At 36.5% G+C, this 72,089-nt stretch overlaps 5 protein-coding genes across 8 annotated transcripts; 2 read left to right on the forward strand and 3 right to left on the reverse strand.

Moving 5' to 3' along the window:
• The first annotated feature begins 2,513 nt into the window (after positions 1-2,513).
• On the forward strand, positions 2,514-8,092 carry fgf18b (fibroblast growth factor 18b). Its single transcript, XM_079410618.1, has 5 exons — positions 2,514-2,969; positions 4,449-4,488; positions 4,591-4,768; positions 5,455-5,561; positions 6,839-8,092. Exons 1-5 carry the CDS (start codon positions 2,938-2,940, stop codon positions 7,121-7,123), a joined length of 642 nt encoding a protein of 213 aa, XP_079266744.1. The 5' UTR covers positions 2,514-2,937; the 3' UTR covers positions 7,124-8,092.
• Positions 8,093-8,519: 427 nt separating this feature from the next.
• LOC306865810 (F-box and WD repeat domain-containing 11-B-like) lies at positions 8,520-22,925 on the reverse strand. 2 transcript variants are annotated; one of them, XM_079410616.1, is made up of 13 exons: positions 22,843-22,925; positions 20,600-20,659; positions 18,975-19,218; positions 16,541-16,727; positions 16,245-16,335; positions 15,723-15,860; positions 13,707-13,825; positions 13,296-13,545; positions 12,532-12,650; positions 11,557-11,667; positions 10,824-10,902; positions 10,318-10,482; positions 8,520-10,241 (listed from the first exon to the last, which is right to left on the reverse strand). In XM_079410616.1, exons 1-12 carry the CDS (start codon positions 22,879-22,881, stop codon positions 10,321-10,323), a joined length of 1,599 nt encoding a protein of 532 aa, XP_079266742.1. In that variant the 5' UTR covers positions 22,882-22,925; the 3' UTR covers positions 8,520-10,241; positions 10,318-10,320. The 2 variants fall into 2 exon arrangements, with proteins under 2 accessions (XP_079266742.1, XP_079266743.1); XM_079410617.1 differs by having other exon boundaries at positions 18,975-19,197; positions 22,843-22,920.
• Positions 22,926-23,447: 522 nt separating this feature from the next.
• On the reverse strand, positions 23,448-29,626 carry etf1b (eukaryotic translation termination factor 1b). Of its 3 annotated transcripts, none has more exons than XM_079410753.1 (11): positions 29,427-29,626; positions 28,976-29,084; positions 27,403-27,578; positions 27,024-27,163; positions 26,806-26,944; positions 26,530-26,720; positions 26,318-26,447; positions 26,032-26,202; positions 25,864-25,928; positions 24,960-25,107; positions 23,448-24,877 (listed from the first exon to the last, which is right to left on the reverse strand). In XM_079410753.1, the coding sequence occupies exons 2-11, from the start codon at positions 29,059-29,061 to the stop codon at positions 24,795-24,797; spliced, it is 1,329 nt and encodes a 442-aa protein (XP_079266879.1). In that variant the 5' UTR covers positions 29,062-29,084; positions 29,427-29,626; the 3' UTR covers positions 23,448-24,794. The 3 variants fall into 3 exon arrangements, with proteins under 3 accessions (XP_079266879.1, XP_079266880.1, XP_079266881.1); XM_079410754.1 differs by having other exon boundaries at positions 28,976-29,081; positions 29,427-29,518; XM_079410755.1 differs by lacking the exons at positions 23,448-24,877; positions 24,960-25,107 and adding an exon at positions 25,477-25,628 and having other exon boundaries at positions 29,427-29,624.
• A 1,244-nt stretch (positions 29,627-30,870) lies between these two features.
• LOC306865553 (short transient receptor potential channel 7-like) lies at positions 30,871-40,816 on the reverse strand. Its single transcript, XM_079410240.1, has 12 exons — positions 40,348-40,816; positions 36,981-37,743; positions 35,392-35,574; positions 35,151-35,315; positions 34,832-35,048; positions 33,901-34,134; positions 33,420-33,684; positions 32,647-32,842; positions 32,336-32,557; positions 32,186-32,263; positions 32,036-32,111; positions 30,871-31,851 (listed from the first exon to the last, which is right to left on the reverse strand). Exons 1-12 carry the CDS (start codon positions 40,746-40,748, stop codon positions 31,712-31,714), a joined length of 2,940 nt encoding a protein of 979 aa, XP_079266366.1. The 5' UTR covers positions 40,749-40,816; the 3' UTR covers positions 30,871-31,711.
• Positions 40,817-41,488: 672 nt separating this feature from the next.
• avd (avidin) lies at positions 41,489-47,441 on the forward strand (the record flags this gene model as incomplete). Its single annotated transcript, XM_079410687.1, has 5 exons — positions 41,489-41,537; positions 45,353-45,387; positions 45,482-45,692; positions 47,209-47,329; positions 47,411-47,441. The coding sequence occupies 5 exons, from the start codon at positions 41,489-41,491 to the stop codon at positions 47,439-47,441; spliced, it is 447 nt and encodes a 148-aa protein (XP_079266813.1).
• Between the last annotated feature and the right edge of the window lie 24,648 nt (positions 47,442-72,089).

Below are 72,089 nucleotides of genomic sequence, written 5' to 3' on the forward strand. Positions count from 1 at the left end.
GGGACCTGTCTTATATTAGAAGTCTGAACTCCCTTCAAAGTCTGGAAAGATGGAACATGGGCCAAAAGGAAGAGAAAGAACGAGACAGGGAGACGAACAGAAGAAGGAGAAACTCCTATTTTGTCTGAAACTGGTAGAATTGGAAATGAGAAATGAGTGGATGATAAAAGAGAGAGAGAGAGAGAGAGAGAGAGAGAGCTTGGGGGGGGGGGGGCAACTCCATTGAGAAAATAGATGAACTATGCTCCATTCTGGACTGAGAACACATTCAAACCAATCAGCCAAAGCGTTGATGGAGGCTTTGATTACAAATATTGATATTTATAAGCGCTAAATCATATGCACAGACGTTGTGGCGTAATGTTGATTTCCATAAGAATTAATTTCCACTGTCTAAGGGCCTGTTCACACCAATGATAACTATAATGATAGCGTCAACACGCACAATAACATTGTGTTTATTCTAAGCGCATTCTGCAGTTATGTCACCTGTCACTTTAAATGCTTGAGCTGTTTAAAGCAGGATGGATTCTGATTGGCTGTCAATGTTTTAATTGTTTATCAGCTGGAAAAAAAATAGTTGTGAAACTGATTCCAGTGAGATTGTTACTCTGTAACATTATGGTTGGTGTGGACTGCTATACTTTTAAATTTAGAACAACTATACAGTGAGGCACTTACAATGGAAGTGAATGGGGTCAATCCAATCCCAATCTCATGAAAAAATTTAAAGGGACAGACAGTTCACCTTCTGCTTTTAAATTAGCCCCATTTGCTTCCATTGTAATTGCCTAGCAATGGATGCAATTATGCTCAATTTATGAAGGATTTAAAGCACTGTAACCTTGATTTTTTTTTTTAAGAAAACAATGGAGTTGATATAATTTTTGTGGTAATCAGCATAAATGTTCCTTCAAGAAAACAGAATATTGAAATTCAAAGAGTTCTGAGAGAATGCGCATGTGATACCTTTCACATGAAGATCTCTGGACTTCATCTAAAAATTCAATCTGGGTGGAGGGCCTGAAGTCCAGACACTGAAAGACAAAGAGCAGAGAAATGCTGGTACAAAAGGTTATACAATCACAACAGTGAGTGTGATCCAGTCAACCAGGCTTCCTAACTCAGTCTAATATAGCTGTTCGCACATCCGGTTGTGTATATGTTGAATATCAGATCATTATGACCTGCTAATTGCTCAATGCTCTCCAGTTGAGCTGAAATATCAAACCATTACACTAATCAAAAATGTTTGTTGTCTCTGGAAATTACAGGATTTTTAAGGTGAGAGAAAATGAGTTATAGTATTTTGGAAATGTGACACGGCTCATTTAGGATGTTCAAACCTGCCAAGCGGGCCGTGACCTGTCTAGCTACCCGCTAATTTACATCTCTCTCCTTCACTCGCACACATCTATTGCTCCTCCTGAATGGGGCACAGGGGTGCTGGGACGAGGAAAGGGGGGTGGAGGAGCATGCAGTGCTGGCGCTTGTTGGCTGACCCGGGTGTCTGCGGTTCTATCGTGGTCAGAGGAGGGGGAAAACGGGCGGTGTTTCTGAAATCCCTGTGAAATGTTCATTTTGGAACGACTTGTTGCTTACATACCTCTCTTACACCCTCTCTTCTATTTTGACGTGTTTAAATATGGCCTAATATTGCTCAGTACCCCTTTTAGGTTTAACAGAAATCTAATTTTTAAGGGACACAGTAAGTAAATGTTTGTTTAGGTTTAGCTGGTACTTATTTGCCAAGATAGTGTCAGTGGTTTGACACTTTATACTGACCCCTCTTGGTGTGGATGCACTGTTGCTTGTTTGTTTATCTTTATCATTTTATCAGTTCATGTGTTTTTCTCTAGGCTACCTTACACTACACATATGTATAATGAATATTCTAGATTGAATCAAGACAGATTTTTATGGTGGTAGCTATTTGTGGTATTCTGTTTTATCACTCCATTAGAGGCTGCTGGTTATAGAGGATTCATGTGTGTGAGAGTGTGCATGTTTGGATTTCCCTGTTCTGTTTAAATGTATTTTTTATGCAAAACGCCTAAAAAATGCATTAATTAAGCAATATTATTAGTAGCAACTTGGCCAGTTGAATGACACGTCGATGTATGTCAACATGGCGGCCACCGTGAGGGGGCGCCCCGCTACATGTAGATTAAAACCGCTTTTTTTCTGCAAAACTGACAAGACTTGAATCTTATCGCACGTGGTATTTCTCAAAACACTGTTTACATCGCAAAACAATGACTGAACGCACCTTTAAGCGGGACGTCTAGACTTTCCCGAACGCTTTCCGTTTAATAAAAGGTAACTCGGTTTATGTAAGCAGTTTCAAAGTGCTGCAAGTTTTGAATTTGGTTATTGCTGGACGGTCGAAGCGCTTCTCTTTCATCGCCCCACCTTGGAGATGATAAGTGAGCTAGAAACATCGTCCCATCATCATCCCTGCCCCTGCGCGCACCCCGCCCATCTCCGTTCCACTTCAGCTGCGCTTCCTTCTCATTCAGCAAACGCACTGTCCTGTGGCGAGAGAGTCCTTTCCACCCCACAGCCAAACAAAAGAAGCCTGGATAAGGAGAAAATCTAGCAAAGACTTCTTAAAGGGCAGCAGGACCCCTGAATTCTGCGTTTTTGTGTGAAGACATGTAGCAGCGTTCTTGAGGATATTGCAGGAAGGAACACTGGGGAGCTTTTTAATATCCATCCATTGTGTGTCATGTGGGGTCACACAGGAGGATGACCTGTTTTTCACCTGTCGTTCTTCAGCATACATCTGAACAGGTTTGCTTGCGAGAAGACTCTCTCTGAGCAATCCTCCAACACGCGCTCAGATGCTCACCTGGGTCTGTGTCCGGCTTTGGCTCCAGTTTTTAAAACCATCGCCTCAAAGATCTCACTGTCCGGGGTGATAGAAGCGCTGGAGCGATGCAGTCCATCCTGTCCTCTGCTGTCCTGCTGTAAGTTTCACGTGTAATTATTCAGTTTGAGTTGAAGGCTGTATTGTAGCGAGTCTCCATCTACTGATGGGTCCACCGTTTTGTCCAGCCTGAGCATTTGTTGTGTTTCCCATCTCTGGGTCAGACGATAGCCTCAGCAGATGCTGAGTTCTCATAATAACACATCCCACCCAGTGTCTCCTCAGATAACAGCAGCATGCACACTCATGATGAGACTTTCTAGGTCTGAATCCTGCTTAGACTGTAGTACAAGTCCTGTGTTGGTCAATGGCGAACAAGGATGTCATCATTTAAATTAAAACATAGCTAAATATAAATTAAATAACCATAAATGAAAACTACCAAGCATTTTTTTTTTGCAATACATTTTGCAAAACTATTATTTTTAAAGTTAAAATGTTTTTGTTGTTGTTTTTAACCTAATACCCCTGGCACACATTCATGAGGGCCTAAAGGGTCACCTCTTTATGGTTTTCTTGACACTTGACAACAAAATGGCTTCCTTCATTTTAGTGAGAGCACAGTGATTTCAATTATGTGGCCAGATGTTTTATATATCATATATGATATATCATAACATTATACCACTACTTATGCAAGAATATATTTCCTAAATAAATTCAGTTTATTCCTTTTTATGATCTTCAGACTGTTACACTGCTTTTTTATTTTTTTACATTTTTACTGAGCATTGTTTACCCATATATCAAAAACAGTAGTAATATATTGTTCACCATGAAGTGTCATAAAATAGAAGTGACTGGAGTTGGTTGGATCAGGGTTCATTCATGGGTCATATTTAGGTGGTCCCAAAATCACTTTTGAGTATTTGCCCTCCTGATCCAATAGATTTAAACCTGTCGAGTTGAGTACCACATTTGAAATTTTTATGTTAAAACAAAAAGCACTTAACCCCACAAGCTAAACATAATTAGAGAAAGATGTAAAACATATGAATGTTGGTTAATAAAAATGGGAAGCGATTATATTTTGGTAGATTTGGAAGCCTGCGATACATTATGATTCCTGGCTGACATCATTTAGGAAAAGAGAGTGAGTGAGGCCGGTTGGCATATGTATACAATATTAACAATTCATAGCAGATTTGAACATTGATCTTTAAATACATACAGACACACACGTGGTGCTAGTTTGGGTTAAAATAAAAAAAATCATATTTTCTTCATATTGCATCCTTCTTATAACTTTAATCTTTTAACACTGTGCCAACCAACCCTAAAATGATATAATGAATTGAAAAAAGGGAAACATTTTTTAATACGGAGTCCCTTTTTTGTCTTAGGACTTCATTTGCACCTAATTGGCTTGTCTTAACATTTGATGCAACAGAGATATTCAACTAAAAATAAACAAGTGTGACATCCAACTTCAGTTTCCTCCGCATAAGTTAGAAAAGCCACTAGAGCAAATGCAAATGTCCCACAATCACATGTGTCTTCTCTATTTCTCTTTGGCCAGATGCTTCCAGGTCGTGTTACTGTTCTACAGCCCATTACAGGTGCTTACAGTCTGCATGTGTTACCGATAATAAAACCATATATCAATTGATAGTTCATAAATCAATGAAAGTGATTTGTGACTGACTCCTGTGTTTGTGCAGGTGTTAGCGGTGGAAAATGTTAACTTTGGAGTACACATAGAGAATCAGACAGGGGTGCGGGACGGCCTGAGCCGGAAACACCATCGGGTTTACCAACTATACAGTCGGACCAGCGGAAAACACGTCCAGGTGCTCGGCAAGAAAATCACTGCCTTGGGAGAAGATGGGGATAGATATGGTAAGGAATAATCTGAATGTGTCAGTTTACCTGTACACATTAAATTAAATGACTGACTGATTAAATTCATAAGAATTCTATTTATGTAATAAAGTATGTGTGCGTGTAATAATATAGTCACAATATAAGTGTTTATTGTAATTACTGAAATATTAAAATATTTATTTATATTAGTTATTTGATAAATACACCACTTAATATACACAAAATAATATTCTTCAGTAATTCTGAATATATTTTAATTAGTTATAATTGTTGTGTATACACACAATTATAAAATATAGTTTATTTTATGATATATACATATACACACACACATACATAGAATGTATATACTGTATGTATATATATTTAATATTAAACAGATTTATTATAGGCCTATATAATGTATAATACTACAATTGCATCATGTTACTACTTCTGGTAACTGAATAAATGTAAATCTATATTAAATACATTTATAGTAATATATAATAAATATTTAAAACCTAAATCGAATTAGATCTGAAACCACTAACACACTTCTGTATTAAAATCTGAAGTGAAAGAAATCATCTACCAAACATAGTTGTCTTGCTAAACTTGATAAAGATTCTGTGAAAAAGGAATCTAATTAATGTGTGTCAATTATGCATCGGAGTTCATTTATATTCCTGTATGTTTGTATTTGTGTGTTTCTTCACAAGCCCAGCTCGTGGTGGAGGCTGACACCTTTGGGAGTCAAGTGAGAATAAGAGGAAAAGAGACAAACTACTACTTGTGCATGAACCGTAAGGGGAAGCTTGTGGGGAAGGTGAGTTACTGAGAAATTACTGTACTTGATATTGTAGGGTTAACATCCTTTAAATCATTCATGCCCACTCATGCCCTTTCACACACTGATTTGAAACAACTTAAAGTCACTTGGCTGTGTGCAAACCTCATAAAATGCACATCTTTGTTGAATTTGTAACGAAAAAAAAAAAAAAGGCAAAAAAACAAGCTTGTTTCACAATAATTCCAATGAGATCAAGATCAAAAAAAGTAAGCTGCTTTTTGCAAAATGAAATTCTCAGTATAGATCATGGGCCAAATATAGTTATACACCTGGATTTAATTACACTAACCAGCCACTTTATTATATACAGCTTGCTAGTACTGTGTTGGACCCTTTTTTGCCTTCAGAACTGTCATAGATTCAACAAGGATAAAGAAACAGGTTTGTTATTATTTGAGCTTTGAGACATGGCCACTTCCAACAGAAAAAAAAATGCCCCATCACAAGATGGTACCCTGTGGTCATAAAGGGATGGACATGGGCAGCAACATTACCCAGGTTGGTACTAAGGGTCCCAAATTGTGGTTAGAAAACACCCCACACCGTTACAGCACCAACCTGGAAATTGATACAAAGCCGGATGTAGCCATGCTTTCATGTCGTTCACGCCAAATTCTGACCCTACCATTTTAATAATGCAGCAGAATTAAAGACTCGTTAGACCAGGGAACCTTTTTCCAATCTTCTGTTGTCCAATTTTGGTGAGCCCGTGCAAATTACATTCTCAGTTTCCTGTTCTTAGCTGACAGAAATGGCACCCGGTGTGCTCTTCTGCTGCTGTAGCCCATCTGCTTCAAGGTTAAACATGCTATGTTGTCAGACATGCTCTTCTACATAGCTTGGTTTTAGCGAGTGGTTGTTTGAGTTACTGTTGTATTTCTATCATCTCTAATCAGTCTGGCCATTCTCCTCTGATGTCTGGCTTCAAGGTACTTTCACCCACAGAACTGCCACTCATTGGATATTTTCTCATTTTCAGACCATTCTCTGTAAACCCTAGAAATAGCGGTGCGTGACGATCCCAGTAGATTAGCAGTTTCTGAGATACTGTGGTACCAACAACAATCACCTCACATTTAAAATCACTTAAATCACCCTTCTAACTCATTCTGATGGTCGGTTTGAACTTCAGCACATTGTCTTGACCATGTCTACAGGACTAAATGTACTGAGTTGCTGCCTTAATAAAATGGCCGGTGAGTATATTAAACATGCCTCTTTATAATGAAAATGCATATGCTTTTCCATTGCAGAAAGACAGCAGTGTGAACGGAGGCTGCATTTTCATCGAGATAATGCTTGAGAATAACTACACCGCTTGGATGTCAGCACGCTATGTAGGCTGGTACATTGGCTTCACCAAAAGGGGCAGACCGCGCAGAGGTCCAAACACATTACCCAACCAGCGAGATGTGCATTTCATGAAACGCTTCCCTCCAGGAGAGCAGCCCGATGTGCAGCCCTGCAGCTTTACCACGGTCAGCAAGAGGAGCAAAAGAGTCCAGCAGACCTCCACCACTCCACCACCACTCCAGTGATACAACAAACACTGACTGTTGCGCAACGATCACATCTTACAGAGGATCTAGAGACGCTCTTCCTTACAACGCAAGTAGGTTAGGCTTTAGGACTGACCTCTCGGTAGAAGTCACAGTCAAAGAACAAGGTTGCTTAAACATTGTGTAATCATGCAAATATAACCAAAGACTCCTGGGCAAGTGTCCAGTCACTAAACCCTGACAACAAGGGGACCAAGCACTTCAGAGGCCAAAGAATTCCCCTCTAATGTCCAGTGCCACTATAAAAGAGCTCTATACTTGCGTGAAGTTGTATGGCTGGAAAACTGGAAAGTGCGTAGCATAATATGCATAAGTTGAGACTTTGCAACATGGATGCTTACGACCAAAAGGGCGATTAAAGGACCTTCTTTGTGAACTCAGCAAATTCAACTTTGGGCCTGTAAGAGCCATGAGATTGTAAACAAGAACCAAAGTCATTCAGAATGTATTTGTCAAGAAAATCTTATTTGACATCCTTGTGAATGTGTAGTTTTGGTTTTGCCTCAGATATTTCACCACGAGCACCTAAAGTCTTTCATATTCATCCCATGAAAAAAAAAAAATGTAATTTAATGGGAGTTATATACACTACCGTTCATAAGTTTGGGGTTGGTAAGATTTTTTTTTTAAATTTTGGACTCCTAGACTTACCAAAAAGTGCATTTGATTAAAAATACAGGAAACAGTAATATTGTGAAACTATTTCAATTTACAGTAAGTTTTCTGTTTTAATATATTTTAAAATGTACTTTATTCCGGTGATGACAAAGCAGAGTTTCCAGCCGCCATTCCTCCGGACTTCAGTGTCACATGATCTTTGAGAAATCATTCTAATATGCTGATTTCCTGCTAATGAAATTTCTTGACTTGAATGTTGAAAACTGCTCCATAATTTTGTCGAAATCGAAAGTCCAAAAGTACGATAAATTTAATAAAACAATTGATCACAAAAAAAAAAAAAAAAAATGGCCCTAAGCATCCGAACGGTAGTGCAAATATAATTTGGCAGCACAGAATGGAAAATTAAATATGCTGACCACTAATAAAAATGGTAAAATCCCCCAGAATCCACAAAAGTATGATAAAGGACATATTATAAAAAAAAAAAAAAAAAAGACAACGCATGTGAGCAAACACTGATCTGCACTGATGTTCATGGCGGTTTTAAAACAAAATATCCATTACTGGCCACAACATGAGTTGATTTTCACCCTAGAGAGTTAAATGTATCTGAGTAATTTGAACCGACCCTGGAGCTTCCAGCCCTGCAAGTGTTGTAATGCTAAATGTTGTGATTACTGTTGTAAATTACTCTGTCCCAAAACCACTTAGGGCTGGTGAAATCTTGAGAGATGAAATATTTTGATACAATTCATGTTATTAAAATATTTATTTTGTGGATGCATTGATCAATGGGTTTCATCTTTTGACACCTTTACCCTGAACGTTGGTGTATTTTAAGGTCCAAACTCTCACTGTTTTATCGCCACCTGATGGACCCAGAGGGTATAAACTACAGACCGAAAAGGCACACACCAAAACGCAAACCATGTAAAACTGACTAGAACAAGTTTAACTATTATAAGAGTTCCAAACAATAAGAAAGTTAAACTGTAGCGCAAAACCATTAAGATTTAAACAAGTACTCTTTTGAGGATTTTTCTGTACTCTAGTCATCTACTGCATTCCGGATCAGCCATATTGGGCAGTACTCATGTCTCTCTCTCCCCCATCTGCAGACTGACTTTGATCCTCCCTCTTTATAATGTCTCCATCTCTCTCACATCCACCCTTACGTCTCGCAATCTGACAGTAGCCTGCCATCATTCATTCTAATGCCTTATTTCAATGGAATTCCATTCTAAAGTTCTCACAGAACGGAACTCTGCGATTCTTGAGATTTCAGACTAAAATATTGCTCTGCATTCAAACATTTTTTTAATTGCTACAGCGCTGAACTGGGCTCGTATTGTGGCTGTTGCCATGGTGGCGTTCATAAGGAAAGCTGAAATCAAATAAGACGAAAATGACAGTACTGCCAATTTCCACATATTCGGAGCAGGAGGTAAACTTAAATATTTGAACAGCGGCCCTGCGATTTTTGGAGGTCTTGGCAAGCACATCAGCAGGTTACTGAAATCGGGGCCTGTCGGAAAGCCTTTATCTCAAAAGGTCGAATCATGCGTACAAACGCACACACACGAAAAGCACGACGCGCTTGTGCAAGCTTCTTAACACTCCTTCACAGTCAAGTACTTTATTCTTATTAATAACGCTTTTTTCTTTAAAAAATCTTTTCAATATACAACACCATTTTAGACGAGACAATTCTGTTTACAACTAAATTCAGATCAGTTATGGGTCATTCAGAACCTAGACGAGCAGACAGTGAAAAGGGGAACGAGACGGACAGCGCTAAAAACGAGAAATGGAGGGACATATCAGGAGAAGAGTCAAAAAACTACAATTCATACGATTTCACAAGAAAAAAATATGCAGTCAATTTCCCAACTTAAAAAAAAACAAAACAAAAAAAACACATAAAAAAAAAACAAGATGTAAGACAGAAACCGAGGGGTTGACCAGCACACATTACACGTCCCATCGCTCGCTCATTCATGCAGAACAGTCCTGAGAGAAGCAAGGCACTCAGACCTTGCCTTCTCTCTTTAGTTTTTCATCTTTTTCATTTGAATCAATAAAAATAAAACAAACAAAAGATAGATACAGAGTTCATGGGCCCAGGGGGCGGAGCCGGGGCAGCCGTCACTCTGTACGCGGTGGCGGGGGTGAGAGGGGGGCTCCACACCCACCCTCACATTCTCTGTTCAATGGCATCGCTCTCTCCATCTTTTCTCCGCCTCCTCCTCCGCAGAGAGGGAGAAAGAGAACTGATGCGGTTTGTGTTGTGGGGCGGCCCTCAAAACGACTGAAGAGGGGGAGAAATAAAACGGACAGATGGAGAGAGGAGGGTGAAGGGGAGGGGGTGGTGGTGGCGTTCCTCGACCTTTGATCCTGGCACACTTCCACAGAGACTGGGTCACCCGAACAGTCCCCACACACATTCGCACACACTCCGCACGCCACCAGGGCTTCCCTGTCGAGAGATCACACGCATGCAAGTTAGAGTTCCAATTTTGATGTGTGAACTTATGAGTTAAAACGTGTGCTACCTGCTATCTGGATATATAGGTATACGTGCGGGACGGCGACCGTCCTTCCGTCTGCCCGTTGGCCGACACGTTGAGGAAGTCCCAGATAAGGATAGTGTCATCGTGGGAACTGCTGATGATCTGGAACTCGTCGAACTGGAGCCGGAACACTCGGCCAGAATGTTCCTACATGCAAACAGACTATATTAAAACAATTCATCCACAACAACAATGCTGCGAATCAAAAGCAGTCGCAGACTGGGAATGACATGACGCAAGACTATGGTGCTATAAATGTGTGACAATGCAGTGGGCTGATTAACTACACATGACCGAGATGAGTGACAGATCAGAGACTCTTAGGAGTGAATAACACAGAGCGGTTAACTTTTGTCACAGAGCAATTCATCGGCTGATGTTTGGGCATTTGAGATTATTGCCGCAAAGTTTGTTGTCTTGTCCACATTTAAAGATTTGTAAAAAAAGAAAAAATTTGAGAGCCTGAAGATGAGGAGATGGAAACTCACCACTAGTGTACGTAGACACAGAGTGCTGGCAGGGGCTCGTGGATCGAGAGCAGCTTGTAGGTCCCATACTTTAATTTTACTGTGTACACACACAAACATATTAAAACACATTAGACAATGCACAAAAAAAAAAATTAAAAAAAAAAATGACTGTCATAAATCCATGGTACATCGGTTAAAATACCCTCTCTCATTCTTTTGTAAAGCAGCTCTAGAGGCGCATTTCACACATAATCTACAGATAATCTGTGATTCAATTGTGGGGTTTGTGGGATTAAAAGTGACTGCTCCCTCGGCTGTGTGGGTATTGTGCACTGCTCATGTATCAGATTAATGACTGGAGCACAGGGAGCAGACAAATGCAACTCCACAATTAAAGATGTGAGAATAAAGAGATTACTCACATTAAGGCCAGGAAAAAAACCCCCGCCATAATCCAGACAAAAAAAAAAAACTGCTTAAATTTAATCCCCCAGACTACACTACGTTTCAGCAATGGCAGTGTGAGGAGATCAAGGAGGGATTTCGCTAATAGATTCATTTTTAAAATGCACATCTCAGTTTCTAATGTTACATACTTTTTTTTTTGAGACTTTGAGAACTTCCCCTCCCAGTCTTATTTGGCTGTGGCCAAAGAGTTGCAAAAACACATTCTACAAAACACATTCTGTTGTTCTTCACTGCAATGCAATAAAACTTTCTTCAACTTTGAACTAATCAGACTCAGACGTACCCGTCATACGCTCCACTCACGATCCGCTTGTTATCAAAGCGAATACAGCGAACAAGCTCCTCGTGCCCTTCCAAAACCCGCAAGCAAGCTCCACACTCGATATCCCACAGCCTGGAGAAAAAGATTGGCAAAAAAATAAGTCACAAGTAAAGAATACTAACTGGCTGAATCCAGGTCACATTCTTACCACCAAAAAGAACAATTATACCAACAAGAAAAACGAAGAATTGGGTTACATTTCACAAGAAAATAAAGTCCCTTATGATATTTTGCACATTTTCAGACCAATTAAACTCTAGTTACTTTTCTTCCATTACAAAATATAATTATACTTAAACTTAGTTCATAGACCATGGTAGCACTTGATGTAGTTGATTTGATTTAATGAAATGAATGAATAAATAAATAAAGAAAGAAAGCAAGAAAGAAAAGAAAGAAAATCTTATTCTCACAAAAGGCCACGTTTTTTATTAAAAATACAGTAAAAACAGTAATAGGCAATATTACATATTAAACAATTATTTAAATTATATTTTAATATCAGTGTCACATTAGCCTTTAGAAATCATTCAGATTTTTTCACTGCTGTTTAGTACATTAAAATAAAATAATTTAAAACAAAATGAATATATAAAAGAGTAAACAAAAATAAATAAATGTTTTACTGGTATTTATTTATTCACTTTTTAATGCCATGTCAGCATCAAGGCTATTTTCATGGCGACCTCTGAATAAATTATTCAAGGTATACAATTACAAAAGATTATTAAACATTTCAGATGTACACTTGACAACAATTCTAAAACACATTCAGGTGATATTTTCAAATAAAAAAGTTAAACACTTCTACGTTTTACTGGTAAAAAATGTACTTAATTACCCTGGGGTGAAATGTCACCTGTATATTTTTGACATTTCTTGAGATTCACTCAACTACTATTAAACAAACTTGAATGATTGCTAATTCACACATACCTGATGGTGTTGTCTGAGGAGCCGCTGACCACAAGTCTGTCTCTGTACTGCAGGCAGGCAATTCCTCGCTTATGACCGTTTAGCGTCCGAACGAACTCACAGGTGCTTGTACTCCACACCTGCAAATCACAGTACATCACACAACAGGATTATACATTAAACACTTTTAATATGTTCCAAATCACTGCCATCTATCCTTAGAATAATATGTAGGTATATTTAATAAAATACTAGTACTTTTAAACTCAGGAAGTCATGTGTGTGCATGAGAAAACACCTCCAGACATCTACACACACCAGCAATCACTGCCCTGCCTCATTATTTGGGGAATGTTTTGATAGGGTGGGGGCTGCAGAATGACTTGGCACCCCTCCCAAAGTTATGGGTGGGCTGGATAAGGGCTGTCCGTTTCTCAAATCTCAAATGCTCCGAGTCCAGCATCTAGAGCGGCACGAGTGCTAAAGAGGACTCTGGGCAAGAGCAAGGACTATAGCGCTTCAGCAGTCTACAGAGAATTAGGAAAATATTACACTGCTGCCCTCTGCTGGGAACTTCTGTGCTTTGAACAGAACAAGCCAGTCAAAGTCCAGCTGCAAGACAATATGGTCTAGTACGCTGCAGCTTATTGTCATCAAGTATCAACACACTCAGACAGGACAGGGCCTGATGCAGGCCCTGATGATATGAAATCAGATATAACAAAGCATTGATTTGTGTTTTGATTGACAGCTGATAACGGTCATTCAGAGATCAGAGCACTGACCTTTATGGTCCGATCCCCAGAGGCAGAGACAATGTACTTGTCGTCAAAGTCGACCACATTGACGGCAGCCCTGTGTCCGACGAGGACCCGGCGGAGACTGATGTCCGTAGGAGAGGCCATGTCCCACACGGCAATGGAGCGATCCTTCGAGCAGGTGACCATCAGCCCGTTACAGAATCGCAGGTGGAGCACTGCCTCGTTGTGGTGGATCAGAGTGTTCAGAACCTCCCCCGAGTTCACATCCCACACTCTGGGTAAAAAGAGAAGGCATGCAAAGTCAGACCTGATTTTATCAGTCCCTTATTCATTCCAGCTAAACAGACATGTGGAGTGATGAGGTGGGGGGGAGGGGGAACTGAAAAAAAATGAACAGAGGGCTTATAGAGAGCGAGAGAACGATAGAAATCTGACCTGACAGTGGAATCAGAGGAGCCGGTAACAATGACTCTCTCATCGTATTGCAGACACAGCACAGAGCCTGTGTGCCCAGTCAGGATCTTCAAACACTCCAGAGTCTGTTTATCCCATATCTGAATGCAAACACACATATGACATCTTTACAATTGTAAACACCATGAATTTAACAATGTCAAATATAAACGGCTGTTAACTAGATTTGACTCAAAGAAAAGAAGAAAAAGTATACATTTCTAGTTGGGATGCACCAATATTTAGTCTAACTATTTGTATTATGGCCAATATCAATTACAATTGTAAAATGTTTTACTTTAAATACATTAAATAGTAGTGATAAAATAGTATTTGATTATTTAATTTAATATTTTAAAGGTTTTGGGTCAGTAAGATGTTTTAATATTTTTTAAATAAATCTGGCAAAAATATCATATCACAATATTTTTTTTAGAAGTATCACGATTATTTGTCATGTTGGTTTTACCATTTTGTCTGAGCAGCACAGCCAAACTAATTTTCCTATTATAAAGACAAAGCCTTTCAAGGTTGGGCGAAGATAAAAATCTCATTTTATATTTGTTAAAGAATTAGAATAAAGATACACATTACAAATACAAATTACAAATACACATAATATACAAATAAAACAAACAGTGTAAAAATAAAACACTATATAGATTGACTCCTATTAAAGCAACTGTATTTTTTTCAGTCAAGAGTAGTGAGTTTTTCTTCCTCTTTGCGTTCTGTTGTTTTAACATTAAAGAATAAACTTTCTATCATCTGTCTGTCGATGCTGTCATAGTATTTTATATTTCTACCATCATTTACTCACTCAAATTTGGTTTTAAACCTGAATGAGTTTCTTTCTTCTGTTGAACATAAATGCTATTTTGAGGAACGTGGAAAACCAAACAGTTGCTGGTCCACAGTGACTCCCATATTATTATTATTTTTTTTTTCTAGTATCAAAGTCAATGTGGACCAGCAACTGTTTGGTTACCCACATTCTTCAAAATATCTTCTTTTGTTTTCCGCACATGAAACAAATTAATACAGGTTTGGGACAACGTGAGTGAATAAATAATGATAGAAATTACATTTTTGTGTGATTTGATTCTTTTGATTGAAAATCCTGTGTCGAATTGTGCCTTGTTTGTAAACAAATCCATGGTAAAATTAAGTGAAAAAAAAAGGACCAAGTTCTTACTAACACGGTCTGGCACTTCATTACAAATAAAGTTCATATAAGGTTTATCGTTTGAGTTCGCCTCTCTCGTAAACATCTTCTGCAGAGGCAGTGTTTAGCCACACTATTATGTGAAAAAGTGGCACAAAAACAGTCGTTTTGACAGACTGGCTTCAATATAAGCTTTTAGACGTTTTTAGACTAAGGACAAAGTTGAGTTCTGAAACTTAAAGGATTTTTTTAATAGTACAATGACCTCCTACATCTCAAAAGATCAAGGGAATTTTGATATCTCGGTTTATCACCCCTTTAATAACAATAACCTTTTACTGATATTATCAACTCTGACACATCCCTAGAAATACACTTGCTGAAATTCTCTGGGAGCAAGAGCAGTAAGAACATGGGACTGTACCACAGAGTTTAATACTATGAGTAAGGAAATCTAACAAACCCCTACATACAACCAGTATCAATAGTCATTCTTGCCTTAGAAAGTGTGACTTGAATCATCTCACCCGTTTCAATCCCCTCTCTCTAGTTTCAGTATTATAAAACAGAAGGGGAGAGATTTGATTGTGTAAATCAAAAACTCAAGCATGTTTCTATTTAAAGTGCTGTTCCTCTAACTGGTCAAAAATCAAGCGTTTGCTAAATGTGATTAAACCGATCATAAGCGTAATTCACGAGATCACGCTTGTGGTTAGTGTTTTTAAATGACACCTGCGTATGGATGCACTCAGATGGTGTGGTTTTTACTGGTGATGTCTTCACTAAACCCACACGAGGTTCACTAGAAATACACCGGCAGAGTGCGGTCGCACCTTGATGGAGTTATCGCGTAGACCGCTGATGATCTTTTCGTCGTCATACTGGAGGCAGTAAACACCTTTGCTGTTCTCCGACCTACACTGAATCCTCTGCAGGTTATGTCGGCCGCACCTCCAGTTCGCCTCGATGGTCTGGAAACATGAACAGCAACGTCATATCAGCAATTTAGTGACACTGCTATGAGGCATAACTAATTTATTTGATTTGATCAAAAATTATTATGCACTGACATTAACTAAAACAGCAGCCCGTTTTCTCATTACATTTGAAAAAGTAGTGTTAAAATAACTGAAGGCTGCATACTCCGATTACTCAAGGGCAGCTATGAAGACAAAGAGCTGGGTAACATGAGGCCAGCCGCCTACCCCTGAGGTGTAATCACTGGCCGTGCTTGTTCAAACGAACAAGCGCTTACTACCTCCCTTTCCTTAAAAACATGACATGAACAGACAAGATCTAACAGTCTAATACTAATAAAAAGACAAGAGAGAAAGAACGATGGTTGCTTTGCCCACCTCAATGTCCTGAATAATTTTTGGATAAAGAGAGCGGTAGTATGAGTTTGGAGGAACTTCTGTTGTGCGGTTCTTGAATAGGTATTTTTCCCTGTGAAGGAAACAGCAGTAAACATCCCTGATAAACTGACATAAACAAGCATCTTCATAATTCAAGGTCAGTCTAAATGGAGGTTCCCAGCATGTCTGGTGGAGAATTACACCACTGAGAGATAATGACGAGGTTGTTGTTAAACCTCATGTATAAATGAGGGGGTTTGGGGGATGGAAACAGTCATATCAGCACTGTGACTCACCACTGGTGTCTCTCTGAAAGGCCTTTCCACAGCGGGTCTGTCCGAACCATCCTCTCGATCAGCTTCTTCCACAACATGCCTTCGGATATCACACGCTGCCATTCTTTACAAACCAGCTCAGCCGAACAAAGCGAGCGTGCGTCCAGGAAGGACAAGATGTTCTCCGCTATATGATCCAGACCCTGAGCTGGAAGACAAATTTAGAGCGATTTCATTTAAGTGAAATAGGACATTAAAAAAAAAAAAAAAAAAAAAAAAAAAAGGAAACTAAAATGTATGTATCAGGAAGGGTCTGGATAGTACAAAGTAGACATTAATGATAAACATGGAGATTGGAGAACGCAAGAGGGGTTACAAAAAAAAAAAAAAGAAAAAAAAAGTGGTTTGATGTCAGCTAAAATGAAACACTTCATCATTCTAATATGCTGATCTTGTACTTAAGAAACATAGCTTTTTTAATTATCAGTGTTGAAAACCGTTGTGCTGCTTAATATTTTTGTGGCAACTGTGATACATTTTTCAGCATTCTTTGATATAGAAAGTTAATTTTATATAGATCTTTTTGCAACATCACAAATGTCTTCAGTCTCACTTCTGATCAATTTAATGCATCCTTGCTGAAAACAATTATTAATTTCTTTCAAAAACAAAATTCTTACAGGCCACAAAATTTCAATGGTTGTCTCAATGGTATATTTTGTTGAAATACAAACAGGGATTTTATTCTAAGAATAGGGCCCTATGATTTCCACGATGCGGAAAACACGGATGTAATCATGGAATCCAGTTATAAAAACAGAACTTACAGTTTAAAGGTCCCATGACATGCTGTTTTTTGGATGCTTTTATATAGGCCTAAGTGGTCCCTAGTACTGTATCTGAAGTCTCGTTCCCGAAATTCAGCCTTGGTGCAGAATTTCAGCCACTACGAGCCATTTCTGTGTCTGTAGCTTTAAATGCTAATGATGAGGAGAGAGACGGAGCAAGGTGGGTGTGTGTCCTGCAGCTTGCGGCCAAACACACCCACACAGCCATAACGGGTACATACTAACAAACCTAGCGACTTAAAAAAAAAAAAAAAAAAAAAAACATTAAAATAAATAATTTACAAAACAGCGTTTACAAGCACTTGTCGCTTACTTACTGTTTGGACTTTTAAATATGAAAATAATTTGTCTGTTAATATGCACAGTTTATTACTCAGATGCAAAACAGTGCTTCGCTCATTTGCAAGCCATGATGTCTATCGAGGAAAAAAATTAAATAAAATTGCGCTCGCAGCTCATTTTCTCATGGGCTGGCAAAGCAGAGAAAGGGGAGGTAACCTTTCCCCGTATGACTATATAAGCGGAAGCAGGATACCCAGGGCTCAGTTTACACCTATCGCCATTTCTAGCCACTGGGGGACCATAGTCAGGCTAGGGGAACTCATATTAATGTTAAAAAACCTCATAAAGTGAAATTTTCATGCCATGGGACCTTTAACACGGAATATCAAATGTTGACATTGTAAGTGGTTTGGATAGAATCTGCTAAATGAATGCATATCACGGAATTTGTCCAAGTTTGGATGAATTAATCAAAATTAGTTCATTAACCTTCAATCAAATCGCGACATGGACTAATATCTGTAAATATTAAACCGCAAAGACTAATTAAATGTGAATCCTGCATGTTCGTGTCTCCGTGTGAATGAATGACGCAGACGCGCATTTTGTTTACTACACCTTATGAAGCGCGTGACGCTCGGTGATTTCAGCGTCTGCCATCTCACTAAATGAGGACATAAATACATGAACAACATCTCTAGAACTGCTCTGAGAGTACTTCACGAGCATTTTACTGTTTCATTTGAGTAAAACTAGTGTCATATACACAGAAATGTAAAGGTATTCACACCAACCCCTCAAAATAAGTTTGGTTTAACTTGAAGACATTGCGTCAGACATATTACTATTATTCAGTAGAATGCAAGTAATACTACTACTACTACTGTTGGAAAACTTAATACAACTATTTTTGAAGGAATAGTCACAATATTTATTGCATGTTTTAATTTGGCAACAATAAATAAATCATTTCATAGGGCCCTAAATATGTGATTTGTTAAAATTAATAAATTGTTGCTAAATTGTATGTTTCATGATTTGAATTAATTAGACATGCTTTTTGATTACTAAAATTCAATTTAACCATTAAAAAGGAGTCCAGAAAAATGAAAGCGGAATTTGGAAAAAATAAAACGGATTTCATAGGGCCCTATAACAAAAACACACTGATGAATAGTGATTCAAGTTTGATTTCAACTTTAGAGATAAAACAAGCCAAGACAAACATGATCTCTTTAATCTTAAGGCTATATTTTAAGAGTAATGGACGCACCCTCCATCAGAAATGGCATTTTCAGAATAAGGACTCTGTGTGTGTGTGTTACCTGGCAGTGCCGTAATGAAGTCCCTTTGGAGCATGGGTTTGAGGTAGGAGTTTATGTGGCCGTGTTGGTAATGGCACATGCGTGAGATCAGGTGTTCCACAAACTCCACCTGGTCTGCCTCGGACCACTGATCAAAGAGCTGGATGCACACGTCCTTCTCCTTCTCGTAATTTCCCTCTGATGGCCGCCGCTTCCTAGAGCCTGTCAAAGGTCCATTACTCACCTGAGGACAGATAAAAGTAGGCTGGGAGAATTGTAAAAGGAAAAACAAACAAATAAATATATTAGATGAGACAAAAGAAAAATGTATCGGAAAGGATTGGGCAAAAGGAAATTTGAAACATAGTAACATACTATCATAATATTTTAAGGCAGATGTGTTAACTCGGCCAAGAACAGTGCTGCAGGTGCTCTTCTAATAAAAGAGCCACATACTTCCTGTCTTCACATGCAATAATAGGAGTTTCTACAAGAAGTTCTCATGCTATTAATGCCAAACAACTCATCTCATTTGATGTTCTGTACATAGTCATACTTGAGCACTTAAGTGACACTTAAAACTCCACTTTTTTTTTTTCAAGAAAATTGGCACAAATAAACATCAAGCAAAAACAAGAATTGTGTTTCTTTGTAAAAAAAGTTTAGATAAAGATTCTGACATTTTCTGGAAGTCAAAAATTAGAAACTTCATGATCTATTGTGCGGTTACTCTGCTAAAACATCTGCATGAGATTTAGGGGAACTGATCTCATAAATTCATTAGAATACATTTGGTTTTGTTAAAAGTAAATCCAAAAAGGTCTCAAAAATGTGAAGTTAGCCCTGAGAAATCTAGCATCATATGTCTGCAGATCATGCCACTCGGATTCATATGAAATTCAAGTATTTTAAAGTGTCTTACATCATTGTTCAAAGTTTTGGGATCAGTAAGATTTTCTTTTTAAGAAATTAATACTGTCACTCAGGAGGACATATTCAATTGATAAAAAAAATTGCAAAGCACATTTATAATGTTACAAAACAGTTCTAAACTAAATGAATGATGTACCGTTTCACACAAATATTAAGCAGCACCACTATTTTCAATGTTGATAACAAGAAATGCTTCTTGTGCAGCAAAGCAGCATATTAGAATGATTTCTGAAGGATGATGTGACACTGAAGACAAGTAATATATTGCTATATTATAGTAATATAATATTAAATTGCATATATTGTAGAAAATCTTATTAAATTGTATTATTACCACTTTACTGTATTTTCGATCAAATAAATGTAGCCATGCTGAGCACAAGAGACTTCAAAAACATTACAAAATCTCACCAAAACAAAACTTTTGAACAGTAGTGTCCAGATAATTTTGGGGCCAATGTAATTATCCAGGACATCTCAAAAATGCAAGAGGAAACCTAAAAACAGAAAAAATAAAAGCCTGCGGAAATGGACACTGAGGTTTTCCAGATGCAGATTAGGCCATGCCCTACAAACAACACCTAAGTCAACAGTACTTCAATATAGAAAATCCAGCATAGTTCAGGGAGAGGCTACTCAATATTTCCTTATTGTTCGGTTTTATTTTAGCAGACTTTGGAGCACTTTACTGTGGTACGGCTCGTCCACCTCACCTTAATCACTGTGATCTTTGGGGAGCGGTCTGCAGTCTGCGAGTCCATGACAGAGATGTTCTGCAGAAGAAATCACAATTCATTATTTTTTATATAAATCAATAGTAACGTCTGCTTTAAATCAAACTAAAACAAAAAAAATCAAAGAGATGGACCACAATATGAATCAGAACAACTATCCTTTCATCATCTGCTCACATACGTTCATAACCACATTGCATTGTTTGCTGGAAAGCAGATGAAAGAACTGAGCACCAGCCTACGATCTGTGTGTGCTGAATAATTGGACAGATTCTCCATCAGCACGCAGCAAAGATGTGGGATCGGGCAGGGCGTGTGGGCGTTTGGGTAACGTGTCAACAGCTGTCCCTTAGCCAAGGCCACCACAAGGATATGCTTACATCCCAAATACAGCCACGATAGAGATGATACCATCCATATCGTTGCTCTTAATATCCACGACTCAGCACCTGCTTTAATCTATAAATCACTGAATATCAGCCAAACTCTTTAGAAACTTAAGCTCTCTGGACTAAATAAAGCAGTGTTATATTGAAGCTAGACACTGACGCCAGTGTTATTTTAGCAGCACTGAGATATATATACCTTTTTTCTTCCATTTAATTATTAGAATTTCAGTTAAAATGAATTTTGTTGAGTTTATTATTATTTTTTATATGTCTACAAAGTTTTAATTAAGTTTTAGTGGTAGTTATTTTAGTACTTCAAGCTAAACTAAATGAAAATGGGAAACACTGCCTTGACAACCTAAGTTTTTCCCCAAAATAACAAACATATCTTCTATGGTTTTAGATAATAATAACCCAGTCTGACACATGATGACAAAGTCTAGGATTCATTTCAGAGCATCTTTCTAGGTCAGCAGAGCAGGAAGTGTCGATTTATTAGGAGTCTCTGCAGTCTATACACATTCACATGGCTTGTTATCTTCAAGCAAAAGCCATTTATCTGTCTTCCTCAAGCTTCATCATACAAGTGGACAAACTCAAGTGCACTCACTCCTACCCTTTTCACAGTATCCATGGCAACAAGAAGCAAATCTACTCTGCAAAACTGATTCTATAATGCTATTGTATTGACTAGGAAAGATATCGATTCAGACAGCCTTATTAATTAAGAGCACATTTAAACAAGTCAAACTTATCTCTAAGGATACTATAAAAATGTTTTAAATTAAGAATAGAAATATTGTATTTAAAATGAATAACGAGACAACATCCATCAAAAATAATTTTAATAACAAAAGCTGCATGTTTTAGTAAACGTTTTTTAAGGAATTCAGATTTTTTTTTTTATTATTATTTTAAGTGTTTAAAACTGTTTAGAAAAGTGTGAAACAAAAATTAGTGCATTTAAAAAGACAATATCGGAATTAGTTCGAGTAGGCTAATGGTTTGATGTGGTTAGCTACCTAGCCGCTTGCTATAAATGCTGCTTTCATATCAACAATTAACGTTTGTATTTCATAAAAAAAAAAGAGTGTGGGGATACTAAAACACAAATGTTCACTCATCCAAACACGGTTGTTGTATTAGTTGACGATATTTGTGTATTTGCTCATCGTTCGGCTCAAAAACGTCATTTGAAATTGACAGCAGGAGCGGCTACTTCCTATTACGCAGCTTTAAAGTCCAGTTAAAATGTGTCGTGAGAAGTAAACGTTGCGTTATCGTGAAGGAGAAGTGATTGTTTTAAACACTTTAAAACACAGTTAAGTGTTCTGAGACTTCATATAAACCACAACTCATCTGTGTGACCAAATTATAGACAGGATTGAGTGGCGCAGAGGCGCCGCAGTGAAGCTCAAGGCACCGGCTAAACTCGATGAGACTCGGACTCACCACGATGCCGCGGCAGCTTCCCTTCCTTCGCCTCCGCGACTAGCGCAATAAATATCCTCAGCCCCCGCCAAGAACAACTGTTCGCCTTGTCTGCTAACGTCTCAGCTGTTGTTTCAAGCGAAAGACACAGGCGAGAGACGTGAAAACGACCAAGTGAGCCAGCGATACACAGTAGGGCCCTCCCTGTCAGCCAAGCCAGCCATTTCTCTCTCGCTCGCTCTCTTCTCACCCCTCCTTCCTACCTCTAGCCGATACTTACTCACACCACAAGCTGGTTATATTCAACCCGGCTGCCGTTATAACCGCTAAAATGGATTTATAAATTCTAAAGTCTTGAGAACATACTAGAAAACGTTTTTCGAAGCACACCCGAGTACTCACCATCAGCTCTAAGGTTTTGTCCTCCATCTCCAGCTCCATGTTTGTTCCCCGAAACTCGCAGTGAAAATGGAAACCCCGCCCTGCGACACAATCACGTCACGAAAGGAGGCGGAGAAAGCAGCCTTCTGTCTAATCGTCCCATTGGCTGGCAAATAAAAAACCGTGCGCCAAATGGGCGTTGTCCGCGTTGTGATTGGATCCTTTCTGCTGCTAAGGTACAAAGCGGTTACAGACACAATAATGTGGAAGAACGTTCGTGGTTGGTCATCGAATGACAAAAAGGGTTTTGTCTGCTTTGCAAAATGAACGGCGATTGGCTGCCGTCTGGTACTAGGGTAAAAATGGGGTTATCCCCAATAATTCACATATTAAGAATATTTCTGATTGTTTGCTGGTGACATCCTAGCCTGCAGCCAAATATTAGCATTTTTAAGCAGGTCTAAATTTATTCTGAAAGAAATTCTGAAGCGATAAGAATAATGTTTACATTTGCTTTCTGATTATAACGACGTCCTCATAGTAAGCGAAATAATCTTGTCGAACTAAGAACCCATAAATCTAAGTATATCAAACAAGATAAAATATGCTCGCAAAAATAAGCTCTAAGTGCAATTTGCAAACAATGAGAACGTTTAATGTCTGTGTCCAGATGTAACAAATGATTTATACAAAATAGTGATGGATCAAAGAAAATGAGAAAATATACAACATAATAACTGCTAAAATATTGTGGGCCCGTATTTTGAATCCTTTTTCTCTCCTTTTACATTACAGGACTGTGTTCGTTTTAGTAGGCATCAAAACGCCAACCATGCGACAATTGTTAAAGGTCCAAAATATTGATTTGCAGCTTGTCTTCCTAAAACCAATCTGTTGTTAAAATATGACTGGACAAAATGGAAAGAACTTAGAGGCTTGTAATCTGTGGCGGGTCACGGACTCTGAGATGTGACTTTTTAAAAGGGAATTAAACAGCCAAACTGACATATACTCACTCACACATCACAGTTAACACAGTAACCCCCCACCCCATAATCGGTCCGAAAGGACATTCCCATGCATAAAGCCATCGAATACCAATGAGTGCTGAAGGATCGAGCTAAGATTTTATGTTCGGAAACAGCAGGAGGCTGAAGTTAGGGTCCAGATGCTGGTACACTGTGCTGTCATCTCACAAACTGCAAAATTCAGGCACTCATATATAGTTTATTTTGAGAAGTAGCATCTCCTGGGGGCTGAGGAAAACAAGCGAGGGCAACGTACTGTGAAAGACGGTTCTCGGTCTTCAAGAAGGGATGGAGGTCCAGTTACTCTATGGTCCATTTGAGAGCAAGAAACGCCTCAATGTGGGCACAATGCGATGGGAGGAGCAGGGTGTACTGCTGGCTCAGAGTGCATCACCACCACCACACTGGTTTACAGCAGAAACTAGGCAACAAATCAAGTCTGGGCTAACCAGGAAATTAAAACGCAGGCCTGGCAATGGGCTTGAGGTGGCTAGAGGTAAGCAGTACAGATCTAATCATTTGCTACTGCTTTCTTCATACACTGAATAAGAGAAAATATAATACATTTGAATAAAATACAACAGCAGCAGATGCCATTATAAAAGGAGAGGCAAAAGGAAGAAAAGGAGTGAGATTAGAAGGGAAGAAAAAGTAGATCTGAAAGCCTATAGTGTTTTTGTGAAGAGCTGAGGCAGGACAGGCAGACGGGCCACGGCCATGCTGTTGCGATGACCCGGTAATTAGTGGAGAGGAGAAAACTCAGTCTCTTCCAGTCCAGAGATGGAGTCGCTGTATTCTAAAGCCAGGGACACGCAGACCATCCGCCATCTTCTCAAATTCTTATTCTCCCTCCTGCTGATTCGATCTCCTTCGCTCCCCTGCCGTTTGCGGGGTAGGTGAAGGGGGGAAAATCTTATATTTGAATTTTGTGTCAGTCCCGACTACCTAGTAGTCATCTAAATCAAAGAACTCATCATCATCTCCCTGGTACTCCATGCCTTGGAAGTCCACCCGGTACCGCAAGATTCCTGAAGAAAAAGAAAAAAGGTATTGATATATGACAATATCTTTCCATTTCCCTACAAAACGTAATCTGTAGAGAGCACTTACCACCAATGCCTCCAAAGCCCTTCACAAACTGTGAACCCTCCTGGCTTTTGTCTGTAACAATTTCCAGCGTGGCCCCAAACTTCTTGTAGTTATTGGCAAACCACTCGAGCAGCGGCATGCTCTCAATCAGCTCATGCTCTTGGCCCGTCTAAAATAAGAAAACACGGTACCGTTAACATTATACACCTCCTGCCTGAACCACACAATGGCTAAACTGAAAAGCAAACATTACGCAAAACAATTCATTGATTTTTTCTTCTTTAGAAACTTTTATGAGCAAAATAAAAAAGGAAAGGTTGGTTTTACAAAAAATAAGAATTTCAAGATGTTCAACACTCCTAAAAATAAAGGTTCTTTATTAGCATCAATGGTTACAAGAACCTTCTTCAGTATCCATGGAACCTTTCCATTACACAAAAAGTTATTTGTTCAAACTATACAAGTTTGTGTGAAACCTGAAGATCATGTTCCTCACCATGATTTGATGATGATGAAGAAGAACATCTGACCATTTGTCAAATGTAACAAATGTGCTTAACAAACAGGCATCTAAAATGAAGATCTAAAATATGACTCATTTTAGATCTCTATTTTGTAAGCACATGTGTGACATCTGAATCTTAGATACTCAATGTAGTCTTAGACTTCAGGACCCGCAAATGTATGATCCTGATAAATCAAAACAGAACTGCAATGAGCTTGTTACTATGATAGTCCAATGATCAAGTGTTTCAACCCGTAGGCTGCTGATCCGATTTCAGGTCATGAGAACTGATCATTGGTTGCTTGAGTATAGCACTTAAACTCTACAAGAAAGCCACTCGGGGGAAGGAGTTACAGCCACTGGTGCGTCTACATTACTTTTCATAAATAATCTGAATTTGGTTCATGTGGTTTCACTTACCTCTTTGTCAGTGAAATGAGACTTGTCCTTCTCCTGTTCCGGTGTTAGATAAAGTATCTTTTCATCTGATTACACACCAAAAAAAAATTAATAATAATGAAATGAAAACAAGAAAGGAAGCCTTTATTGTGAAAATTGTGAGTATGAGAGTTTAGGGTGTGTGTATACCATTTTCTGGTGTAGTATTTTCTCCATGACAGCGTAGGACGTAACGCATAGTGTCCAGGTTCTCGTAAACTATAAGAATCTCCACCGCTCCCATCTCCAGCGCTTTGAGTGTGTCTTCAACTCCAAAACAATACTTCCCTGTGTCCTGACTGATCTCATCAAAGTATCGTCCTGAAATCAGAGACACAAGTCACCACACAAGAAAAAAAAGCAACACCAAAGCCCAGTGTTTTGTGTCACAAAAAATGTATGTACATTGCCTTTATCAAGCCTGTAAGTTATCTACCTATTAGTTTCTTTTCTTGGATGAACTTGACATTGGACAGCACTTCCGCTGAAAGCTCAATGGCCTGGTTGAAACCGTTCTCTCCTCCATATGATATGTCAACCAGCTTCAGAACTTTCGCTTGTAACCTCTACATGTGCAGAAGAACCAAAGTCAGAAAACAAGCAGACGGTTTTCTGGGTTGTAAATCATTTAATGCCATGAGAACATACCGGATCAAACATGTCTGACTGGCTTAGCTCCGTCTTAAAATCGGCCGATCCGGCGAGAACCAGTCCTGCCACGTTGACCTTGTCATTGGACACGAAGAGTTGCACAGCCGTCTCTGCGACCTTACGCACATAGTTATGTCTCTTCTCCATCCTCAAACGTGCAAATCGAAGAGCGGACTGTCCTCCTCTACCTAGAGTTAAAGAAAGCAAGCTTGTAAACACTAAATTGCATAAAAGAATGAAAATAGCCACAGCAAGCAATTTAAAGAAGTTTACCGTGCTTTTTGGGCAGATCCACAGTAAATTTATGCAACACCTCCCTTGTGTTGCCTTGTAAAGTCCCAAACAGGGCGCCACTACCATCAATCACAATGAAGCCAAACTTGCTGTCGTCTGACAGCAGAGCTGTTAGAGCCTGTGGATACAAAAAAAATTATATTAGGTGTTACAATGTTTTAGTACATTAGATAGACAAACAGACAGACAGATCTTACCTCAGTATGGAACTTGTTGTCACATAAATACAAGGATGTGTTGATTGGTTTAAAAGGCTCAAAATCAATATTTACTTTCTTCTCTTTGCCTTCCTCTGTCACTATGGTGCCACAGTACACCACCAGGCCATTAGGAGGCACTGTAAGATAAACAAAAGATTTATGGGAGGGGGATCAGGAGAGACCACACCTATTGAAAAGATTAAATCAGGTGCAACGCCCAATCGTACCCACACATACACAGCAAATATCTATAAACTGCCAGTTTAATGTTTAAACTGCACCATTTCTGAAAAGATCACTTACGAAGTGCAATAAATTCAATCATCTGAGAAATGGCTGTAAAAGATCTTAGATGAAGCTAAACCCACTAATTTACCTTTATTGTAGAGTTTGAGTCTCTGCTGTACTGAGGTAATGGCTCCCAGCACAGAAAGTCTGTTGACTCTGCTCTTGATGTTCGAAGCCGTGCCGAACTCATCGGCCAACATCTTCGCAACACGCGAGATCTGGTCCTTGGGTGGGATGATGAGGGAAATCATACTGGTGCCATTTCTGAGAAGGAAACAATATAACAGAAATATAAAAGCAGGCTGAGACTTTCATTAACATGCAGTATTGTTCAAAAGTTTAGGGTCGGTAAGTTTTTTTTTTTTTTAATGTTTGAAAAAAAGTCTTATGCGCAGTAAGCCAGCATTTATTTGCTCAAAATACAGTACAAAACAGTAATATTTTCAGAATTTAAAGTAAGTGTTTTCAATTTAAATATTTTTTAAAGTGTTATTTTTTTAATGAAATGGCAAAGCTGAATATTCAGCAGCCATTACTCCAGTCTTCAGTGTCACATGATCCTTCAGAAATCAACCTAATTCCGAATATGCTTGTTTGGTGCTCAAGAAACTCTTTTTAAAATCAATTTAATTAGGCCTATTATTTTCAATGTTGAAAACAGCTGTGCTGCTTGATATCTTTATGCAAACTGATCATTCAGTTTCAGTACTCTTTGAAAAAATAGAATAAAATGGGAATCTTTGTAACATTTTAAATATAAGTTTAATGCACCTTTGATAAACAACATCTTACAGATACCAAACTTTTCAATGGAATTGTATGTACAATGTATCAAATAACCTTTGTCATAGAATGTCAAGCCAATATGTGATCAAATCTAAACTGTTTATGAGCATATTGGTTGAGGGATATTATATATATTTTCGAGTCAGCATTAAATACATAGTTAACTTAATTCATTTACATTGTTCCATAACAAAAAAAAAAGATGACTGAAGCTGTCATTCTGCTTAACCATTCACTTTCATTGTAAAAAAAAAAAAAAAAAAAAAAAAAAAAAGAGGGAACGAAAGGAATGACCCTGCAAGTCCCTTACATTTTGCAACACGCTTTATACTTCACAAAAATAATAAAATAAAAAAAAATCAAAGCGGTTCAGATCAACATGGCTGTAAGAAAATGACAGAAAATTCATTTTTGGGGTGAACAAACGGCGACTGGTTGTATTACGCCATTAAACACGCAGACAGTATTTAACTACATGTTACTACCGTGGCATTAAAACGACGTCAAACAAAACCTTATTACTTAAGAGAAACAAAACATGTAGCCTATTTAGCATGGTTGTACCCATTTAACAACAGTCACCTCCACTAACCCATTTTAAGACATCATCCATAAGGTGCTTTACATTTCAAACGACACCACATTTAACGTTTCCCGCTCTTTATCCTAAAACCAGCATTATTATTGAAATGAAGAGGTGTACTGTGCGCGGTCTCGTTCTCCGTCCACCATGCTGCTCTCTCCAACAGCTGTTAGCAAGCTGGTTAGCATGTGGTCCCCCCCAAAGAACGAAACGAATCGCACATCGGAGGTGCTACTGTTTGTCATTCAACACCTGTACACAAATCTAGAGGATCCGACGGAGCGGGCCTCACCCTCTAGCAGCCTCCAGGCTTTTGATCAACTTCTTAATCTTCCAGATTTCCACGTTCCTGTCCGCTGCGCTGGGGTCGTCCGCCATCTTCCTCGCGACGTCTGGACCTGCTGAAAAAGAGAATCCAACTTTAGCTTGCTAGCGCCAAGTGCTTGATTAGCAGCTTTTTTCAAGGCGGATCGTTCATAATGGAAATCTGAAAAGACCGACCGGGGATCAGACAGAATTGTTATTTGATCAAAAGAAGGACTGTTGTGAGTAACTTAGAAGAGAAAAGCGCGACTAAAGTTGGACGCGCTAACGGGCTAAACGCGCGGGCCTCTCGCGCCCGAGAACATCTCTGCCACGCGCCGATCGCGCGAAACCACCCTTAAGCTATGATTTTATTTTTTAACACGTGGTCAGTTTTCTCAAAGCATTTGTACTATCGGACATTATCGCACTGTACTCACAGACTAGAATTATCCGCTCCGCCGCGTCCGTACGGCAGTTACTTTGTGGTCCACAGCTCGCTCGCCGCTGTTTCCCAGTGACGTGATACACTTATCGTTAGCAGCCGGTTTGGTCTTGATGCGCGTGGTGCTTCGGTGGAGGCTCACGTGGGGGGAAAGGCAGAAATTCCATTTAGTATCACTTCCTGAAAACTCCACGCATGGGGGTGTATTTGGAGCTCTGTCATTGGAGGACTTTACTGTCAAACAAAAAGGGTGGAACAATGATTTTATATATATATATATATATATATATATATATATATATATATATATATATATATATATATATATATATATATATATATATATATATATATATATATATATATATAATGATTTATTTAGTGACAACCAGTGTTGGGCAGTTAAAGTAATAATCTTACTTTCTGCAGTAACTAGTAGTGTAACTAAATATTAGATTTCATATTAGATATAAGATTTCAGTAATTATATTACAGTTACTATCCATAAAACAGCTAGTTACTTTCGATGCCTTAACCCCTACTGATTTAAAGTCCAACAATCCAAAACTTCATAGATTTATTTTCATAATTTTCGTAACTGGCACATGAAGTCACCAGTGCAGCAGGCATATGGAATAGCCTATAAAAAAGCTTACATTCATAAATATTGCCATTACATTGATTTTGTCAGGAGAAAAGATGATCTGAACACTGATGTGTAAGTTGTGGCATTATGGAAGTTGTGGTATTACATTACATGGCTCACCCATATCCCTCTAATGCCGATATAGCCTAAATGTAATAAAATCTTTCTGGAGAATTAAGCATTTTCATATGAACCTATATGATTTCTATTGATACATCATGGAATATAGTTGTATATAGGTATACATTATAGCTACAATGACTACAAACACTTTTACTTAAATGTTACTGTCAATTACCACTGAGAGTTTGTAATAACTTCTGACTGCGATCCAATGTGGATTTTGGTCAAATGATGAAGCATAAATATATTGTTAGTAACATTTTAGAAGAATTTTACAACTTATGTGGGGCGTCAAAGAAAATTAATGTAATTTGTAGTGTAAGTAATTACTGTTGCCAGAAAGTAATAAGTAACTTAATAATATTACTTTTGAAAGGAGTAACTTGTAATGAGTAACATATTACATTTTTTGAGTAACTAGCCCAACACTGATGACAACTCGCATAACAAATCCAAACGATACAAAATCAAAATAACAAGAATATTATAGTAACAAGAAGTAATTAAATAATATAAAGAAAAAAGGATAAAGAACTATATTTGGGGTAGTGAAATCAAATCAAATTCTGAAAAAGTTTTGCGTAATATTTATGCATTATTTTGCTTAAAAATAATACATGTTTGTTTTACAAAAAATACTAATATCGGAAAAAATGCTATCAATAACTTTAGTATAAGCAGGCATTTTTAATATTTTATTTTCATACTGAAACCTGACAATACATTGTCATAATATTCAGTACTAACACACACAGACCTATTGTTTTTATTCATTCTACTTTACATAAAGAAAACCAAGCCTTCCATTAGGATCATTTTGCATTGTGACGTTTTTTTTTAATGAAAATTATTTGATTTTACATTTTATTTTATTGAATAATGGACTTGGAAGGGAAATCTGCTTAACTCTCATGGGAATAATGTCACAATGTAAAAGCTTTAACAGTCTTTTAAAAAGGCTTAATTTTCTTCAGACAATATATAATTATATATTTCTTCATGATACATGATTTAAAAAAAAAAAAGTGAGAGAGAGAGGGAAATGGTATTGCATCTTTGTCCAGGTCCTGGAGTTCTCCATGCACATTTTGGACAACTATGTTATTTAAAACACTTTTTTATATATATATATCATAAACCCATATGTCAAGCCTTCAAGACCATAATGTGCAGCTCTGGGAGACAGGACCAGGAATGAGAACTGACATCAGTACTAACACATTTAGCTCTGTTGTTGTCATGTTAATGATATAGATTTTGTGATAATACATTCATATGAATTTATTATTATTCTATAGCACTGCGTCTCTCCTGAGCAAGAGTTATTAAAATTATTTTATTAAATTGCATCCAACACACAAATGGCAACCACAAATTATACCTTCCCAACCCAATGTCTAAAACAGATTAGGATTATAAAGCAAATTTAAAGTTTTTATCTAAACTAAATATTTGAGCAGATCTAGACTCGGCCCAGGACACTTTCAGCTACAATCCCAAGAGTTCATTTTTCATGGTCTCTTGGTTCCTTTGCTGAGTTTGTCTCCAAGCTCCTGAATCAGTTCAGCAAGTTCTTCAGTAGCCTGTGACTTTTCCTCCAGGAGCTCGTAGCGGAGACTGGAAATGTCCTGCTTGATTTCCTTCAACTCACCTGAGAAGAAAAGCCACATGAAAACAAGGGTTTAAAGGGTTTCAAGTAAAACTTAGCACCAAAATCTCAGTAATGGCCATTTTTAACACTTTACGGTTTATTGCTTGACAATCAAAGAAATGTGTTTAGGGCTAGACAAGTAAATCACACAAGAGACACTAATGGATGAATAAACGAGTCTTACCTTCATTGATCTCGTCGCTTTCACTGTCAGTTTGGGCTTTTAGGACATATCGCTTGATGAGACGCTTCATCAGTTTCTGGGAGAGTAAGAAAGTTTAGAATGACATTTTGCCATGACAATAAAAGTTTTAGGATAAAAATCAATCAGTACCTGATATCTTGTGGGATGTTTGATAGGATTTCTAACAGTGAAGCCCTCTTGTGTGTGGTAAGGTCGAAACCGACGAAGCTGAAAAGATATCAAAATTACAACCTGTGATTTCTACATTTGAACAGTTTGAAATCCTTCCCGATCTCTGACCTTAGAGTGTGAACTGGCCATTCCCACATCCTGCTGGCTGCTGTTGCTATGAATCCTGGCCTTGCATAAACTCACTAGGCATGCTTTGGTGCGCTGAGCCATGTAATAGAAGGATTTGGGGCTGGGTATTAGATTAAAGGGGGGTGGAAGAGTGCTGCCTTCATCAAAATAGGAGAGCCACAGCTTTGCACGAGCAAACTTCCATTCTACATCAGCATCCTCCTGTTCTCACACACGCAAATATAAACATATGCATGAGAAACTATCCTTTTGACAATTTTTATTTTTTTTCAAAAGTACATTTGTCTCACCTCAATCTCCTGGTATGAGTGGTTGATCATGGCTATGAGCATGTTGAGCAGGACCACCACCATTGTGACATTATAGACTCCATAGAGCACGTAACCAATGTTCTCAATGAACTTATGATCGTACTTCAAAACCACAGAGATCACCTCAGATAAACCAAAAATGGACCAGAACAGCGTTTTAAAGCTTTCTTCTACCCTGCAACAGATACATACACGCAAAAAGTTATTTCAATACTAAATTCAATTCAAAGCTTCAAAAAAAAATTCAATTGAAAAATGTTGCTACTTATTTTTGTGGAAACCGCAATACTTTTTTTTGTTTTCAAGATTCTTAGATGAATAGAAAGTTCATATAGACTGCAACATTTATCTAAAATAGATTTTTTTTGTAACATAAATATGTTTACTGTCACCTTCGTATAATTTAATGTGTCCCTTGTTGAATAAAATAACTAATTTCTTTAAAAGAGAGAAAGAAAGAAAGAAAGAGAGAAAGAACATAATCATACTGACCCCAAACCTTTGAATGGTGTATAATGGTATAGTCAAACAGACTAATTTTATCTTTTGTTGAGCTTGACAGCCATTGGTCACAAATCAACAATTCTGCAAAACATCTACTTTTGTGTTTTGTGTAAAAAGCCTCTAATTTTTACACAATGGGGAATAAATTATAGATTTTTTTATAATATGTTGTTGTTTTTTTGTGAACTACCCCTTTAACAAGTAAATCCTGAATATAATACTTGTCATTGTTACTTTTTTGGACTTACGTGGTAAATGCAGGATTATATTTAGCTCCCAAGTAGTAGGAATACAAATTAAACATGCCGATCATGAAGGCAAGGAAGACCATGATGAAGATGACCATGAATTTAAAAATATCCTTCACCGTGCGCCCAAGAGATATTTGTAATGGTCCGAAACTCTCGTTGGCTGGCAGAACGTAGGCGATACGTGAGAAACTGAGCACCAGAGCGATGGAGTACAAGCCCTCAGAGATGAGCTGAGGATCTGAGGGACGCCACCTGTTCCTGGCTGAGAGAGAAGAGGCATTCTTTGGTGTCACCACTTGATGGCAGCATTTTGTTTCATTTCAGACAGCTGCAAGAAAGTCTGAGCAGCCAAGCATACATAAGCATTTGATTGAGAACAGAAACAGACCTTCTGGTCTTTTATACTGATACAGTATGTTACAATTCACTTTGGATTTGTATTTCTTGAATATACAGATTCTTTACTTTTGCAACATACCATAAGTGAAGTAGGCCACGTCTTCTGGTAACGAGGCATTGATCAAATCTGCATTAGTCACGTACAAATCCACATACAGCTGTGCATGGGAGGCTCGCAGGAAAGCCATGAACCGTGCGGTGAATGACGCCACGAAGACTGACAGCATGCCAAAGTCTAACACATTCCACAAATGCATGACGTATTCTCTTGGCCCATCAGCCCAAACCTCCTTACACTCCGTCCAGATCATTCCTGATCAGGGGAATCAAAGAAAAGGAATTAGGTTCATTGATCACACTTGAAATATTAAGTAATTTATTACGGATTATTCTAGAGATCAAAAGTTTGGGGTGGGCATTCATTTAATCAAAAATATAGTAAAATATTAATCATGTGAAAAAATATTGAATATAAATGGTATTATTGCCATTTTTGATCAACTGAATGTGTCCCTGCTAAATAAACATCTATCCATCCATCCATCCATCCATCCATCCAAGTAAAACTTACTTTTACTGTTTGCTTTTGAATGATAGAGTATAAATACATTTTTAATTAATGTGAATAGATTATAACCAATTAATATAATCAGTAATTCCTTTGTCTGTCACCTTTTGGCTTGCTTAGTTGGCAGCACTTAATATTTACTTGATTGCAAAGACACTATTGGATGATAACTGAATTGAGCTGGATGAGGGATCACTGTTTTCCATTGTCCTGCTTTTAGCTTGGCGATTTTGCATGACCAACATAAGATAAATCTTACACCGTCACAAAAAATTCCTGAATGATTCGGCTCCATCTATGAAATTTAGCAGAGCGGTAAATGTGAAAACTGTGAACTCACCTGCATTCAAGGGTTAATAGTGCTACTTTGTAAGAGATTTCCTATTTTGTTCACACTATTTTTGACCCAAGATTATGATCTGCATGCTTGATTGATACTAACCCAGCACCCATTTCATTATCAACATCTCTGTCCATGAGAACTGAGTGGTTTTAATGCGAAAGATCTGCCGTGGATGATCAGTGATGGTTTCGTTAGGAAGGTTTTTGACTCCTGCGAAGCGGTCAGAGGCATTGAGAACCAGAAGACCCAGGAAGAGGGTGAATGAGACGGCATGAGCTACAAATTTCATAAAGGGACTGCGGAGAACCTGGCCCACCTGGAGAAAAGAGCAAATGCAGAAATACATTTAACAATGGAAGAAAAAGAGAAGTCTGCCCAATGTTATTAAATGAATTGATTCTGAATGATGATGATGTACCTTGCTGCAGGGCATAATCCAATATGCAATAGCAAGAAATGGCAGGCCAACCATCACTCCCAGCACTGTCCAACACTTCACGCCGATTGACTGCTGCCTAAGGCCTGATAGATTCTCATACCACAGCGTCAGTAACTGCTGCTGGCAGTTCGGATGAGCCACAAACTGCAGGGACAGCATTGAATTAGACATTGTCTTGGGAAACCACTTCCACTTTAGTCTATAAATCATTTCCCAGTACCTTCTTGACTTCATACTTAATGGCCAGTTTGACTCGGCTAAGGCAGGGTCGGTGGTGTTCGCTCGGGGGGCTCTGGTCCACATCTCCATTCAAAATGGCCTCTACCTCCTCTGTGTTTCTGCAGAGATCCAGAACGCCAACCACAAAGTCCTTGCATTGCATGGAGAGCTTCCTGTAGTCATTCTGAAACAAAACAGAGTAACAGTATTATGACTTCAGGCGGGCTATTAATCACTTGTAAAATATCATTCACTCCAACTGGGACCTAAATTGTATCTAGCGAACAATGAACGCTCTGCTGTGAAAGACATGGATGTGTGTGAATATGAAAGTCCCATGTCGCACCTCCAAATGGAAGTCTGATTGATGTTTGCATCAGATCTTCTCAAACAGAAATTTACCTAATGGAGGGCACCCATGAGAAGCCCATCCTGCTAATTACAGCATCGCAGTGGTTTAGGAGAACAAACATTTTATGTGGAATTACAGGAGCGGAATCACTGACAACTGTCAAAGTGATCGTCTGTAGAGCAAAACCGTGATGAGAGAATACTAACGGGGTGATTACAGGAAGCTCTAGATGGAGCAGTTTGAATGAATAGCTCACTAACCACAATAAGGGAAAAACTGTCTGGATTTGAGAACTCCTGATTAGATATTTCCCCAGAGTGACATTCAGTGAAGAACTTTTCCCCTACATAGTTAAATATAAAACAACACATGTCGGCGAAGCGCATGAAGCTCTCTGGAGAAACGTTTTCTTTTTGGAAAAATGTTGTGTGGAGAGATTCTACTGAACCAGAAACTGTCATCGAACAGCCTCTAATTTATAATGAGGGTAATCTCAAGGGTGGGAAATTGGTTTTCGTGTGGAATAATCTGCTGGTCTGTGAACTCGAATGAGTGTAGACGTTTCTTTCAGAGAGACGCAGCTCATTACAGCCCATGAGCACACTTTTCACGATTGGACACTTCCTAGATTAAATGAAATGCTGTGCTTTGAAATAATCATGAGAGCGGGGTTTGTATTACGAACAAAGTACATTATGATTCATAGTGATTCAACTCATTGTACCCCCCCCAAAATTTATTTTTTTACTGAATAATAAATGTTTAACATAATATTTTTAACACATTTACCAATTTATGTATATGTATAGTTTTATATTCGTATTTATATGATTTTTATTTATTATTATTATTATTTATTTTGTGGTGGAAATGGACTTTGTTGTTCCAAACCTGTATGACTTTTCTTCTTCTTTGGACACACACACAAACACAAAAAATATTTTGAAGAATGTCAGTCGCCAAAAAAAATTATCTTCTATGTCCCACACAAGAAAGAAAGTAATACAGGTTTGGAATGACATGAGGGTGAATAATGATAACAGAATTTTCATTTTTGAGTGAACTATCCCTTTACCATTTTTCTCAAAATGGGTCATACTCTGTATACATGAAATATACAGATATATAATGTTTTTTTTTATTATTATTTCAACACAACACAAACTCCTAATGTAGCCTGTGAATTTGGGCCTTTGATTTTGAGTTACACCTCTAGATAGAGCGTTTCTCAACCTCACCTTAAATTCAGTCTCGATGTTGGCGAGTTGTGCGAGCTCATTGCTGAGCTCCAGCGCTGTGAGCACAGGGTCTTCACTAGACAGTGACAGATAGGCAGCGCTGGCGAGGCCTTTATAGGCATTCATCCTCAATTGTGAATGGCTGAAAGAATCCTGCTTCTGTTTCTCCGCACACTCGCCACACTTGCAGAAATAGTCGTGGGGTTTCTCAATGCGAGCCCCCTTGAGTAACAAAATGTGCACAATCTCGTACTCCTTGCAGTGGGCCGCCAGAATCATAGGCGTGATGTCCTGGGAAAAGCGTGTCCCGTCTTCATCGTATGCATAGAAGTCGTCATCTCTTAGCTGTTGCTCCAGGGGACTCAGAGTCAGACGGAGACCACCTTCGAATGCCGGATGGGCCAGGATGGCCTCTACTATCCGCACATAGCCTTTGCTGATGGCTAACAGCAGGGCATCACCCACTCGTGCCAGCCCTTCTTTCTTCAGCAACAGTTCTGTGACCTCCAAGTGCTCGTTCCCTACAGCAAGCTGCAATGCATTCTGACCCATGTAGTCCACACAGTTTACATTCAAAGTCTTGGACTCCTCAAGCATCTTACGAACGACAGGGATGTTTCCGTACTCTGCGGAATCGAGGAAACGCTCCTCCTCTTCGGTCAGACTGGTGCCTCTCTCACTGAACATGTACGCGGGGCCACGGACGGCCTGCCTGCGGCACTTTTCTCTCAGGGTGGTGTGTCTGCGCTGAACGGCCTCAAAGCTGCATGCAAAACCCAGAGAATGACGATGCATTGCTGATATATACACTCAGTTTTTTAGATAGGTGACAATGAAGACATTTATAAGGTTATAGAAATATATAGTTCACATCAGTTCTTTGAAAATTTCTATTCAAGTGTTTCAACCCTTAACTTTGTTTCTTGAGCAACAAATCAGCATATTATGATTTCTAAAATATATTTTAATAACAAACCTTTGAGATTATATACAAGCTGGACTAACCTTGCCTTTTAAAAAAGATGCCATTTTTTTTTTTTAAGAGACCTTGACACACAGTCATGAGGGTCTACAGGTGCTATCATTTATTCTCTATAATATAATTTTCTGTTTTATGTGTGTGTCTGTTTCCTGCATGTTTTTACACGTTGGTAGGACCACATGACTTTGATTATGCAGTCAAAAGTTTTCTTATAAGCAGTGAAAGCCTTTAGTTAAAACACTTTTTCTAAGAAATAGTAATAAAAAGTTCATTCAAACCTATTAATAAGGTTTATTTAACCCTTTCAATTAAGTTTGTTCACCCAGACATGTCTGGCTTTTCAAAAAATAAATTACGATGAATTATACTGAAATAAAAACACATGCCCAATACAGAGATACATTCAAGTTATTGAATGCATTGAATTGCATTTTAATGTGTTTTGAATAAATTCGTTTTTTAAGACCACAATTAGTCACATGATTGACCCATAGCCTAGTAGATAATGTTGCTATTAGCTTTCCTCAGCTATCACAGACGTCCTTGAATCAACCAAACACTGCATGACTTTACAGTACAGTACAAGACCATAAACTACAGCGGTGGTCAATGAGATCAATGCAGATGGACTTCTAATTACACACATCCTTTACTAGAGCTTCATCTCATTACAGAAACCACCTCTAAGAACAGATGTTCCTAACATCATATAGTGTGATCTTCACCTCAGGACTTCATTCATTTACTTTATTAAATTAACCAGAGCTGCTTTGTAGTGTCAGTTTCCCTTGATCTTAAAAAGGCTTCAAAGACGCTGAACTAGTTAAATCATAAACAAGTTATATTCAAACGAAAGCCAGGTAGACAGCAACAGATGAAATCTAATTTTATTCCATTTTGCAAGAGCCTCAGCGCAAATTGCGCTGCGTAACGGATCACAATTGTGAGTGTCACTTGGAATAAAACTCATTCCTTACTTTGCAACATGATAAATCAAACATTGCGATTCTGCAGTGTGCAAAATGGCATTTTGTTCCATCTCTAAATCTTTACTGATCAGTTTTTGCAGAGCACAGGGGACAAGAATCATGAGCTTGCAAATGTATCTGTCAATAGCCCTGAAATTAAACGAGATTGAAACAAACAGGCTAAATAATTTATGTTTCAATACAGTCTGTGTGAACTGTGTTAATCTAATAACCTCAATTCATGAGAAGACTAGGGAGATTTTACTGCTCTTTCACAACTCAGGAGACTTAACGGAGTTTGTCTCAGATGTTTCTGCTAAATTCAAAATTCAAAATTCAACGAGACAACTGTTGACATGAAGTAAAAGTATGAAATTATATGTTTACCTTACATCAGATGATTTGGTCTTTTCATGAAATATACTGTCCAAAGTTTGTAGTGTTTAAAAATGTAATGTTTTTTGAAAGAAGTCTTCACCAAGGCTGCATTTGATCAAAAATAATACATTGTAATCTATTCCTGTGATAACAAAGCTGGATTTGAAACATCCAGTCTTCAGTGTCACACGATCTTTCAGAAATCATTCTAATATGCTGATTTGTTGCTCAAGAAACATTGTTTATTATTAATGTGCTGCTTAATATTTTTGTTGAAACTGTGACACTTTTTTCAGGATTCTTTGATGAATCGAAAGTTCAAATGAACAACTCTGAAATGAAGACATTAAACAACTTCTGCAACATTCTAAATGTCTTTAATGTTACTTTTGTCTTGGCTGAAAACTCACACTTTTGCTCTCATTACTCAATTTACTCAATAAATAACTTAATTTGTTATCAAATAAACTGAATCTACAGTGATTTATCCTTAACTTTTCATTTATTTTCTTTTTAAAAATCAAATCAAATACAAAATAACTATTAATAACGGACATCATAATATTATTAGGCCATGGCCTATATTTAAAATAACAGTTCTATTTCTATATATTTTCAAATGTGATTTATCATGGAAAAGTTGAATTTTCAGCAGCCAACAAGCTTTAGTGTCCCAGGATCCTTCAAAAATGCAAAAAAAAAAAAAAAAAAAAAACTATTCACAAACAAACTTTATTACTTATTTTCATTTATGCCTGCATTTAGAGTTTTTCTTTCCTTGAGTGACTGAGGCAAAGCTAATCTATGAGCACAAAAAGAGGCCTTTAAAAAAAGATAATGAATAAATACTAAATTAATACATTTAGGCAACTATAAAATCACCCAAAACGTATGCCAACTTAGTCCAAAAGCATTTCGATTATGAAAAACCACATTATTTGTGTAGATTAGACAATCTTATAAATGTAGCCATTTTCAAATAAACTTTTCAATGTTACACGTCACCGTACTAATACATGTTGTTGTTGTTTTTACTTACGAATAGTGTGAGTTGCTCTCGTGAGGATGCCAGTGATGGTGCATGTGATAGTCCAGGTCATCATCGCTGTCGAATAACCTGTGCGCGTGATGACCAAACTCATGTCTGGATCCCTCAACTTGATGGAGATCTGATAACTCTGTCTTGGTGGGGTCGTTATCTATCAGAGTACCAGGCAGAGTCATACCCTTGTTTAACATAGGTCTGTCAGGGCGACAGCAGGCGTTTCTATCGCTGTAGGTAAACTCTTCTCCGTGAGTGTCCGGTGCGCATCGCTCGGTCTCCGCTGCGGCGATAGCAGTATCTCCTGCCGAGAGCGCGAGCGGGATGGTGCAGAGAGCGGCGTGAGACATGATGAACTGCTCTTTGGCATGTCTTTGGTCGTCTCTCTCATTCGGCATTTTGAGAACAAAGAAGCTCCAGGTCAGTGAGAGATTCGATCAACATCATGGTCAGCAACAAGTGTGACAGTCAGTTTGTAAAACACGCACGTTTTCTTCTGGTTCTCCCTCCCCGACCCTTCAGATGAACACCTCCCACCAGTGTTGTGAAGAGTTCACATTGCAAAAGAAAAAACAAAAACAAAAAAATAAAACACTTAAATGTTACAGTATGTTTGCCTTGTTGTCCATTAAAAGTATCTAAACATCATTAAAACAATGTCAATTAAATTCTAAATTAAAATTAAGATAAATTAATTAAAATCGCAAATATTACATGAGAATGTTTTTTTTTCTTATTCCAGAAAACAGAGAATAGCCTACATTAATATCTAAATAAATAAACAGTAAGAACTTTCTTCTTCGTTTAGTCCCCCCCCCCCCCCCCCCCCTCCTCATTGTATAGGGTTCTTGAGTTGAGCTACACGTTTTTTTTTTTTTAGATTAAACAAGTTCTTGGTGTTACATTATAGGTTCTTCAGATTATTATCCCAGCTAACAGTGACTCTGCTGGTACACCACTGGCAAACCGATGATCAGTTTACTGCGTGCTTACATGGCATCTTGATAATATATATATATATATATATATATATATATATATGAATAAAAGGGGGCTAAGCACCGAACCCTGGGGTAGACCTTGAGACAGAGGGGCCATGGAGGAAGTACAAATACAAACGTTTGTCAGTTTGTCAGACATGACCTTTGCCAGTGATGATGCAGTATTCAAGATGGGAGAGAAGAATGGTATGGTTGAGATACTTAAAACAAGATCATTTTATTTAAAAAAGCAAAATTGTGAAGAATTACAGACAATTTTTTCTTTTATAAAAAAAGAGAACATACATTTTAAAACAAAATGTTTTATTTTAAATATTGTAATATTTATTTATATTTTAATATTCATTTCTACTTTCTTTATATACTTATATTTTATAATTTATTTATTTATAATTTTCATTATATTTATTGCATTACTGATAATATTACATTACATTATTAATATTGTTTATGGGATAGAGTTAACAAAAAAAATAAAATGTTTTAATTTATGACTGTTTTGAATTTTGAAGTGTTTGATACTAACGTCACTGCTAAAGAGAGAACAATAATTTGCATAATTGGACCTTCGAGTGCTTTGAGATATTGTGTGACAACAAGGTCTCTTCTATAATGTTTCATTAAAATGGAATCCCAGAATGTAACATGGCACACAAGAACATCAGCATCAAGCCACAAATACACAGTTTGAGATTTGAATCCCCTCCATACTAAATGCAGAGCAGCTGTTGGATGAACTGCAGCAGATCACCTGTTGAGGTGCTTTGATGCTCATCAAAGGCTTCATGCAAGGAGATCTTTCTCTGAGGTCTGGCCCTTCTCATCTCATCTCATATGACTCGCAAAATTAATTGTGTGATGTCAGAGTTTAGAATTCAAAGGAGCTGTGATATGAAGCCAACTGATGCAAAGTAAAGAAACAAAAGCAAAAATCTTCATGTATGACACAAAGACTCCAAATACTATGTCCCATCAAATCATGTGTTAGCTGCAAATAATCTCAGCCCAGACTTGATCGATATTGTGTAATGAATAGCCAAGTTTGTCAATGTCTTTCCCCACAGGTACAATGTGCTGCTCAGACAGTATCTCTAGAAGATTATTCTGCCTTTGGGGAAATAGAGGTGTCAATCAGAGAAAAGATGTTGCAGTAGAGTCTCATTCAGGACATTTACAGGATTTTCCCCATTGTTTTGGTTGAATGAATGACAAACAGTGAGAGAAAAAGACAGAAAGAGTGTTTTAGAACAACCAGCACAGCTGTAATCTTATCACTGATAGATTTATTACTGTCAGTTCTTCCCACACACAACTGGATTTACACACAGTTCAGCTGGGGAAATTTTCTGTACCCGAGGATGAAAAAGAAATCATTGTATTTTTAAATAGCTATATGTTAAAATAAATGTTACATTGAACTGTAACTTTTTCTTAGACTTTAGTATAAAATTATAAAAAGTATAAAAAGCAAGAAAATGCTACTTTTTCCTATGAACTTACAAAATTATGTGTACCATTTTACCATTGACAATTTAAGAAGTAATATTATATAATACTATAATACTATATAATATATACACTGAATAAAAAAAAAACAAAGAAAAGTCTTACTGACTATCATCATTATTATTATCATTATTATTATTATTATTATTGCTGTTGTTGTTATTATTATTATTATTATTTACTTAGCATTCATACATTAAATTGCATTAGATGACAAAGAAAATATGTATTAAGCAGATGAAGCAGATGTATTAAACTTTTGATGTTTCTATTAATCAAAGAAGCCTGGAAATATTTTTCAAAAATGTTTTCCTGTTTTCAAAATAAATAAATATATAGGCATCACAACTGTTTTCAATGTTGATAATAATAATAAATGCTTCTGGAGCATCAAACCAACATATTAGAATGATTTCTGAATGTGACACTGAAGAATGGAGTAATGATGCTGAAAATTCAGCTTTGCCATCACAGAAATACATCACAGTTTAAAAATAAATAAAAAATATAATAATTATAGTATATATTTTTGTGTTCATTGTATTTTTGCTCCTTGTAATGTGCATGTAAAAATAATATTAGTAATTTCAATAAAGTTTTGATTGTCCAGTCAGATTCTTTACATATTTTCCACTGACCTAAAGACTTTGCACAGCACAATTTTTTTTTCTTTCCTGTGTATTTTGGGGTTTGTTATTAAACTAGCAATTGTGTCCGATGGGACAGGGATTACTGATGCAACCATTACCCAAGTGACTCAATAATCCTTTCAGGGAAGAAAGAGATAAGCAAAGATACAAAGATACACACACCTGTTCTTCCAAAACACAAGTGACAGAGACAAAAAAAAAAAATAATAATAATAAAAAAATCAGCTGCAACTTCTATTAATATTTACAGATCAATCTTCAGCTCTGTAGCCTCCCAAAAACTTGTACATATTTATATATGTGGGAAAGCAGGTATTTTTACATACCAGAGGACCACCACTGTTGTTACTCACGTGTGATTTCATCTATACAAACTCTGGCCTATCCAAATACACAACACAGAAGTGTGTAGCAGTTCCCTGAAAAAAGAAAGAAAAAAAAAAGAAAAAAAAAAAGTGAAATAAAAAGCTTTGGTGTCTCTGAAAAAATATAATGCGCACATAACATAATGCTCTCTGAAATGCCGCATGAGTGTTGCTTCCTCTCTGCAGCTGTTGAGTGAAAAACCATTAATGGCACACAAGGCCACGCAGCAGCCTGGAGTAACCTGTCATTTCACACAATATTTACTCGCTGAGTCATAAGAGGAAGATTTTCTCCAACAGCTGAAGCATACTTTCAAATCAGCTGAGCCATGCTCACATAAATTACCAGATGTACTGGTAATTATAAAGGTCAATGGCATTGGAAGATAATTATTACAAATTTTGGGAGCATTCATTCTTATTGTATATCACCTGCATTTATGCTTTTACAATTCTGATTTCTTGTTAACTATCTGTATTACTGTTTAAAATGAGCTGAAAATCATAAAATTGGCTGTGTGACAAAGTGACAACTTACCCCACAAAGTGAGATAATGTCATACAATTGCTTTTCAAAAGTTTGCGGCCAGTAAAATATTTAATGTTTTTGAAAGAAGTCTCTTATTTGCACCAAGGCTGCATTTATTACATCAAAAATACCGTAAAACATCAATATTGTGAAATATTATTACAATTTAAAAGAGCTGTTTTCTAATTTAATACAATATAAATATAATTTATTCCTGTGATGCAAAGCAGAGTTTTCAGCAATATTACTCCAGTCATTGTAATATGCTAATTTGCTGCTCTAGAAACTTTTTTTTTAAAATTATTATTATTATTATTATACATTTTCTTTAATCAGGATTCTTTGATTAAAGCAAATTTCAAATGAACAGCAGTTATTTGAAATTGAAATCTTTTGTAGCATTATAAATGGCAGTATTACCACTTTTGAATAATTTAATGCATCCTTGCTAAATAAATGTATTAATTTCCTTAATTAAAAAAGGATTAAATAAAATCTTACTGACCCCAAATTTTGAACAGTAGCCTATATTCCACGATCTGTTGAGAAATAAAGCATAAAGGTGGTAATGTTAAATCATTTAAGGACTACAATATGTAATCATCTAGATTAATTTGTTACAGCTGTGTAACCATATACAAAATGACTTTCAAAAAAATGTATATTGTACATTTTATATTGTCTAATCTTATTAAATATGCATATTTTGAGTCAACACTGCCTCCCTCTGGTCATTCAAATTAGTAGTTTCCAATAAGGGAAAAAGAAAAAGGCAACCCTAATTTAAATACGACCAATAATAGGATTACCTGCATATGCAAATTAATTAACTAGATTACTTTAGGCAGGGTGAGGCGTGAAATATGACCCACTGTGTCCCACAGTTTTGGACCAAGATGAGCTTGTTAATGTGGTATTCGCTTTTTGTGACTTTGATCACCTCTCAAACAGTGTCTGCAAATGAGTCCTCAGCGCTGGATATGAAGGTATTTGACTTTTAAGTGTAGCGAAATCACGAATTCATATTCTGATTTTGTCATGCATGTTCGCTCAATTAAAATGATCGTTTGATCACCGAAGGTCAGTTCTTGTAATATTACGGGCGTTTGGCGCAATGAGCTGGGCTCCACGCTCCGTGTGAAGGCAGAAGGGTCAGAGGTCAAAGGTGTGTATCAGACCGCAGTGGAGAGCACGCGAGGCGCCGCAGGTTTACACCGCACTGCACGGATCATCGGGATAGTCGGTAACGGGACTCAACCTGCCGTTTCATTTTCTGTGCTGTGGGAGAAAGGTAAAGTACGTTTAAACGGAGACATGCTACATAATACTAGACCTTCATATAACGTTACCATAGTACTTTAACAATACTTCCCTAGTTAGGGGAGACCTGTGAATGTAACACTGACACTGTTACTGTGTTATTTTGGTTTGTTTGCCTCAGACTTTGTTAAAGCCTACATTTCCCATATATCTGCTACAAATGAAGAGTTTAGTGATGTACAATTTTATCCCAGTACTGTTTAAATGAATACAAAGAGACCCTGGTAATTATATTTACTTGTTTGGTACATATTTCAGTTAGCAGATATTGTCACCAATTTTAAGATGGCTAATGTACACGGCAACTGTTACAATATGTGACCCTGGACAACAAAACTAGTCATAAGAATCCATTTAGGCCTACACATAATCTGAAAGATGAATAAGTAAGCTTTCCATTGATGTATGGTTTAAGAGAACAATATTTGACTGAGATACAGGTATTTGAAAATCTGGGATCTGAGGGTGCATAAAAAAATATTGAGAAAATTGCCATTAAAGTTGTCCAAATTAAGTCCTTAGCAGTGCATATTACTAATCAAAAATTAGGTTTTGATATTTACGGTAGGAAATTTACAAAGTATCTTAATGGAACATGATCTTTACTTAATATCCGTATGATTTTTGGAATAAGAGAAAAATCTATAATTTTGACCCATACAATGTGTTGTTGTCTTTTGCTGCAAATATACCCCATCGACTTAAGACTGGTTTTGTGGTCCAGGGTAACAAATGTGTGTGCAAAAATATTTTTACCTGCTTCAGTGTTTAGATTTGTTATTTTTAGGTCTATATACAGCACGAAACTATTCATGTGGAAATGTGCTAATTTTAATGTGGTTTCACATTTTTCACTTGAGTCACTTGTCAGTTGTTAATTAAAAATAAAATGCTTAATATGTAAAAAAGTTTAAGAAAAAAAAAAATTGAAAACAAAAAACTAACATTAACTTTTAATCAATTTGTCAGCATTGATACTGCTTCCTATTAGCTTTTAATTAGTTACAACATCACTTATATGAAAACATGTCAGCCAGTGGTAAATTTAATGGTAATTGTGTTGCATTTAGATGAAAGATAAATTAATAGTGCAAAGTTGTGCTCTGTAGCTTTGACACATTGAGTTTAATTTCTGTAAAAGATTCAAATGGTAATGCCACCTCTTTTGTAGAATGACCCAAGCAATACCCTTTAGAAACATTTACCATGGTAACCAAACTGCAAAATTACTTTTTTTTTATCGCTTAAGATGCATGGTTACTTTTGAATGGATCTCAGTGGGGAAAGCTTTTTGACAGCATAATGATGTAGCTACTGCATCTACCAGCAGGATTTAAGCAAGCAACGCAGTTTCTCACTTCCTGCTAGTAACTGTGGTAATTTCTCAAACTATGGTTACCTTGCAAGCAGCCTTTGTAAAATTCTGAGTTGGCTTTGGTTAGAACACAATGTTATAATGATGTGATGAAATATGTGCATATCTGCAGGTTCGTGTTCTGCTTGGGTCGGTCAATGTTTTATTTTACGTGACGGTGCACAAGTGCTGAAAACGTTCTGGATGTTGCGCAGTGTAGCCGACAACCTGGCAGGTGACTGGGGAAGTACCAGGTAGGCTGTGCTTAAATGCAAGGATATGTTGGAAGTGCCTATTGAATGTTTATAATTCTATGTCCTCTTTTTGTATTCCAGGTTGGGAGAAGATCTTTTCTTCAAGACTTGAATTTAAAATGAACTCCGTAATAGATTCAATGTCATTTAAATTCCTTAAAGATGTTGATTTTTCAAGGAGCTTGTAGTATTTAAACCTACTGAAACATTTAAAAGCCTTTTATAAAGCCTTCAAGCTTAATAAAAGACAGAACAAAAAAGAAACCACTAAATCGTTTGTGACAGTCTTTATGCGGCCAATATTTATTAAATTCCAGGCTGACACTACTTGAGCTTTTAATACATCTATATTAATTATTGCTGGGTGATTTCAATGTTAAACTACTAACTTTTAATTTAACATGCAGAAATAACTATATAAGTAAACCATTTATATTTTAATTAAATGAATAGCTCACCAAAAAATTAATTTGCCAAAAATGTACTCATTCTAAGGCCTTCCAAGATTTAGGTGAGTTTGTTTCTTAATCAGAACAGATTTGTTGAAATGTAGCATTACTTCATTTGCTCACCAATGGATCCTCTGCAGTGAATGGGTGCCGTCAGAATGAGAGTCCAAACAGCTGATTAAAAACATCACAATCCACAAGTAATTTATATTCGACTCCAGTCCATCAATTAACATTTGAAAGGAAAAATATGCTGCATGTTTGTAAAAACTAATCCATCATGAAGACATTTCAATGTGTTATTTCCGGTCAAAATACCATAATCCATAATGCTTCCTCCAGTGAGCAAGTCTGTGCATATTTCTCTCCTAAATCAGACGAGATGACTTTCACTGGAAAAATAAATATTATGGATTGAGGACTCTTATTTTGAAAGTCTTAATTACAGATTTGTTTCTTACAAACACCACTTTACACTAATTAAAAACAAGACCTTAATTGATTGACTGGGGTCATGTGAATTACTTGTGGGTTACCGTAATATCTATTAGCAGTTTGGACTCTCATTCTGATGGCACCCATTCACTGCAGAGGATCTGAGCAAGTGATGCAGTGCTACATTTTTCCAAAAACAAACTCTCTACATCTTTTGCATGTGGATGAGCACATTTTCATCAGATTTTTATCTTTGGGTGAACTATCCCTTTTTTAAAGTATAACTCCTGCACTCTTGAGAATCCCGACCAGCTCCACATAGCAATGTTGACTCAACCAGTGGAGATTCTAGTGGTTCAGAAATGGAATTAAAAGTTCAGCACCAAACGGAATTGAAAAACTGGTTTCTCAAGCACTCCACCGGCTCCTTTCGGCCACCCAAACCTCCAGCTTATCTGCAGGTAGTTTTCTGCAGTTTAAATTATGCATGGTCTTGTCATGGCAGTTACAAATGCAGCTTGGAGATGGGAAAACTAGAGTTTAAAAAAAAAAAAAGTTTACACAGTGGGAGAATATACAATGACTTCTACTACTGTTCAGATTTCCAACCTCTCTCTACAGGCCACCTTCTCCGAACTCATCTAACCAGAGCTGGAAAACTCATCCAGTACCTTGAGCTTAAGGTTTCATAAGCCATTCAATTGAAATTGCATTATTATTATTATTATTATTATTAACAATAATAATTATATGCAGCTGCGTTGCGGTTTGACAGTCTTGCTTATATGATTCGCTAAGCTTAATATTCACAATTTTATTGCTTTTATGCATGTTTGGACATCGTGATAATGAGTATCGAGTAACTTTAATAGCTTAATGAACTAATTTCTACACGCGTTTGGTTCTGACTTTCTCACATGAACGGTTCTGCAGCCTATTAGTCAAGAGCTCTAAGGCCTTCGGTTCAGCGTACGGCTTAATACAGCTATCACCATATTCCCATTGAGAACGGCGTGCTTCAGGTGATGTGTTCTGATGGATCTGGGCCGACCCTATTGCTATATATAACCACAAAATAGGCAGATTTTAAACTGCAGTTAGTATGTAAAAGCCTTTAGTTGAATAAGTCCCAAAAAGGGGCCTAATGTTGCCAATTAATCATTGTATTCTTCAGGCAAGAGACTCCATGAGCATATTAAGCACACAGGTACTTTGGTGGCTGGTTATAGATGAGATATGCCATATATTAAGGCATACACATTACATTTCAGTAGAATCTTATGATTATCAGTAAGGTAGCTAAATAAACTATTTGGTAGGGCAAGAATGGTTCTTAAAATGTTTTGTTGAAATAATTACATGAGCTAAGTCACAAATCTTGTTGTGCATCTGAGCTAAAATGAACCACTGGGTAAGAACATCTATAATCTATAACCTATGTTTTGTACGTACACAAGATGAAATTAAAGTTCTTTGTGTTTTGTGGGCTGTAAAAGCCAACGAGTTAACTCGAACCATCTGAGGAAACCGATTGCCTTAAACCATTTAAGTTTAAAAAATATTTATGAGTGGAAACTTATTCCAGTTGAGTCCACAAAAAGAGAATATTTCTTCATACTAAATGATTTCCCCCTATAATTAATCTTGTGCCCAAGCACACAAAATAACACTTAATTTCAACATTTACTCTCCTTTAATAGTCTAAAGCAAAGCATGCTGGGAAAATGAAATCTGTCTTATTCAGTTCTGCTTAATATAATCAGTTATTCAGTAGTATTTGCAAAAAAAAATCTTGTTTCATTTGGTAAAATTGACTGTTGGGTTTTACAGCTTGTTTGTGCTATGTTATGATTTATTAGTCTTAACTAGAGATGCAACAATAGAGAAATCGGAGCTGGTAGTTATTTTAATGAATAGTCACAGCCAATAATCATGCACAAAACAATCATGCATTTTATTTTTATATATATATATATATTTTTTTTTTTTTATTCTTTTTTCTCAGTCGAATATTTGCGGGGTGTTATGATTATGCCATTTTGGCTATATGGGGGTGCTCAATGTCTGATTTCACATAGAACTACCGGTTTTCTCCCAATAAGTTAATATACAGCCTATTAAGATAATGCTGTAAAAAAGAATCTGTAAAAGCTTTAAATATTTTTAAGTGCGTGAATAAATCCAACCACCCTTATGGAGTTAAGTTTCACTTTCCATAATCCGTGACCGACAGAGGAGCATCTTGGCGGCATGGATTTAAATCTTTAGCAAGACTCAAACTGACACAGGCAGAGTGAAAGACTGGATTTTATTCAGAGCCACGCAGACACGTTCATGCATTCGAGGCATTTTGTGCAGATAGGCTATATAAGTCGTGATATTAACATTGTTGTATAAATAACGAAGTGTATTCTATATGAGATAAATGAGTTAAATCCCATTGATTATAAACCTGCTATCATATGCTTCATCCTACTGGTCACCTTCAGCTCAAAACAAAAAAGCAGAACAATGACTACTGTCATATAGCCTACAATCAGGGCCGGCACGTGCTTCTAGCCGAACTAGGCAGCTGCCTAGGGCGGCAAAAAGGACAGATATTTTAGTTTATCTTTTGGGCATTCCTTTGGAATTATTGCACTCATATCAACAAGTTATCACCCTTTAGTTATTCTAAATCGAAACGAACTTTGCTTCATAGTAATGCCGCTCCCGCACCGCCCCCTACACCCGAGCGGCGTCAATAGGCTACTCTCAGAGCCGATTCTCCCTATATACGCAGAATACACAAGCTGTGTAGGGCCCCTGAAACACCTGGGGGCCCCCTTGCTGGCAAAGATGTTTTAGTTTCGTTTTTGAATTTGGCCAGTGGTTATGAAAACATGAAGAATAATTTCTTTAAATGTGGTGCGCTGTCAAAAGGATTAATGCAGGCTTCTCAAACTGGAGTCAGAATGCCCTTGAGTCCAGAATATGAACTTGAGTTCTCAGCTGGACTCAAATGAAGGTGTAGAACCATCTCAAGGATGATCCGAAGAAATGGACAGCACCTGAGTTAAATATATGAGTGTCACAGCAAAGGGTCTGAATACTTAGGACCATGTGATATTTCAGTTTTTCTTTTTTAATAAATCTGCAAAAATGTCAACAATTCTGTGTTTTTCTGTGATTATGGGGTGCTGTGTGTACATTAATGAGGAAAAAAAATGAACTTAAATGATTTTAGCAAATGGGTGCAATATAACAAAGAGTGAAAAATTTAAGGGGGTCTGAATACTTTCCGTATCCACTGTGTATATATATAACAATAGAAACTATGTACTAAAATAGCATTGGGTGTGTCATTAAATATTATAAATACTATATTAAATAAAATCTACAGTCCTTTTACCATTATGATACCATATGTGCATCCGTAGCTAGAGTTTTTGTTTAGTTTTGTTTGAAAAGTTTGCAGTGACCTTCACATATCCTTTCACATTACTGTCCCTGTCAGAATCATCTGTTCTTCTACACTGGCGCTTGTAGGAGAAGCATTGACTTTTAAATGACAGGTCCGAGTGCAGAGGTTTTGTTGAATGTGCTTGGAGATTATCTTTAAATCACTGTAACTACAGTGATTCATTCCACCACAGGAGTCATTTGACATTGTGACTCTGAATATCAGAGGAAGCACTTATTTTATTTATAACTACTGTGATTAAGGACAGATGGATGCTTAAATAACAAGAACATTTCATTTTCCATTTTAAAAGGTGCCCAGTATTTTAAAATCGGTCAATTGAAAATGTCAAGAAATATGGCAAATTGCATTTCTTTATTATTTCAATGCATTCCGTTTTGAATACAAAAACAGAATACTGTCTGATCCTTTCGTAACTGTGAGGCATGTGGGAGTAAAATGCATTCAGTATAGAGGACATACGCTTACAATATATCATTCAGACCACTTATCCATCGCAAAAGCTTTCAGCTCTCTAACCAAGTTTGACTTGTCAAAGATTTTTCGTGACTGTCAGCTCCTCAGACCGACTCATCTCAAATCATCAATTGTCACATGTCTGTCGTATAATACAATTTTGTTTTGTTCCAGCTTCTTTCTAATTAGGTTTTTGCCCCTGGATCCCAGGATATAAGAAAGAGGTGATCTGTTTAATAAAGATGTAGCAGAATCTGATTTGCCTGATTTCCTATCTTCAGAATGTCAACTTCTCCCTGGAGATCCACCATCCGATGTCTTTGAGTCTTTGAACCAGACTCATCCTCCAGAAGATGCTCAGGGTTTTTCGGTTCCTTTGAGCTGAAAACAGAGTGAAATTATTTTTGGAAGATAAACTCACAATATCAAAATGCTTCGAGGATGACAAATGCTTGCAGGCAGGTGTCTCCCTAAATATTCACAGCTTTGAGAAAACGCCTGACGTTTACTTGTGTTCTGTCTCCTCAGACTGTCACTATAACAGGCTTCTGCCTCGTTATTGGAGGTGGCCTTCTCATCGAGAATATTCAGCTCCCACTTTACCGAAATGAAATGTTTATAGGGCTACGATATCTAAAAAATAATAAAACCGACCTCAAGCTGCTGCATCAGTGCTTGCTTTTGCCCACAGTTGGAATGAGTAATATCACATGAGAACTTCGCCTCAGGCTAGTTCACCTCAGATGGCAGGTTCACCGTTTGCTGCCGCTAGAGACCTCACATGGACAGGCCACACAGCCGGCATGTTCACTGTCTGACTCTAGATTTGAAGAAGATTAGAAAGAACAGCTTGAGAGAGAGTAATTTAATGGAACAGTACGTCACAGTTTATTAGCGTACAAGTATGATAGCGTGGTTGCATTATACTTCGCAGAGTTGTCTTTTAGTGCTGCGGGGCTTTGCTGGAGTATTTGAATTGTGTTCTACTACTGATACATTTATTCTACCTTAATATTTGTTGAATCTTCACTGGTACCTTGTTAAAGAGTTTCATGCATTTTGGTTCCTGGGGGCTTTTGCGTTTATGGTAAGATCCATCATTACTGCCTGAACTTTGATAGTGTTGGACCTGATCCTCAGGGCATCTGTTCATAACTGAAATTAAGCGCTTAAAACTTTTTTTTTTTTTTTTGTTCTCCCTCGAGCAAACTCAATATCCTTCACTTGCACTCACCCAGTGCTTTTTCTCGCTTGCAGTCAGTCTTTTATCCTGAATTTCAAGTAAACGAATTGGCTAACTTCAATAGACTGAACCACAGGGAGAGAGAGAGAGAGAGAGAGAGAGAAAGAAGAAAAAAAAAAAAAAGATTCTTGCATTTTCTCAAGAGAACTGCCGCTTGACTCAGTATTTTTTAGACTACTGTTAAACTAAAAGTTTGGGGTCAGTAAGATTTTTTTTTTTTTTTTAACAAATTAAAACCTATTCAGCAAGGATGCATTAAATTGATTAAAAGTGACAGTCAAGACATTTTATATTGTTTATAATGTAAAACAATGCAGTTCTTTTGAAAGTTCTATTTATCAAAGAATCCTGAAAAAAAGTACATTGGTTTCCAAAAAAATATTATGCAGCAGAACTATTTTCAACATTGATAATAAATGTTTTTGTGCACCAAATTAGCGTATTGCAATGGTTTCTGAAGGATTATGTGACAAAAATAGTAAGGTCAATAGTAGTATTGTTATTGTTTACCAAAATTAATTGTATCCAAAATTAAATGGATTTCCACTAATTGTAACAAAGCTGAAATAAAATAAATATTAGAGGAACAATAAGTAAAATTCTAATTATTTTGGGTTTTTTTTATTTCAAAGTACTAGTTAAAGTATTTAATTACAAAAACAAATAAAAATACAGCTAGACAGATTTAAGAAAAATAAAAATGACACGTAAACAAAAAGTGTAGCTATAACTGATGCTTAATATTTTACTTGAAATATTAAATATGAATACTAGAAATACTATAATACTAAAATATTACTGGTTGATAGCATATAATAGTAGTAATACACCTTTTTTCATAACTGACATTAATGTATTATTTTGGATGTTTGTCAAAAAAAGAAAAAAAAAAGATTTAAAAATGGCAGAGAATGAGTACTCACCTACACTTTCTTCAGCTTTTCCCGTTTCCACAGTTTGATTTTAACCTTTGAATCATTCAGCTGTGCGGTGTGGTCAGCCAGCTGGCTCTCTCTGACACACCAGCTTGGGTCCAGACCTCACACCTTTGTCCTCTGACCTGGCCGGCCCTTTGCTGCACCACCTGGCCCACTATCATGGATTGCTGCCACGGCCCTCTACCTCTCCAACTTCCAATGACGCTTCTATCTTACTTGGCTTTCCAGAAACTTCCCCTTGAGTCATTATTAGCCTTCTTGACCCTCATCTTCGGCCCAGGTGTTGGTTTTGCTCCTTGATGCTTCTGAAGAAATTCAACTTGAAATCTGGTTTAATGGCATTGTTTTGATTTCTGCTAACTTTTGAAATGGTACCAGGCGAGTTGGCATAAACTACTTTCACTATTAAAGGTACGGTCCAGATCCCACAGTGCACAGCAACACCTAATTTTTCAACCAGATGGATGCTCATCTAGGAAGAGTGGTCACCTCTCATTTTTACAATACACCCTTTAATAGTATCCAAACTGTCATGCCATACAGTTGCCTTCAAGTATTTGGATATTTTGGCTACATTTAAAAATGTATGAGTTTTGAGTCTGATCAAAATCAGATTTTTTTTTTTTTTTTAAACAGCGGGTGTCAAGCGGGGGTTTTTTTTTTTTTTTTAAGGATGTATGTTTATGCATGAAATGTTTTGGTTTAAGTGCCTTTTTTATTTTCAAATGGATGCCACTTGTTTTGATAGTTTGTTATTTAATGCAGTGAAAATGTGTGGTTTGAGGTCAGACATGTTTTGCTACCATGTTCCTCTCATAGCTGCACTCTCTTACAGCTTTAAATACAACTCTTCAATGTCAGGGTCTCGCACAAGAGGCTTTTATGTTGTTGTTTAGATGAATATGCAGGTTTAGGGTGAAAAAGGTGGGACAATCACACATGCTTTTCAGTTGAGCATAATTTATTGTTTTTTTCTTGTTTTCTTGCTTGCTTTCTAGTTAGTTATTTTGCCTTTAAACTGTGTCTAGTCTTCTATTTCCATCCATTTGTTTGTGTCCTTGCACTGTTTCTGGTCTCATCTTTCCAAATATTTATAGTTAGTTGTGCCCTTACACTGTTCTGGCCTCCTTTCCATTTTGTTTATTTGTTTATAGTTAGTTGTGCTCCTACACAGTTTCTGGCCTCCTCTTATTTATTTATTAATTTTGCTCAGTCTCTATACAGTGCTTCTGGCCTCCTCTTTCCTAATGTTTGTTTTTGTTTGTTGCTTTCAGTTCACTGCCCTGCTTTACTGCTTCTGGCCTCATTACTTTTCTTTCTAAGTGCAAGATCTTTTTTTTTTTTTTTTTTTGCAACACGATTCTCCTAATATGAACTTTTGACCATATGCAGAATGTGCAGCAGAACTTAGACATATGAAAGTGCTCCATAAGTGATGAATATGGAGACTGGAGAATTTTTTTTTGTGAAGGTTGAAAAGATTTGGTAATGCTGAGGGTATTCTGACCTCTTTCTATCTGTAATGTGACAGTCCCACTGATGCTCCTGTCACACCTGTGATTAGATGACTCACACTGCAGTCTGAAGCTCTGATAGTCTGCATAATACAAATAATGTCCCAATAAAAGTCTGTTTTCCTTTTTTTGAATGGCTGGTAATAAGTCATATCTGCCCTGAATAAATATGTAAATATATTGTTTACCTGAACTCAAAAGACTCACAGAGGGACGTACGTCTCATCCACCTTCTGCCTACTGCTCACATGCACCTTCCAGCAGTAGTCAGGATCTCAATTTTAGCTGAAATATTATAAAATATACAACTAAATTGCACTCAGAAACCTCTGCTAGGAAAATTTCTGAGTGTATAAAAAACAATGGCCCCAGAACACAGGGTCACAGGTCTGTGCTATTCAAATATTGAAGCCCATGGTGTTTTTTTGTTTTTTTTGACAGAACTGTTTAACACTAGAAATCCCAGAGTTTTTTAACCCTCCTTTAGCCAAGTGGATGCTAACTGGCTAGTCTTTTGGCTATCATTAGCATCAATTCATGTGTAAATGTGGTCATTACCTGAGCAATCTGCAGGGGGGTTGGGGGTGTGTGTGTGAATGGTTGCTGGTGGCTTGTTTGTATGTGTGGGGGAGGGAGGGCTGCTAAAAGCAGAGAACTTGATTGAATATGTCTCACATTGGCATGTAGGGTCTTGCCCAGGTGTAAACAGTTATGAATTAGCCTGACAAGTTTGGGATCAAGTTTTGGGTGGCTTGCGACCTAAAATCCAAGTACATTTGTAATGTCCTCCCATATCTTGGCAAGGACCCTAGTCGTCCCAGTGGAGAGAGACTGTCTGAAAATGTAGTGATGAGGCTGATGGAACCATTCCCACCAGAGTCCCACATTGCACACGTTTGGAAATATGGTTTGATAATGGCTGTAAGCAGCAGGAGGCAAGTCTGTTGATTGCTAACATGAGCCTAATTGTGCCAATGCCAGCTATGGGAAACTAGAGACTTGAAGAAGAATAGACACATTGTGTGAAAAATTCTTGAGGAGCAGAATTTTGGATCTTGAGGGACTGTTGCAGATTTTGCCATGAACGCAAAGGGTGAGTTGGAGGGATAAGAGTAAATAATTGTGTTCTGTGGCTATGAAGGTAGAAACTGAGCAAACCATATTTTCTCATGTAATATTAAAAAGGTTTGTTTAACAAAACTAGAAGGAGCCTAAACCACTTCATCTAGTGATTAATGTTGGAGTTTGCACCTCAAGGAAGTACTTTCCCAAAATACTGTTCAGAGAAAGCTTTTTATTTAATGTTCTAACTGTTTTGTTTGAATTTACTTTAAATGGGACAATTTTACAAAATAAGCTTCAGTGCAATTAAGCCATTGCCTAGCGTTTAGTGTGTCCAACATGTTTAGGGGTTAAAAGTAACGGGGTTAAGGATTGTTCACACCAAGAATGATAGGAATGTTAGCGTCCACACTAACAGACGTAACATTCTGTTTATGAATGTGCACAGCAGTGAAGATTTTCAATGTTTGTGTCATTACTCAGCTGTGAAACATCTGTCTGAAAGTAATTCCAACCTTATTGTTTTTCTGTGTTGTTACAGTTGTAGTGTGGACTTCTATAATTTCATAGATTTAGAACAATTAATAAAACGTTATAGTAATATTTTGCATTGTGAACAGGCCTTTAAAGAATAGAGTCAACTGCCAAGTAACAGGGTTAGTTGACCCAAAAATGAAAATTAGCCCATGTCTTACTCACCCTCAAGGCATCCTAGGTTTCTTCTTTCAGATGAATCCAATCGAAGTTAAATAATAATAAAAAAAAAATGTCCTTGCTCTTCCAAGCTTTATAATGGCAGTAGGCAGGTGTTTCATTCCAAAAATAGTTAAAGCAGTGGTTCCCAACCACGTTCCTGGAGGCCCCCCAACAACCTCATATTCTATTTTTATTCTTCATATTTTTTTTTTTTTTTTTTTTATTCTCATATCTATTCTTTATTTTATTTTATTGCTAGTTTATTTCTGTATATATGTTTACTGTACTTTTTCTATTTGTATTTTTGTAAACTTGAGGTTTTTCTTAATTTTGTTGGACAATTTGTTGGACAGTCGTACAATACATTTCACTACATGTCGTACTATGTATGTATATGTATGTGACAAATAAAATTTGAATTTGAATTTGAATTTGCACATTTTGCTTTGTCTGACACACCCATATCAGGTCTAGGAGTCTCTACTAATGAGCTGATGATCTGAATCAGGTGTGTTTGATTAATTAGACATGGAAAACATGCAATGTTGGGGGGCCTCCAGGATCGTGGTTGGGAACCACTGCACTAAAGTGCATCCATCCATAATAAAACATGCCTCACATGGCTCCACAGGGGTGAATAAAGGCCTCCTGTAGCGAATTGATGCGTTTTTGTAAGAAAAATATTAGTGCTGTCAAACGATTAATCGCGATTAATCACATCCAAAATAAAAGTTTAGCCTACATAATATATGTGTGTGTACTGTGTATATTTATTATGTATGTGTGTATATATATATATATATATATATATATATGTATATGTATATATATATATATATATATATAAAAATACAGGCACATTCATGTATATATTTAAGAAAAAGATGTTTATATATTAAATATATTTATATATGATATATTGTATATGAATATAAATATATACACGTAAATATTTTCAAAATATATGCTGCATGTGTGTGTCTTTATATATACATAATAAATATACACAGTACAAATACATATATTATGTAAACAAACTTTTATTTTGGATGTGATTAATCGCGATTAATCGTTTGACAGCACTAAAAATATCCTTAATTGAAATGGTATAAACACTTTTCTCTCACTTCGGGTAACTGTCTCCTCTTGGCTTGTATCGAAATCCTCCGACATTTTTCTGTACAAATCCTCGTTTTGTGCTTCTAATTCGTGACTGGTATTATTTTGTTCTCTCTTCACTGCGCTTCCACATTTGTCACTAATCACCAGATTTGTTTCTTACCAACATAAGCTTTAAAATAAGGATATGTAAACTGGCTGATATACAGATTACACAGAAAATCACAAATTAAATAGAACATTACTCACTTTAAGTTTCAAACGGTTCAATTGCCCACTAACACAGCATCATATCTTACAACACTGGACACACAGCACTCCGAACTATGTTTACATGTACATACGGGTGTGTTTTGGGATGATCAAAATGTCTTCATATGACAAACTGTAACTGTGACATACCTGTGGTTTCAACATAGACATTTTCATCATTTTTGTGTAAAAAACAGAAGACTGCACTGTCACTGACAATCCCCGTCTGCTGTCTCTCCGGTAGACATCCTGTAGAGCTGCACGTCTCATCAAGTGCTTAATCACACAAGAGCGACATAACAGATCTAAGACTCTAATAATCTAGCATGACAGTGTCAAATACAATGTTAAGTAAAATCATCAGCGCTAAATAGATTTCTAGTGTTTGTGAATGATTCTCAGACACTTGGAATTATTTATTTTTTTTACATGTCAGAACATTAATTAGAGCATCTCTGATCTAGGGTTATTACAGCAAGTTCTTTTTTAGCCATTAAACCTACAAGCAAAGTTTCCTGCTCATCTAGGCGACTCCAGGTGAACTTTGATTGGTTCTCCAGGGCTTTCCAACCAAACTGCCCGAGCTTAACGATGAAACAGTACTGAGTAAATTAGATGGGAGAACAAAAGTATTGAACTGCTGGTGTATATAGATTCATATAATGGAAGCTTAAACATAAATGAAATGTTTAAACATAAATGAAATGCTTTATTGTTGTTATAGCCTAATAAATATACATTATTTTTAAAAATGTAAATTCATACTATTTAATATATACCACTGTTCAAAAGTTTGTGGTCTGTACAATTTCAAAAATGTTTAAAGAAATTCCTGTATACTCACCAAGGCTGCATTTATCTGATCAAAAATACAGCAAAAATAGTAACATTGTGAAATATTATTTTAATTTTAAATAACTGTTTTCTGTTTTGTCAAAGGTGATTTTTCGGCATCATTACTCCAGTCTTAAGTGTCACACAGTCCTTCAGAAATCCTTCTAACATGCTGATTTAATGTTCAAGAAACATTTGATGTTAAAACAGTTGTGCTGCTTTTGTGAAAACCGTGATTCATTTTTCATGAGTAAAGTTCAAAAGAACAGTACTTATTTGAAATAGAAATCCTTTGTAACATAAATGCTTTCACTTTTGATACATTTAATACATCCTAACTGAATAAAAGTATTCTTTTCTTTTCCTGAAAAAAATCCTAAAAGTTCAAAAGAACAGCGTTTATTTGAAATAGAAATCTTTTGTAACATTATAGATGCCTTTGCTGTCACTTTTGATCAATTTAATGCATCGTTGCTGAATAAACTAATTGTTCTTTTCTCAAAAAAATCTTGACCCCAAACTTTTGAATAGAATATACATTTTTCTAATTGCTTGGCTGAAAAAACAAAACAAAAACAAAAAAAACCCCCACATTTTTTTATTAAACCATTTGAGAAAAAACCCTCCATCGGGATCAACAATGAATATGTGAGCATGCAGACGTGGGGTGTTTGATGCTAAACACCTGAGGTCTTTCTCTTTAGTTCCTGCACTCTAGCTGTCATCTCAATTTCATCTTGCTGCCTTCCTCTCCATTGAGTTTGACCTCACTTCAAGAGATTTCAATGCCAGTGTGTGTGAGCTAAAGACTCCCAGCACATGTGTCGGAAACCGAACAGAGGAGCACAAACACAGGAATTCAGAGCTTGAGCTGACACCCCCCCAATTACCTGCCTTGGCTTTCTTAAGCTCTTACAATGAGCTCCACCGCTGGAAATCTGTGTACTTGCCCTAATGAGGCAAAGGGAGACAAAAGCAGCTCTCCTGGGAATTATGCAGTCCTTCTATATTTTAGGCAAATGGCTCAGGTAACTACAGAGCTTGGGGGAATATGCCATCCTCATTAAAGATGAATGAGTAGAATCAGGCCACCGCTGGTATACAATTTCTAACATACATTTATCTGGACACTTCAGTTGCAGTTGTTTATGTTAAAAACTTGAATTTCTTTTTTTTGCTTTTTTTGCTTTATTAATATAACAATTCATTATTTATGATTATTATCTTAAAAATAAAGGCTCCAATAGGAGGTCTTCGTAGTGAAGCCATATAGGAGGAAGCCATTAGAGAACAGCATAACACTAACAAGAAAATACTAAGAAATGGCTGTTGTTGGAGAAAAAATGTCCCAGAATATGTGACGAGTATCTCACTAAAGTCCTCATAATCCTCAGACCCAATAATGTTGTCTTGGGTTCCATGGATTTTAGGAACATTATTTGACATGGCACTCTTTGCCATGGTATTCTTTGAACTACCTTAGAGTACCATAGTACCACTCTTTCATAGTCCTGTTATTTATGTACATACTATGTACTTAGTATAGCTGTAAAAACAAATCTATAAAATTTACAGTAAAAATTGCAGCTGTGGTTGTCAGAGCTTTACTGTAAAAAATATGGTTGCAACATTTTAAGTTTATCAAACTGAACTTAAATTTATGGTAAGAACATGAATATTTCATTAACTGAAATTATTCACCAAATTACTAAAATCAGTTTTTTTTTTACCTTTATCTGTTAATATAATCTGTTTTTAAAGATTAACTTAACAAAACAAATCCCTAATGTTTGTACCCAAATGTAATAGGAAAGAAGAAGAAATTTAAGTGAAAAACCATGCAAAGTGTCAAACAGGGAATTCTAGGAATGTCAATTTATGGTTTTCCACTGTAAATTATAGGATGACTTGATATTTTTAACTTCAAAAAACTTAACATTATTTTACTGTACAATAACATTAAATTTCCTGTTAGATGTATTGCAGTTTTTCATAGTACATAGTGAAGGAATATTCCGTTAACCAAACACATTTTTACTGTAGTATTTTGTAGTATTGTTTTTCTCATTAAAATTGTGATCTTTTTTACACTGTGTAAGGACAAAGCCAGAACTTAACCTAAAATCTAAACTTAACTTAACTTAAGTCCATGTTCAGTAGTTACCTGATATTACTCAGTACTTTAAAGTGCATGCACTGTAAAATAAAGGTTTATTTTTACCATTTGCACAATTTTAAATGTAATATTATACTATGGTATTCTTTACAGTACATTATAGTTTTTCTCAGTGGCTTTGGTACATTTCTGGAATCATCCTTGACATTTGTAAAACAGTAAGTGCATTTCTCAAAACAACTCGTAGCAAAACACCATGGATTACCTGCAAAAGCCAGTCTCTTCCTCAAAATACTTAGTTAATCTCTCAAAAATAAATATCTGTGTCAATGAACATGTCAGTGCCATCAGAATGACAAGTCCTTGTGTCATTGTGTACGGATAAGACAGTCAAATTGCTTAGTCATGTTGTCAATATAACAGTGTACTCTGGAGGGATGTTCTGATGTAAACTATGGCTACAGGTTAGATGACATTTACTGTACTGAAATGCAGAAGGCTGCACTTATGCCATATTTGTTTGAATTATTGAGGATATGGTTGATCTCCCAATTTTTAGCTGCACCCTTCAGTCATTGTAAGGTCATGATTGACAACATTATTTCATCTGATATGCACCTCTGTCCTTGGCCTCTTCTGCCTCTTCCTCTGTTTTGCCTCTGTACCCTTCCATGCATCCTTACTCCTCTTCTTCCTCTTGGCTGTTGTCCCTGATCATTTTCTGGATGTTCATCCATTGTCAAAATTTGTACATTTTGTGTTGTCCTCTGTCTATATATGCTTTCCAATTGAAGGGTCATGAAATGCACCTTTGAGCTATTTCAGAGAATTGGTGTATAATTGGTTGATCTATATTCTCTTCATTAGTGAGAGTCAAGATTCATATGCACAATTCATGGCAAATTTACAAAAAGTCTAAAAGAGATGTTTCGAAAATATGCTTGACAGTTTATGACAACTAGATCAACCATTTTGATCAACCATCAACTAGATGTTTTGAGGGGTAAGACAATAGCACAGAGATCTATATAATACATTTTGAGCAACATGACATAAGCAATTGATAATGTAGGAAACAGCAGAGAGTTGTACATAATCATTTGCATGGATGTACCAAAGCATTTGCAACTTGTTCAAAGAAATGAGAAACTGCATTTTTGATGTGCACAAGTGACACAATGATGTGAAGATTGAAAAAGGTAGTTTTGAGAATTTCAATTCTGGGCTGAGAAATGTACCAAAGCGACTGAGAAAAACTACAAAAGACAATCTCTTCAAAATAAGTGTGCTGATACATGGTTTAATGACAGTATCATAAGATAGATACTTTGAAACTATCATTTACAAAAAAAGTAACATGCTATCAGAGTATTATGAATTTCAGTACCATGGTACCGTATATTTCAATGTATCAAATTATTACCACATGATGCTATAAATGTACCTGCCACAGTTCCTTTTTAAAGTGATTGTGCTGAAATAAACGCACCATGGCATTTACTGTACATAGTTCTCCATATTACTAGAATACCATAGTACATGATAAAAAACATCACAAGACTATGGTACGGTTTTATAAGTGATGTAAATTTCATGGTAGACGAGTATGGTATTCATTCACTACCATGTTATTAACATCCAATACCATGATAGTCCTTTACCTTTTGTAATGAAGGCAAAAGATGACTTTATCCACCACCTATTAACAAGTTAATGACTAGCTGCTAACCCTCTGAACTCAACTCAACCAGCTCAGTCTCTAGTTTCCACAGCTTGTTATGTTGTTTTTTACACAGACCCTCAGTGGAATTACAATTTGTAGAGTCTCTGGGTCCAAGGCCCGGCCTGCCATCAAGATTTAAGGCTTATCACAGCTTCGAGATTTAAGAACAAATGAGCGACACTCCAATTCAACAAAACAGCTGCTCATTATTCTGGCTTATTAGTATGACTTACTGAACTTTCAAACTTTTTGAGTGATTAGACTACTGCTTGTATTATTATTATTTTTTTATTTGTCCGAATTTTATTATTTTTGGTCAAATTTTCAATATTTTATTCCTCTGCCAGACACAGTTTATTAAAAATGCCAATTCACTGGCCACTAGAGGACACTGGAGAGCTGAGAGAGAGTTTGATGATCATGAACATATATATATATATACACACTTAAAATATAGAGGTTCATATTAGGAGTGCATGTATGAGCTTGTATTTTTTCTACAGTGATGTTTTCACTTCAATCAGCCCCATTTGTATATCCTCATGAAAGAGAGAATAAAGCAATGTCAAGATGCTTTATCAAAACTGGTAAAGCCAGGCAAATGTACACTTTCACAGTCATATCTTGTCTTTTATTTGGTCTGAATTCAATGGACGTGTCTGTGCTGTCACACCAGCGGATGGTTGTAGAGAAACAGTAGCTTTTGTTGTTTGGCGAGTATGCAGTCTGTGAGCACAAAAAGACTCTTTCATTTTTTTCTGTCCTGTCATGAGCTGTTTGTGTGTGATGCAGTAAACAGAAGTGAATAACAGAGTATGTTTTACCTATGCTCATGCTCGGTTTCTTTACCTTGTCTTTGAGCTCATGCAGCGCGGACGTCTGTTTTTCTGGCTGAATGTGTGAGTAGAGTTGTTTTTGACTTGCAGGGCTTATAGACCTGGAGTCTGGACTGTGATATGAGTGAGGAAAGTGATAACTGTGACAATTAAACAACATCACAAATAAGAGAGCAATTATAGGAGCAAAGCTGTTGCTATGATTTATAATCACTTAGAAAAGTCTGATTACTACTTGGTCTAAAAATAAATAAATAAATAAACAAAAATAAACACTAAAAACTAAAACCAATCATTTCAATTGCTAAAAGTGAATTTGGGCATCACAACATTATATTACTCCATGAAGAATTGATCTTTATTACATTTAACTTGAGACATTAACATAAAATTCCATTATATATAGCTCCTCTAGAACAGCTTTACATTCAGTACTGTCTTCATGAAACATCATTGCATTTATGTAGATTTCTGCTGTGAATCTGAATGTGGTCTGTGTAATCATGTTTGAAATGTAGAAAGGGAAAGTTAAAGAGACAAAACTAGATTTTTATATTTTCTGAAGAAAACAGGAGTGCTGCTTTCCATGCAAATGTGGCTGCGTGATGTTAGGTGTTCTGAATGCTTGCAGGAGTGTTGCTGTGCGGTTGCTAAGGTGTTCTGAAAAGTGCATTGCTCAGCTGTTGCTAGGGTGTTAGTATTAAATGTAGTATCGTATTTTATATTATTTTTTTAAATGATTTTATATTTCCCCAAGCCACATTGGGGATTGCATAAATAATTTGACATATCACGCATGTATTTAATTGTTGTTGTTTTTTATAAATAAGTCTCTTATTGTCACCAAGGCTGCATTTATTTGATCAAAAAGTTCAGTAAAACAGTAATATCTTGAAATATTAATAAAATTTAAAGTAACTGTTTTCTATGTGCATTATGTTAAAATGTAATTTATTCCTGAATTTTCAACATCATTACTCCAGTCTTCAGTGCTACATGATCCTTCAGAAATCATTCTAATATGCTGACTTGCTGCGCAAGAAACATTTCTTATTATTATCAATACTGAAAACAGTTGAGCTGATTATTATTATTTATTTTATTTTATTTTTTATTTTTTTGTGGAAACCATGATTAATTTATTTCAGGATATTTTTCAGAACATTTTGGCTGAGATAGAAAACTTTTGTAACATTATAAATGTCTTTACTGTCACTTTTTTAATTTAATGCATCATTGCTGAATAAAATTATTAATTTCTTTTAAAAAATCAAAATAAATCTTGAACCCAAAGTTTTGAAAAGTAGTGTATGCAAATAAAATGGTTTCAAAAAGTTCAGAAATTGTGTGACTTTGGATCTGTTTCATATGTTCTAAAGATCTGAAACAATAAAAATCAGAAATTATTTATTCTTGTAGCACAAATGCTGTGGGATGAGCTATGTTCAAAATTTTAATATTTGGGGTTTGAGATTTGTTTAAAAACTATGTGCAATAGTAATATTGATGCATTCCTACCATATGATGTTTAAATTCCTCTCATCTGATTTGGTCTGCTGGACCTGTAGTAATGTTGTCTTTCCCTAAATTCAGGCCACTTGACTGACGGTCTCAAGGTCCAAGTCCTGCACTTGAAACAAAAAAATGACAACGGCATTAAAAAATAATTCTTTTCAAGCGAATACCTTATTTGTAATGTTTCAGCAGCTCTGAGCTGCGTTCCCACGCTTCCATTCTGCCCTCCAGACCTTGGAGCTCAGTTTACAGCGCTGTAATAACAAACACACACACACACACACACACACACACATTTCAGTGTAAACATCTTATCAAAGCAGAGCCTCATGTCTGCACTCTCTCATTACCAGCATTCTCCATCTGCATTCACTGACTCGGCTCTTGCTGGAATTCAGTCTGGCCTTTATGACTGCGGTGACATTGACATCAGTTCAATTAAAATATGTATCCAGCAAAAGGATATGAGACTACAGTGTTGTAGTTCAATTAAAAACAGTCTTAATGGTAAAAGGCAGGAAGGTGAGAAAATAAATTCGAGGGGAGGATAAATGGAGCAAAAAATAAACAGCATGTATATCTTTACTTCACGTCAAAGAAGATTCACAACCCCCGTTTACAAAGCAGTTAAAGCATTGTTGACCTCGTTAACCCTGCGTTTCCTATTCTCGCTCTTCATTTTAATGCATATTCTGAGATATAAATATTGTATCTGTCAAAACAAAGAGATTGTTAAGTGCTACTCTGCTCAAGAACAGGTTGTGCCACTGTATTCACACCTCTGAGCTGCTCCATCTGGGTCCCGGCTCATTCCCGCTGCTCCCGGGTCACTTCCTCACCGACTTCCTGTCAGGTATCCAGCTGGTGTCACTTCTGAATGAGTCACCAGGCTTTAAAACCTGTTTCACGGTCTTGGTCCTCGGCTGTCGGATCATGGCCCTGTACCTGGTGTCTGCTGGGCCTCCAGTGCCACCGCTCTGGCTCCGGTCGATGCCAGGTCAGATATGACCGCAGTTCCCAGCTGAGGCACGATAGCTCATCTTAGCCAGGAATTGGAAAAGCTCACCGGTCCAGCTGGCTCTTCAGAGCCTCAGCTTGAGTCTCCAAACTTCCCGTTTGCATGTCTGGAAATGCCCTGTGTACAGACTTTGAGTCAGTAAGTTCCTCAAATAAAATGGCCACCAGTTGTTCCAATAGAGCTCATTTACTTTCATTATATGGACAAAAACTGCGAAAGCCTCTTTCAGAATATTTCCTTTTTGGGTTCCACAGATAGAAGAAAGTCATCAAGGTTGGGAACGATATGAGGGTGAGTAAATGATTATAACATTTTCATTTTGGCTAAACTAACTCTTTAGGTATCTTAGATGTTCCTCTAAAATTAATTGGGAATTTTTTTTTTATATTCAGTAAGTCATAAAAAGTCATTATTTCTTACCAAATCTGAGCACATTTTTTAAACTCTGAGACACTGAAATACGGATTTTACTAAATGTTTTTGTTTGTGGTCTCAAACTGCACTTGTTAACTTAACTTAACTTAACTTGAAATTTAAAAAACAGAACTTAAACTAAACCAGGATTAGGCCATAGTTCAATTAGGACATTTAAGTAATTTTTTATAAATGTACCTAGATAAGAACATTACTGGTGTGCATCTTGAGGCTTAACAAAGGCACTGATATATTTTAAGATCAATCAGAGCAAGTTTCTTTCAGTTTAAACAGCTCAGATTTACACTTTAGTCTAGGACTAGGCTGAATAAATTATGTTATTATTGTTTTCTTTGTGCACAAAAAGTATTCTCGTAGCTTTATAAAATTACGGTTGAACCCCTGATGTCACATGGACTATTTTACCGATGTCCTTGCTACGTTTCTGTGCATTGATAGTAATATCCTTGCTGTCTACGGAGGGTCAGAAAGCTTAACTTAAGTTAACTTAACTTATTAAAAAAATAAAATTTAGCATATAATTAAATATAAATTATATATAAACACATATATAGTTATATAATAATATAACATGCTAACATTAAATAACAACAACAACAACAATAATAATAATAATAATAATAATTATTATTATTATTACAACTGCTTTAGAACAATAATTATTGTTCTGTCAATGCATTGTTTCTCGTTTGATTTATAATTGTTCCTTCATTTTTATTTATTCTTTTTAATTTAGCTTTTTTGAATATGAATAACAAACCCACTCAAAAATAAAATAAAATCCATAAATAATAATACAAATGATCAAATCTGAAATAAAATAGCTAAAAGCAATATACACATCTAATATATCTCCAATAGTGTTTAAAAAACACATGTTGGCAGTTCAATGCAAAAGGAAATATTTATGAATGTTATAAATATAAATAAATATAAATAAATATTTACATAATATTTTAAGAATTGGTTTTGGCCTTAGTACAATGACAACAAAACATCGAGTTATTTATTTTCATGTTTATGTCTATAATATCATGCAGTATCTCTATTTATCTCACACCGTACAAATGGGGATTTATGCATGAGAATATGTAGCTTGCTGTTGTTATATTTAAAAAAAAAAAAGGATGTCTCATTTCGGGGGTCCTTGGCATCCAACATTTTGAAAACCCCTGCTATAGAAAACGTACATTATTATGAGACTCTAAAGAAAAATTTGAAGTCTCCCTTTGCCCTCCATTGAATCTAATGGGTGAATAGAAGAAACATCCAAGACGTCACGTTTGATATGAAAAGGTTTCCCATGTTGGTATATTTGAGATAAATGTCCTCTGCTGTCATTTAAACAGTGTGTTTGAGAATAAGCTCATTTCATATTAACAAATTTCACTCTGTTCACCCAACCTGTTTGTTTCTGTCTCTCTGTGGAAAAAAACAAACATGTTTTTTTGTTTGCAGCCATCTGTGCCGTGTGCCTGTACCTTATCTCTCACCTGCAAGCTTCCCAATAAGGAATATATGAGCACAACAGCAAGATTTATCTGAGCCTAAACGCTGTGTTAGACTCTTTCCACATTCAAATTCAGTAACATGATCGCTGGCTGTGAAATCGAATAGCATAGGTGATTATAAGCTTTTCTTATAGACGCTAGTATCACTGCAGCAAATTGGTCAAGAACATGCAAAACTCTCCAGGCCTTACATGCAAAATAACTTCAGCAAGGAAACCTGCATGCGTTCATATAAATATTGTGTGTCTGACTTTGTGGAATATATCTCTGTGCTGCTGCATGTAAATAGACTCTGCATTTGCATGAGTCGAGGCTGTTCAAACAAATCACATACATAATTAGAAAGGCTGATATCAGTGTGAGGGAAGAACATTCGGCTTGATTTATTTAACAAACAGGACTCAGGAAATTTGAGGACATTTATTCTTTTCTGAACAGCAGGATGAAATGCAAGTGCCTGTGACAGTTGTTAAAATAGAAAATTAAATAAGGATATGAAGCGCTGAAAGTTAGAGAACCCTTCAAAATGTTCTGTATTACGCAAAGAGAGTTAGTTGATTGTCGGCTGCGTCCTGACAAGAGGGTATGAGTGAAGAAAAAACACCAAAATAAAACATGCTTTCATGTATATTCATGGCTTTGTCTGTCCAATATTTATGGATTTTGTTGGATAAAAGGCTGTAAAGTTTTCTGGTGCTCTAAAAAATCGACGCTCTCATAATAATTGCAAGCCGACTGCGTCCAGAGGACTTAAAATTATTGCTTTATGTTGAAATGGGATTTTCTGAAGTTTTCTTTCCTGAAGTGCTCTACTTTTTTGTCCACAGTACGTTCTCGCAGAAGCAGCTGGTTTCGGCAAACTTCAAATGTTCTGCTCGGAGAGAGAACTTCCATCTTCATAATCTCATTTTAACACCAGTCATGTTCAGTGCATTGCTGATGATTTATTCATGAATGCCGAAGTTACACACAGTAAAGACACCCGAAGAGAAGATTCTGAGCTGTTGCCTTAAGGTTCTTTGTGACCGCCTACATTTTGTAACCTTCCCTTTGGCAAGATTCAACAAACAAACAAAATGGTAACACATGATTTTATTTCATTAATTAGATCTACTTTGGTCATTTCTATAACTTAAAGCCGATGCAAAAAAACTTTACATAATTATGTATATGTTCTGTATTCTGTGTTATGTATATGTTCAGCCTCGAAACCTTAATAACTTGGAGAGGATCTGCAAAGATGAGTGGGACAAAATCCCTCCTGATGTGTGCAAACTTGGTAGCCAACTACAAGAAACATCTGACCTCTGTGATTGCCAGCAAGAGTCTAGCCACCAACTACTAAGTCATGTTTTGCAAAGGGGCCAGATACTTATTTGACTCATTCAAATGCAAATCAGTTCATAACTTTTTTGAAATGTGTTTTTCTGGAATTCTTTTTTGTTATTCTGTCTCTCACTGTTCAGATAAACCTACCATTAAAATTATAGACTGATCATTTCTTTGTCAGTGGGAAAACGTACAAAATCAGCAGGGGATCAAATAATTATTTCCCTCACAGTACACAAATAAGCAAAAAGCACACACACACACACACACACACACACACATACAGATATCCAAAGATACTGTATATAGAGATGCACTCGTTGTTGTTGAAGTATATTAATTCAAGTAATTAATTAATTAATTAATAAAAAAAATTTAAAGTAACTGAATTAAAAATAAAAATAAAATGTGTATATATATATATATATATATATATATATATATATATATATATATATATATATATATATATATATATATATATATATATATATATACTGTATATATACTGTATATAAAACCAAGGCAGGGTTTCTGCACATAATCACCCAACCCCCCGTCCGTTTTCCTGTCTTTCTTCTTGGTTCTCCCTTTTTTACTCTGATGTGTCTTGTAATGACAGATGGGACACTGTGTGTATGTGCTGATGACACATAAGAAGGATAAAAGTTCAAACTGCCTGTACCGGCTCCAGCCCTCTATATACATTATGAAGAGAGTTCCAATCTCATTGTGAGATCCAAAAGTTTTAAACGCTACAGGCATTTGGGTGACTTCATAAATCTCCATTAGAGGAAAAACGTTAGAGTATGATATGTTCAAAAGACGAGGGAACAAAAAGGAAACTCAAAGATGGGGTAAAACTCAGCTTTTTTTTTGTAAATGGCTCAGCTGATGGGAGATTTTTACAACCTCTTCGATAAACATAATTTTTAGGGGATTTATTCAGAGTATATGCTTTTTCCAATGCACTGAATCTGCAATCTTATGGCACATAATGGAGTAATGTTGCAATAAATATGCCATGTTTCTTTTTTAGAAATATGACCAAAACGCAGATGAAAGCGTATGAGATCATGCAGCATTATGTGCACAACTCGCATTCAAAGCATTTCTTTAACGCTTTCTTACTTTTTCTTTTTTTTTTTTGAAAATGTTCTCTTTAGGTTTATACATCTAATATTCCTCTAACAGTGGTTTTAAAAAAAAAAAATGTTTATAGATAATATAATATTTTAATAATTTGTTTTGACCAGTACAACGGTAATAAAAATCTAATAATTTATTTTATCTCTATAATATTTATATTTCCTCTACAGAAATATCTGAAGTCTCAGTTTGCTCTCCATTGGATCTAAAGGGTGAATAAAAGATACATTTGAGATGTCACATGATCTTCTATGTTTTTTCAAGGCACTGCATCTGTGCTACTGCAATTTTACAGTACACAATGCAGTTATGTTCCAACAAATATGTCATATACTTCCTTTTAAAATATGACCTAAAGTCAGCTGAAAGCGTATACAGCATGCAGCTTTTAGCACATAAAAATAAAAACAACAAAAACAACAACAAAAATGGTATTCAAAGCATTTCGGAAATAATTCGTAAAATTCATTTTATTTTTATTTTAAATAATTTTTATTGTACTGTTTTAATAAATGTTTTTTTTTTTTTAGTATAATGGCAGTATATAAATCAATATATAAATACTTGATAATTTTCATGTTTATTTTTTAATACTTTTTAAATGTTTTTTATAATATTTAAAATCAATTATAATCAATTATTATAATCAATTATTTTATTTTTTATA

This window comes from Barbus barbus (assembly GCF_936440315.1).
Source record: "Barbus barbus genome assembly, chromosome: 47".
Taxonomy (NCBI): domain Eukaryota; kingdom Metazoa; phylum Chordata; class Actinopteri; order Cypriniformes; family Cyprinidae; genus Barbus; species Barbus barbus.

Bases quoted from the DNA above. Each gene is read 5' to 3' on its own strand.
- fgf18b (XM_079410618.1), top strand. From the start codon at position 2,938: ATGCAGTCCATCCTGTCCTCTGCTGTCCTGCT. The intron at 2,970-4,448 runs GTAAGTTTCACG...CTCTTTGGCCAG, and splicing joins CTGTCCTCTGCTGTCCTGCT to ATGCTTCCAGGTCGTGTTAC. The intron at 4,769-5,454 runs GTAAGGAATAAT...TTTCTTCACAAG, and splicing joins AGAAGATGGGGATAGATATG to CCCAGCTCGTGGTGGAGGCT.
- LOC306865810 (XM_079410616.1), bottom strand. From the start codon at position 22,881: ATGGAGCTGGAGATGGAGGACAAAACCTTAGAGCTGATG. The intron at 19,219-20,599 runs GTGAGGTGGACG...CAATTCTCCCAG, and splicing joins CAAAGATCACAGTGATTAAG to CCTACTTTTATCTGTCCTCA. The intron at 13,826-15,722 runs GTGCGACCGCAC...GTTTGCATTCAG, and splicing joins TACGCGATAACTCCATCAAG to ATATGGGATAAACAGACTCT.
- etf1b (XM_079410753.1), bottom strand. From the start codon at position 29,061: ATGGCGGACGACCCCAGCGCAGCGGACAGGAACGTGGAAATCTGGAAG. The intron at 27,164-27,402 runs GTAAATTAGTGG...TTTATCTTACAG, and splicing joins ACTCAAACTCTACAATAAAG to TGCCTCCTAATGGCCTGGTG. The intron at 26,448-26,529 runs GTATGTTCTCAT...CTGCACATGTAG, and splicing joins AGTCAGACATGTTTGATCCG to AGGTTACAAGCGAAAGTTCT.
- LOC306865553 (XM_079410240.1), bottom strand. From the start codon at position 40,748: ATGCCGAATGAGAGAGACGACCAAAGACATGCCAAAGAGCAGTTCATC. The intron at 35,316-35,391 runs GTACTGGGAAAT...CTGTCCCTGCAG, and splicing joins TTAAGTATGAAGTCAAGAAG to TTTGTGGCTCATCCGAACTG. The intron at 35,049-35,150 runs GTACATCATCAT...TCTTTTCTCCAG, and splicing joins GGATTATGCCCTGCAGCAAG to GTGGGCCAGGTTCTCCGCAG.